Source organism: Ambystoma mexicanum, chromosome 1q (genome assembly GCF_040938575.1).
Source record: "Ambystoma mexicanum isolate Mex_15411 chromosome 1q, UKY_AmexF1_1, whole genome shotgun sequence".
Taxonomy (NCBI): domain Eukaryota; kingdom Metazoa; phylum Chordata; class Amphibia; order Caudata; family Ambystomatidae; genus Ambystoma; species Ambystoma mexicanum.
In genome coordinates this window covers 1072219782-1072291870 of record NC_090922.1, presented here as the reverse complement: position 1 = coordinate 1072291870, position 72089 = coordinate 1072219782, and positions in this window count along the sequence as shown.

The window sequence follows — 72089 nt, the reverse complement described above, 5'->3', positions numbered from 1 at the left end:
AAGGAGTCTTTTGCCCTATCTCCTTAATGGTCAAAGTTCAAAATGTAGTCCTTACACGTTGCCTGGCACATATACTTCTCGTGATCTTAACGTGTATCGGTGTACTTCCGTGGGATTTGGTTCAATGCTGGAATTTAGCAAAGGAGTCGTAGCTATCGGTGGCGGAATTGGCTGAAGGAGAGGTTCGGCTCGTTTGACGTGGTTGGCGTGGTACCAATGCGGTTTCCCGTCTACCTTTACTGCGGTTTGGGAAGTCAGCAAAACCTGATACGGCCCCTTCCAGCGAGGCTGTAGTCCACTGGTTCGATCAAACGCTTTAATTACCACCCAACTGCCGGGTTGCAATCCGTGGCCTTCTCCTATCAGGGGTGTGGGAGCGGCTTCCTTCAACCGGTGTATGTATGGAAAGAAGCTTATTAGTTAACGCAATACAGTATTGTTGCAAGGCAGGCCATGTTTGCTCAGACAGTTTCTTCGGATTAACAGGAGACCCAATGCTTGGTGGCCTGCCCATCACAATCTCAAAGGGCGATAATCCATGTGTACGTTTTGGCATTGTTCTCATACTTAATAGTGCAAGAGGCAGGGCATCAGGCCATTTCAGGTGGGTCTCAGCACATGCTTTAGCCAATTTATTTTTCAGAACCTTGTTTGTACCTTCAATGACCCCTGCCGATTGAGGGTGGAAAACAGCATGAAATCGTTGATCAATTCCTAGCGCCTTACATACTTTAGACACTACTTCGCCAGTAAAGTGAGAGCCGTTGTCGGACCACAAGTATTTTGGTACGGTGTACAGAGGGACCCAGTTTTTCAAGATGCATTTAGCCGTGGATGTTGCGCTATTGTCTTTCAAAGGGTAAGCCTCTACCCACCCTGATAACCGCATTTCATCACCAGACAATATGAAAACTTGTTAACAGGCTCTAGGTGTATGAAGTCCATGTAAACCACTTCAAAAGGCTGTGTAGGTAACTTGCAATGACCTGAGGGGGCAGGCACACTCTTTCCCACATTGTACATTACACATATTTCACACTGCTTGGCCCATCGTCTGCAATATTGTCCGATCTTCTTGTTATTCCATACCTCCTTTAGGACTGCTTCCATAGTTCTTGCATTCACGTGGGTCGGGCCATGTGCCACACTCACTATTATGGGAAGATATGCATCGGGTAACAACCATCTATTTGTAATGGTATTCACCCACACACCCTCACACACCTGTTTGTATGTACTATTCATGTGCCAGGATTTTCGCTCTTCTTCGGTTGCATCTTCTTGGATTAGTTTTATTTGTTCCTCCACCTCCCCCGGGTTGGCCCATGTCCCTGCATACCATTGTCCATTCGCTACATTGTCTGCACAATTTTGTGCCGCAAATTTAGCTGATTTATCTGCTAAATCATTTCCTTGTGATACGTAATCAGATATTCTCCTATGTGCTATACACTTTACTATGGCCACTTTATGAGGCAACGTCAGAGCTTCTAATAACAGACATATTAAATGTGCATACTTGATCTTTGAACCTTGTGACGTAAGGAAGCCCTGCTCTCCCCACAGTCTGCCAAAATTGGTCACCACTCCATGGGCGTAAGCTGAGACTGTGTATATGGTAACATTTCTCCCTTCACTCATCTGCAAGGCTTTTGTCAAGGCATATAATTCAGCTGCCTGGGCTGACTTCTCGGGCACTTTTCCCATACTGAGTATCCTCACCATTATTCAATTTATAACAAGACCCATCACAGAACAATACTCCATCTCCATATTTCAGGGGGCTTTCTTCTAAATCTATACGCCCTTTTGTATGTTCCTCTGTTCTTATTATGCAGTCGTGGGGCATCTCCTCTTGGTGCTTTGGTAAGAGAAGTAATGTGGCCGGGTTGAGAGTGTTACACCTTTCAATTCTTACATTTCGGGCAAATAAGAACATTTCATATTGTGTCAACCTTGCTGTTGTGAGGTGCTGTGTTTGAACCCTATTCAAGAGAACATCTACAGCGTGTGGCACCTTTACAGTAACATCATTTCCTAACACAATGCCTGAACTCTGTCTTATTGCTAGGGCTGTTGCCGCAACAGCTCTCAGACAAGGAGGAAGTCCCTGGGCTACCACATCAAGACCCGTGGAGAAGTATGCACAGGGTCTCTGGCGGTCTCCCTGTTCCTGCGTGAGGACTGACACAGAACATCCCTCCTTTTCGTCCACAAACAATGTAAAACCCTTTGTATAATCTGGGGTCCCTAATGCTGGTGCATGGCATAGTGTGTTTTTCAAGTTTATTAGGGCCTCCTCCATTTCCTGCGTGCATGTAAAGGGTTTGTTTTCCTTCTCTTCTTTCAGGGCTGCCAACAATGGTTTAACAAGGACTGAGAACTCGGGTATCCAATGTCTGCAGTATGACATGACCCCCACTATCCTTCGTAAATCTCTGACTGATGTCGGGGTTGGCAAGGCTTGTATCAGGGCTATCCTATCAGTAGACAACGTCCTCCCTGTTTCTGATAATACAAAACCCAAATAGTTCACTCGCTGTTGTACATACTGCATCTTTTTCAATGATACCTTGTGGTTATGTTTCGCAAGATGTTGGAGAACAGCTATGGTCGCCTCTCTACACCCTTCTTCTGTGTCAGCACTTATTAAGAGGTCATCTACATACTGTATTAGTGATGTACCAGAAGGCAGCATTAAATCATCCAATTGGGCTTTCAAGGCCTGACTAAAAATGGCAGGACTCTCAGTATATCCCTGTGGGGCTCTTGTAAATCGATATTGTCTTTGCCTCAATGTAAAGCTAAACAAAAATCTGCTCTCTGGTGCGATCGGAATACTGAAAAAGGCGTTCTTCAGATCTATTACAGTAAACCATTTGGCAGAACTAGGTATAAGGATCAACACACTAGCGATGCTAGGTACAACTGGGTATCGGGGTTCTACAATCTTGTTCACTTCGCGCAAATCAATAACAAATCTGTAGGGTGTTGTATCGTCTCCTTTCCTATGTATAGGTAAAATGGGGGAATTACAAGGGCTGTCATCACAAGCTTCTACAACTCCTAATTTCATCATGTAATTTACTATATGTACCAGTGCCTCTTCACCTTCTATAGAGATTTTATATTGTCTAATTCTTGTGAATTTTACCTCTTCTTTCAATTTGATTACTACGGGATCAATGGCAAGTGTTCCTACATCATTCCCGTGGGCCGCCCATAAAGTATCCGGGAGAGTCTGTAATTCTTCAGGTAGTGGTAGGCTTAATGCTATAAAAGAGGGGTTTGAGACATTGTTAACAGTCATATGGACCCCAGCCGGGGAACAGTAGATGGTGGCGTACAAGGCCTTCAAGGAATCTAACCCTAACAGGTTTTCTGGGCATTTATCTGTTAATAGCCACCCATTACTCCATCTGACTCCCTCTATTTCTGCTTCCATTTTGTCACTGATTGGAGTTATTATGGGTTCCCCACCGAACCCTACTGATGTCTTGTTCATTCCCGATAATGGGGCTGCGGGCACGGTTCTAATGTCAACAGAATTGTTTCCGGCTCCTGTATCAATCAGACATTTTACATCATGGTGGGGTCCCAGTCTTATGGAGGCATAAGGCCCCTTTTGGTCGACTGGGACGCTTACCGTGCCTACATACCCATCACGGCCCCTTCATGCCATATAACTAGTTGGGTCATGGAACTCACTGGGACACACTGTTTCTACCTCTCCCATATAATCATATTGTTGTACCTGGGTCATCTGATGAGGGGCGTTTTGACCGGGGATTTGGTCGAAAACGTTAGGTTGAGGGGCGGGAAACGTGCCTCGGCTTCGAGGCATGAGGGTAGCCCCTGGTTGTCCCCTCCTCCAATTCCCTCTTCCCCTTCCCTCACTTTCTGGGCACTGGGCCTTCCAATGTCCCAGTTTTTTACAAAACGCACAAGTATTTTGGGGCAGGCCATCCGGTCGGGTATATACTGTGGGTTGCGCCTGCCCTCCATTTCTTCCGTAATACGGCAGTCCCCCTCTGCCAGTTTGGTTGTTGTTACCATAGGTGGGCATAGGGCCCCCTCCCTGCTGTAGCTGCTGCATGAGCACTTTATTCTTTAATTCCTTGTCAGATTTCACCTTTATCTGTTGTTTCACCTGTTCTCGTCTTTCGTAGTACCTTGCCATTTCTAATAATTCTCTGGGGTTTCTGGACTGCCATGTGCTTTCTGCATTGCGTATTTTAGTCTGAATCGGGATGAGCAACCCTTCAACAAAGTTACCAGCAAAATATCTCTGCCCTGTTTCACTCGTTAGTACGAGGCCGCTGTGTGCCTTGAATGCTGCTTCAAACCTCAGAAAATAGGTAGCCACGTCTTCCCCGGGACCCTGTGTTACTGCAGCCAATTTTTCTACATTAACATCATCTGGCGGCAGTACCTTTTCTAACGCTTTTAATACAGTCATCCCATGGCTTTTCAACTCATCTGGGTATGGCTGCTGTGGTTCCCTGTCTTTGCTTAAATCTTCTGCTGCTTTCCAGTTAATTAGGTCTGTTCGATCCCGAAAGGGGGTCCATATTTCTTCTGGGAGCAAGGTCATTAGAATGTTATCAACATCCTCTACTGTATACTGACCGGGCCTAAACAACTTACCTACCTCTTTGTAAAATCCTGCTGGGTCTATTCTAGGATCGGGTATGCTTTTTGTTATTTGCATTAATTCTAGGCGGGAGAGCGGGACATAGACATAGGTCCTGGTAACATCCCCTTTTGTTGCATGTATGGTTGGTTGGCATTCTCTAATCGGGTATATCCCTTCACGAAGGGCGCTATCAGTTCCCTCTGGTTTTTCTGCTATGCGCAAAGATTTGTAATCACCCAGGAGTTTGACTATCTGCTGCTTTCTCCACGTCTTTTCCTTTGCGCAGTCTACATCTACATTTGGTCTAAGTCTCTCATTTGTTTCAGCGACAATCCTATCCCATCCACCCTTTTTTCCGGAGTCCTTGCCGTCGCTCTTCTCTATTAATATTTCCCGAAGAGCCATTATACACACAGCCTGGGTGGTCCATGGGTGTACTTCTGCCTTGGCCCCTAATTCTGATAAAGCTTTATCTAATACTATATTTTTCAAGCGATTTGCTAATTGTTGGCCCCTTTCTTCCGCTTCCTCTATTTGTTTTTCTCTTTCTAGCGCTACCGTTTTATAATGCGCTGCCTGTTTCTCCCATTCTTTCACGCCTGTCTTTATTTCGCTTATGATACATGTCATGTATCCCCATAGCTGGGCATTAGTTTGAGCGGTTTCAATATTTTTCACTGCTTCTAAATACTGTGGGGAGAGTTCTGGTTTAGTCTGCCCTTCTTGTTTTCTATGGGTGTCATATTGATCGATCAGATATACTCCCACTTCTTTAAATTCAACCGGACGAAGTCTGCCCAATAATTCCTTCCCTTCGTCCCCCAATTCTTTTGCATATAATTTCCACATGATATCCTTCAACTTGTTACATCTTTCTGCGCCTATACTGGGTGACCTAGCCCGGTCTATTCCCTTTGTCGAGTCTCCATATTTCATTGGGTAATCATCTCTCTCCACTGCCTTTATTTCAAGCGCAGGGGCCGTTGCCCCTGGAAACAACAATTCAGATGTTAACAATTCTGCTTCCTTCCCTTCTATCCCCCTATAACGCGGGGCAGGCAAGGTAGGGTACATACCTCCACTCTCTTTGATCAACATACGTCTGTCCATCTGTTCAAACTTTTCGTTAGCCTCCTTAACGTCTAATTCCTGCAACTTTTGTAATGTGGTCCGTTTCTGTCTTTTCCTTTCCTGTTTGCTATGGGCATTTCGTCTTCTAATAGCCTCCACCCTCCAGAACCTGATGGCCTCGAACTGTGCGGGGCGCACTTTTCTCTTGACTAACTCTATTTCCACTTTAGCAATTAAATCCAAGTCAAAGGAGCCACTGGTTGGCCACTTGTGTTCAATTGAATCTTTCGTGTATTCAGCCCATTCATCCAAAAACAACGTAGAGTTTAAACCGTGTTTTATCAACATATCAAAAGCGGGTGTTCCCTCAAGGGGGGCATAGTGCTTTTTTCCTATAGCCCCTTTGCGGGAAGGTCCGTTACCCATTTTGTTCAAAACCTGGATCCAGTTACGTTCCTAAATTACCTTTCAGTATCAGTATAAATCATGAACATTTACATCTTTTCTAAATCATATGATCTTCATAACAGATCTTGTTAAACTTACTTACCAGTATATCGATACTATCCCGACGGACTTACCAACCGTCAATCATACATCATCATGGCATTCCCTTACCTGCAGGGTCTTCGCCCGAAGTTCGTTAGACCCGAAGGGCGGCAGCCTGTTTCCTTCGTCCGGGGGAACCGGTGGGGGAAGGATGACACGTCGGTTGCAGTCAATGGTGCTTCTCAATCTTCAGTGGGGCCCCGCAATCATTACCCCTCCGGTTCCTCTTTAGGAGGCCTCACCCAGTGATGGGCTACCACCCTTGGGGTCCCTTCGTGGTCGCCAAATTGGTGATGCACCTTTTCTCACCCAACTGGTAAAGAGACCATGTATTAGAAAACAACAGAAGCATAGATAAGCATACAGATTTTATTCGTATCATTCGCGAATGGGCTGACTTCGTCTTGTTCACAAGTTGCAAGCAAGAGAATGAGCAGCACCTTCCTCTTTTATAGGCTTCCTTATATACAGATTTGGGTTCATTGTATCCTATGTACATCGCGTTTGTCACTTACACTAAAAGCCAGTTCTAGCCGGTTTTCCCCAGTTTTGCTATTATAAGTAGCTGGTTTCCTGTTATTGTAGCAATCTTCGTGCCAATGTCATTGTTAGGGAGAATTCTCTGTTTAGGCTGAATTTCCTAACCTAGTGAGTCCCCCAGCAGCTTTGCTGGATTTTTGGGGTTTATTTTTTCTCCTGCCAGGAGTGAGACTCTTTTACCCTCACTCCTGGACATGACTTGAGAGTGTTTTCTGTGACTTGCTGTGTGCTTATGGGCTAGGGGGTAATTTTCCCCATAGGCCATCATTGGTTTTTGGAACGTGTGTTACACAGCACCCTCAGTGCAGTAACACAGGGGTGTCTTAGAGACCCCCAATCATAGACTCCACACCCTGGGACTGACTACTGTCTCCCTGGGTCAGTAAAGTTACCATTGACTTTACTAGTCTTAACTTAGGAACTTAACCAGTACAAACCATCTTACTGTGGAAGTACTGGTAGGGGCAATTAGATTGCCCCTGGGTCTGTTGTCGAGGGGGTACTGTCCTGTCCCCCCTCGCCGAGTTCTGGCTGGTGGCAGTGGATACCACGGAAATATTCCACCGGAATATTTCCCAATGGGATTTCCCATTGTTTTTATTGCACCACTTTTTGGTGCAATGTTAAGATACCGCCGGTTTATTTATTTAATATAAATTCACTGGTCGGGATTCTTGCCAGAACTCGCCGCCAAAATGGCGTCTAGGTTCACTTCAGTAACCCTGAACCCGAGTCGAGCCTTTGTTCCACTTTTGGCGGGCTTCTGCACAGAAGCCCTCCAAAGTGGTGCCATTCTGTCTGGGTACCACAGGGGGTGTGGGAGGGGGTTTCGGCACCCTGGACTGAGTTGCCTTGCCAACTCATGTCGCACTCTAGTGTGATTGGCCCAAGTGGTGAGCCACCCCGCTCACCACTTAGCATGTTTGAGTGACAGCTAGGCTGCATGAATGGGGGTTTGCTGCATAAAAGCAGGGTTTTTGGGACTGGTTCTTCAGAAGTCGCCACAGGACCTAAGAAGCCGAAGAGGGAGAAGCCGAGCCGACCTGCCAAGACGACACCACCGGTGGAGCCCTGCGGAACCGTCTCACCACTTTTCCCGACGACAGAGGAGATCTCCCGCCGGAGTGTCTTCTTCCCTTAACTGGTGGGGACAACCAGTTGCTGCCTTCTTTTCGCCGTCCCGAAGCATCTCGTGGCCGCCTTGCCTGTGCCAAGCACCCCGGCAACCGGGATACCACTTTTTACCTCAACCGCGAAAGAGGGGTAAAACCCTTTGTGTGCGGAAAACTCCACGGCTGGCCTCATCCCTGGTAGTGCAACGACCTTCAGCTGTCCTCCACGTCGAGATCTCCTCTTCCTCTGGACGACGCCGCGACTTGCACCCACTACCAGGAACGACTACCACCGCTGGAGGATCCTTTCCACTTTTAAAGGTACTGTGTTCCGACCGGCCTCCCTTGCCACCGATTGTACGGGGTAGATTTAGTCCTCGGCTCTCGAACCTGGGTAGGCCTGGGACACCCTAACTAAACTTTTCGGAAACGTAGTAAAACCTTTTCTACTCACCTGCAAAGACTTGTGACATTGTGTGATCGTGGGCATATTTTCGCCTGGCTCCCTCTAAAGTGGGCCCCGAACTAATTTTCCTTGTTCCACAATTAACTGCCTTTTCTAACCTTATGTGAAAAGTGTTTTACCTTACTGCTCTCGTATTTCTGCCTTTTCCCTCCCTTTTTTTTAACTTGTTGGAGTACCATCTAACGTTAAGCGCTCACCTCTGGTTGGAAATAAGTGGTGTTAACTTAGAATTGTCCAACAAATGATTAGGGATGTACATATGAGTAATAGTAACTGTGTTTTGACTTCCTTACCTTTTTCTGTGCTAGTGTAATTTATGAGTGTGTCTTTAATAAAAAAGTTTATACGTTTACACCTAGCTCTGGTCAGTGTTTGCTTGTACTACTGGGCCTCTGTACCTATTGTGTATCCTCTGTATACTGTCTAACTCTTCTTGAGGGAAGTCTGACAACTCAGCCACAGCTACCACAGTGAATCTGTGTGGTGCAGACTGCTACCAAGTGGGTTTACTGCCAACACCTGTAGTCTTAAATCTTTTGCAGTGGTCCCAGAGGGAACTGCACAGGTTTCTGCCTAACACTGGTGTACAGCGGTGGGATTTGTATTGAGTATGCACTTTAGAGTACTTTTGAGATACCTTAGTGCAACTAACCACAAAGCTTAAGCACAAGAAAGAAAAAGTCATTTTTAACCTGTCTACTATGGAAAGTTATAGTCAAGAGTCCCTTGCTACAAAAACTGCTGATTGTCTAAGACTTCTCTGTAAGCATAAGAATCTCATGACTAAAGGAAAGAAAATGGAGCTAATAGAAAGGTTGTTAGAAAACCAAAGTCTGGATGATGGTTCAGAGGAACTTATCACTCCAGCAAATGTAGAGAACAGCAATGAAATTGATATTGAACAAAGTATTAATGATCTTGGGTCAGAACCAGAAGAGGAGGATGAAACTGTTGTAGATGTTCCCTCTAGGCCTCTGTCTGCTCTACCAGCTGTACCTATTGGACCTTTGCCAGGTCCCACATTTAACCCTCAATACTTTGAACTAGAGAAAATGAAACTAGAATTAGAGCATAGAAGGATTAATGCTCAAACAGAACACAAACAACAAGAACTAAGGCTAAGGGAAATGGAGCTCAAGCATGAGTTAGAAATGAAGAAATTGTCTGTTGAGAATGCTTCTCTCTCTGGCTCCTCTAGAAGTTCCAGTCCTAAAAGACCCCGGATGCCTAAGGAATTGATTGGTATGTATGAGCCTAAATTGGATGTGTTGGATTGGTTGTCTCAGTTTGAATATAATCATGGGCTCCAGAATATCACAGGAAATGCTTTACTTACCTGGTTGTTCTCTAGGCTTCCCCCTGTTGCAACTGAAGTGGTAATGGAGTTGGGGGAGGAGGATAGGAAAGAGTATGAAAGTGTGAAACTAGCTTTAATAGCTAGGTTTGGGAAGACCCCTTCCCAGTATCTTAAGAGGTTTAGAAGCCTCAAAAAGCATGATGGTACCCCTTGGGCTACCTGGGTGTGTGAAGGGTTGAAAAACTTAGAGGGATGGATTAAGGGTTACAAAGTGAACACTTATGAAGGAATGAGAAATCTTGTAATGTTGGAGTCAATTTATGATGCCTGCTCTCCTGAGCTCAGACAGCACTTGGCTGATTCACAGGAATTAGATCCTAGGAAACTAGCTAAGGCTGCTGACTTGTGGGTTGCCAACAGGGCTACTCACAAGGATTCTGGGGTAACTCAGAAGAAGGATGAGGGAAGACAGCCTAAGAAAGACTCCAAAGAGAATTCTAATAATTCTAATTCCAAAGAGGGCCCCAAACCAAACCATAAGGGTAAGCCACCGGGAAAACCACAGCAGAGTAGTATACCTTCTGGTGCAAAACCAGAAGGAGGTCAGAACAAGCCTCCATTTCAAAGGACCTTTGGGGCCTGTTATGTTTGTAAGGCTACTGACCATGTGAATGGAGATCCCAGATGTAAGGGTAAACCTTCAGGGGTCCAGCTTGTCTCCTTAGCCTTCGCTCCAGAGGAGGAAGTCACTATGGCAAGTGGAAACTTTCTACTACTGGCTGATGAACCCACTGGAGTCTCAGCCAGTGTTTCTTTAGTCTCTCTGGGGTTGTGGGAACAACAGAATTTAGATGTGTATAATTCTATCCCAGATAATACTAAAGAGTATTATAAGGACAGTGTCCATGTGAATGGTCAGGAGACTCCTGCCATCAGGGACACTGGGGCCAGCATAACTGTGGTGGATGAATCATTTTTCAAGGCAGAGGATGTTGCTAAGGCACCCAAATGCCTCACCAAGTTAGCTGGAGGGCCTGTGCAGATGTGTCCCCAGTTACCAGTTCTCATCCAGTGTAATGATATGGCTGTGAAGATACCTGTCAGTATACAATGTGAGGTGCCAGGAAGGGTTCTGTTGGGAAATGACCTGAAAGCTCTTGGAGTTGTGTCACATACCCCCAGACCTCCTAGTAAAAGGTTACAGGAGCTCACCAAACCTGCAAGAGAGAAAACCCTGCGAGGTTTATCTCAGGAGATGATGACAGAAATCACTCCTCTCCCACTGGAGCAACTTACTGCAGTAACTACCAGATCAGGAGCAAAGGGGCAACCCAAGACTCCTAGAAAAAAACCTACAGCAAGCACTCCAGTGCTTCCAACAAGGACTTCCCCGAGGTTGTCCAAAGTTACACCTGTAACTCCACCTCCAGCTGAGGCTGAGAGGGAGGTACAACCCTGTGTGGTTGAACTAGACTCTGAAGAAGAGCTAGTGGGAGGCCCAGAACTTATTGGAGACCTGGACCCGGCTGACCATCCTGAGCTGCAGTCGTTACTGGCAGAAGGTGGACCCAGCAGGACAGCTTTCCGTAAGGGACAAAGAGAATGTCCAACTCTGGAGGGTCTCCGCCAGCAGGCAGCTTCTCAGGCTGATGGGCAAGAGCCTGGGAAGTATAGGTTACACTGGGAAGATGGCCTCTTCTACAGTGAACCAACTGAATCTGAACCTGGAGCCTACCAACGCCTGGTAATGCCCCAAGAGAACAGACAACAGTTCTTGCAACTAGCCCACGAGATTCCTTTGGCTGGTCACTTGAGTTTCAAGAAGACCAAGGAAAGGCTCTCCCTCTACTTTTATTGGCCAAAGATGGGGGCTGAAGTAGATAGATATTGCAGGAGCTGCCATACCTGCCAGACTTCTGGTAAGGTTGGTTCCAAGAATGTGGCACCTTTAGTGCCCCTCCCAGTTGTGGGAGTCCCATTTGAGAGGGTAGGGATTGACATTGTTGGTCCCCTTGATCCCCCAACCTCCTCAGGCAACAGGTTTATCCTTGTTGTAGTAGACCATGCTACTAGGTACCCTGAGGCAATTCCTTTGAGGACTGTTACAGCTCAGGCTGTGGCTAAGGCCCTCCTTGGTATCTTTACCAGGGTTGGGTTTCCTAAGGAGGTGATCTCTGACAGGGGGTCAAACTTTATGTCCAACTACATGAAAGCCATGTGGAAAACCTGCGGAGTCACCTACAAGTTCTCAACCGCCTACCACCCTCAGACAAACGGGTTGGTAGAAAGATTTAACAGAACCATGAAGAGCATGATAGGTGCTTTAGAGGAACCCCTTAAGAAGAAGTGGGACCTTCTACTGCCATGCCTTCTCTTTGCTTATAGAGAAGTCCCTCAGGAGGGAGTAGGTTATTCTCCCTTTGAACTTCTCTATGGCCATCCAGTCAGAGGCCCCTTGGCCCTGATTAAGGAGGGGTTGGAGAGTGCTCCTTCCCCCAAGCCAGTCAGAGTGACTGACTATGTGATAGGTCTCCGCAGGAGAATGTCACACATGATGGCAGAAGCAAGTGACAACTTGAAAGCTGGCCAAGCTCTGATCAAACATTGGCATGATCAGAAGGCTAACATGGTTGAGTTTACTCAAGACCAGCTAGTTTTAGTTATGCTTCCAACAAGGCAGAGGGCCTTGCAAGACAAATGGATGGGACCCTTCAAGGTTGTGGGAAAACTTGGAGAGGTCAACTATCTGGTGGATCTGGGCAAACCCAGGGAAGCTCCCGAGTCTTCCACACCAACCGCCTCAAAGCCTATGTCTCTAGACCAGAAGTAGGAGCATTGCTTCTAGCTTCATCAGAAGAGGAGGAGGAGAGTGAAGCTCTACCTGACCTCCTGAGAGGCTTACCTTTGGACGAAAAGGTTGAAGGAGTTAATCTCTCTTCAGATCTGACCCCTGAGCAACAGGAGGAGTGCAAAGCTAGGTTAAATCAATTTGCCTCCCTGTTCTCACTTTCACCAGGCTTGACCCCTTGGGGACAGCATGAGATACTCACTGGTGACTGTCTGCCAGTCTAAAGCAGGGGGTATAGAATGTCAGAACATGTCAGAACCCACATCAAAGGTGAGGTCAAGAAGATGCTTGATCTCGGGGTAATAGAGCCCTCTACTAGTCCATGGTCTAGCCCAGTGGTGTTAGTACCAAAGGCAGGATCCAGAGAGTTGAGATTCTGTGTGGACTATAGAGCTCTTAATGCAGTCACCAAGACTGATGCCCACCCTTTGCCAAGGACAGATGAGTTGGTGGATAAACTTGGTGCAGCCAAGTACCTCAGCACACTGGACCTTACGTCAGGCTATTGGCAAATAGCCCTGACAGACCATGCCAAGGAGAAAACTGCATTTTCTACCCCAGTTGGCCTATACCAATTCAAGGTTATGCCTTTTGGACTGAAAAATGCACCTGCAACATTCCAAAGGATGGTGAACCAAGTTCTAGCTGGGATGGAGGACTTCTGCATGGCATACTTGGATGACATTGCAGTCTTCAGCCACTCCTGGGAGGAACATGTGACCCACTTAGGACATGTTTTGCAGGCTCTTGAGCAGGCCAATCTGACCATAAAGGCAAGCAAATGCCAAATTGGTCAGAGTAAAGTGGTCTACCTTGGACATGAGGTAGGAGGTGGAGAAATAAGGCCTTTGCTCAGCAAGATTGAAGCTGTGCAAAATTGGACAACACCTACTACTCAGACCCAGGTGAGAGCCTTCTTAGGCCTCACTGGGTACTACAGGAATTTTATTGAGAACTATGGGACCATAGCTTCTCCTCTGAATGTGATCTCCTCTCCAAAATTCCCAAAAAAGGTCAAATGGAATGAGGAATGCAATCAGGCCTTTGAAAACCTGAAGAAAGCTCTTTGCCAAGCTCCAGTACTCAGAGCTCCTGACTACCACCAAACTTTCATTGTACAAACTGATGCTTCCAATGTAGGTATAGGTGCAGTTCTTAGCCAACTGGATGAGAAGGGTAGGGAACACCCCATTTGCTTCATCAGTAGAAAACTGAAGGATCCTGAAACAAGATGGGCAACAATCGAAAGAGAGTGCTTTGCTATTGTGTGGGCACTGAAGAAGTTTAGGCCATACTTGTATGGATCTACTTTTGTCATTCAGACTGACCACCAACCCTTGAGATGGTTAATGCAAATGAAAGGGGAAAATCCAAAACTATTGAGATGGTCAATCTGCCTCCAAGGGTTTGATTTCACCATTGAGCACAGGTCAGGGTGTCACCATCAAAATGCTGATGGACTCTCTAGGATTTATGTCATCGACTAGAGGTATGAGGTTCATCCAGGAGTGGATTAAATCCTCCTGTCCCTTAGTCTGGGGGGGGGCGAGTGTTAGGGAGAATTCTCTGTTTAGGCTGAATTTCCTAACCTAGTGAGTCCCCCAGCAGCTTTGCTGGATTTTTGGGGTTTATTTTTTCTCCTGCCAGGAGTGAGACTCTTTTACCCTCACTCCTGGACATGACTTGAGAGTGTTTTCTGTGACTTGCTGTGTGCTTATGGGCTAGGGGGTAATTTTCCCCATAGGCCATCATTGGTTTTTGGAACGTGTGTTACACAGCACCCTCAGTGCAGTAACACAGGGGTGTCTTAGAGACCCCCAATCATAGACTCCACACCCTGGGACTGACTACTGTCTCCCTGGGTCAGTAAAGTTACCATTGACTTTACTAGTCTTAACTTAGGAACTTAACCAGTACAAACCATCTTACTGTGGAAGTACTGGTAGGAGCAATTAGATTGCCCCTGGGTCTGTTGTCGAGGGGGTACTGTCCCGTCCCCCCTCGCCGAGTTCTGGCTGGTGGCAGTGGATACCACGGAAATATTCCACCGGAATATTTCCCAATGGGATTTCCCATTGTTTTTAATGCACCACTTTTTGGTGCAATGTTAAGATACCGCCGGTTTATTTATTTAATATAAATTCACCGGTCGGGATTCTTGCCAGAACTCGCCGCCAAAATGGCGTCTAGGTTCACTTCAGTAACCCTGAACCCGAGTCGAGCCTTTGTTCCACTTTTGGCGGGCTTCTGGACAGAAGCCCTCCAAAATGGTGCCATTCTGTCTGGGTACCACAGGAGGTGTGGGAGGGGGTTTCGGCACCCTGGACTGAGTTGCCTTGCCAACTCATGTCGCACTCTAGTGTGATTGGCCCAAGTGGTGAGCCACCCCGCTCACCACTTAGCATGTTTGAGTGACAGCTAGGCTGCATGAATGGGGGTTTGCTGCATAAAAGCAGGGTTTTTGGGACTGGTTCTTCAGAAGTCGCCACAGGACCTAAGAAGCCGAAGAGGGAGAAGCCGAGCCGACCTGCCAAGACGACACCACCGGTGGAGCCCTGGGGAACCGTCTCACCACTTTTCCCGACGACAGAGGAGATCTCCCGCCGGAGAGTCTTCTTCCCTTAACTGGTGGGGACAACCAGTTGCTGCCTTCTTTTCGCCGTCCCGAAGCATCTCGTGGCCGCCTTGCCTCTGCCAAGCACCCCGGCAACCGGGATACCACTTTTTACCTCAACCGCGAAAGAGGGGTAAAACCCTTTGTGTGCGGAAAACTCCACGGCTGGCCTCATCCCTGGTAGTGCAACGACCTTCAGCTGTCCTCCACGTCGAGATCTCCTCTTCCTCTGGACGACGCCGCGACTTGCACCCACTACCGGGAACGACTACCACCGCTGGAGGATCCTTTCCACTTTTAAAGGTACTGTGTTCCGACCGGCCTCCCTTGCCACCGATTGTACGGGGTAGATTTAGTCCTCGGCTCTCGAACCTGGGTAGGCCTGGGACACCCTAACTAAACTTTTCGGAAACGTAGTAAAACCTTTTCTACTCACCTGCAAAGACTTGTGACATTGTGTGATCGTGGGCATATTTTCGCCTGGCTCCCTCTAAAGTGGGCCCCGAACTAATTTTCCTTGTTCCACAATTAACTGCCTTTTCTAACCTTATGTGAAAAGTGTTTTACCTTACTGCTCTCGTATTTCTGCCTTTTCCCTCCCTTTTTTTTAACTTGTTGGAGTACCATCTAACATTAAGCGCTCACCTCTGGTTGGAAATAAGTGGTGTTAACTTAGAATTGTCCAACAAATGATTAGGGATGTACATATGAGTAATAGTAACTGTGTTTTGACTTCCTTACCTTTTTCTGTGCTAGTGTAATTTATGAGTGTGTCTTTAATAAATAAGTTTATACTTTTACACCTAGCTCTGGTCAGTGTTTGCTTGTACTACTGGGCCTCTGTACCTATTGTGTATCCTCTGTATACTGTCTAACTCTTCTTGAGGGAAGTCTGACTGCTCAGCCACAGCTACCACAGTGAATCTGTGTGGTGCAGACTGCTACCAAGTGGGTTTACTGCCAACACCTGTAGTCTTAAATCTTTTGCAGTGGTCCCAGAGGGAACTGCACAGGTTTCTGCCTAACAGTCATATTACTCACTTTCCTCCCCATCTTTGTGGTGACATTGACAGTTTTCCGTTTGCACATAGATTAACAAATATGAGCTGTTATTTGCAGTTGAAAGAAAGGTCAGTACAGCAAAGCTTTCTTTTCCATATATGGTATTATAGTGAGTACCAAGCAGTAATTTTATCAGATATGTGTTTGTAGGCCACGAGCATCTAGTGTACGAAATACCTGGACCACCAGTGGGATTCCCTGTTTGCCTTGGTGGCTGCGACACCCCAGGTTCAAATGTGTAGGTTGTCCGCAAGACCAAATCCTAAACATTTCCCCTCCTGAAACCCATTAGGATAGCAGTGGTTTAGCCTTTTCCCTTTGCACCCGGGTAGGTGCACCCACATGTGAGGTACTGTTTTCATCAGGACACCTATGGCAACGTGATAAGGTAGGACATGCATTGTTGGCTTTGTGTTTCAGTGCTGTCCTGATGGCAACCATCTGAAAATTGTGGGTGTTCCCTAAAATTTGCACTTTGACAAGCCTTGTGGCAATCTAAGGCAATTTTGACCAAGTCAGACCTTTGTGGATTCCCACAGGTGTCTTCTTTTCAGAAATGCATGGGGTTACCCATGTTCAATGGTGGCGGCGACACCCCAGGCCCAAATCTGTAGTTTGCCCACAAGAGCAAATCCTAAAAATGTGCTCTCCCGAAAACCCTTTGGGAAACCAGTGGTTTAGCCTTTTCCCTTTGCTCCCAGGAAGGTGCACCCACACATGTGAGGTAACATTTTCATCGGGACACCGAATGGAACACACAAAGGTAGGACATGTGTTGTTGGCTGCGTGTTTCGGTGGTTTCCTGGTGGCAAATGTTTGAAATTGTGTTTTTTCTGCAAAATTCTGGTCTTTGCCAGGGCTTCAGGGTAATGTTTGCTTGTTTGTTTGTTTATTTATTTGGTAATGCGCACCAAACCCTTGGGTAGCCGGGCACAGCAATGCAATGTGCTTCAAGAAGTCTTAAGCTTGGTTACAGTGCTTAGCATAGGTATATACAACAGATATGCAGGCATGCAAAAGTACAGAGCAACGCTAATGTGTCAAGCGATACTAACATGTTTAACTGTTAAGGGCATATATACAAATCATATTTATAGAATTTACATCATAACAATATGTAATTCTGCAACATGTACAACCATTTGGGTGCTCATGCGTGCAAAATACCTAGAGTACGTTTTTAGATCTCCGATGAAGGTTGAGTAGGAGGCTAGAAGTGGTGAGGGAGGTGTTGATCTGGTTATGTGTCATTGGTGCGTAGCCATTTGAGTAACTTGTGTCTGAATTTAGGGTAGGGTTGTTCACATCTAAGGCAAGAGGGAACTTATTCCAACATTGCGCAGCTTTGACAGGAAAGCTAGTTCCTCCCGCAGTCAATCGTTTGAACCTAGGAGTCTCTAGCATGAATGTGTTGGCTGATCTAGTAGGGCGGGTGGCTGTTCTTCTTGTAATGTTGTCCATGATGTGGGGGGGCTAGGTAATTCAGGCATTTGGATGTAAGGGAGGCTTTTTTGAGGAGTATTTTGTCCGTTATCTTCAGCCAATTGACCTCTTTTCTGAATGTAGTAATGTGCTCTCTGTGGGGGAGGTCCAATGCTGCTCTCAAGGCATTGTTCTGTAGTCTTTGAATTTTATCTGTGATGTGTTTATTGGCTCCTGAGTACAGGGCATTACAGTAGTCTAGTCTTGACATAATCAAAGCATTGGCTAGTGTGATGCAGCTGGCCATAGAGAGGTACGTCTAGCTGCTCGGATAAGTTTGTAGGTGTATGTTGTGGAAGAGGCAAGGGAATTGACTTGCTTTTTAAGTGTGAGGGAGGTGTCCAAGTAGAATACGAGAGTTTTAACCACTGACATCACCTTGATAGGATTGTTATCAATGTTGAATGATGCGTAGTTGGGGCTTAGTTTTTGGATATTTATTTCAGAGCCTAAAATTAATAACTCAATTTTATCGCCATTCAGGCAGAGGCCAGGAGATGCCATCCATGCCTGAATGAGGATATAAATCTTTTTCACCAATACTAAGTCTGCCTCGAAGTCACCCGAAAGGGGTATGAGGAACTGGGTGTCATCTGCATAATTCGTGTAGGTGACACCCAGCCTGTCCAACTTGTCAAACAGAGGCTTGGTGAAGATAACGTACATGGTCGGCGAGACACAGGATCCCTGTGGGACACCGCAGGTTATTTTGATGGGGTCAGCTGAGGCAGAAGTGGAGAAGACTCGCATAGTACGGTTGGCTAAGAATGATTGGACCCAGGCTATGGCATCACCGGTGAAGTTGGCAGCAGATTTGAGGTGATTGCATAGTACTGCATGGTCCACCAAGACGTAGGCTGCCGACAAGTCTAGTAGGAGAAGCAAAGCTGTTTTCCCATTATCCTTTAGTTCCTCAATTTGTGTCTTAAGGGCTAGCAAAGCTGTTTCCGTGCCATGGAGGGGGCAGAAGCCAGATTGCCGTGAACCAAGTAGGCAGTTTTCTTCCAAGTAGTCCTGAATTTGAATATATGCAGCTTTATCTAGAATTTTTAGTAGAAATGGCACAGTTGTGATTGGTCTATAGTTGGTGGGGATAGTAGGGTCCAAGGTTTGTTTTTTGAGTAAGGGGAGAACCCAGGATTCTTTGAGGTTGGCAGGTACTGTATTAGATTTGAAGGAAGAATTTACGGGTTTGGAGATAAAAGGAGCCAGGTCCCTGGCTGCATCCTTTATGATTTGTGCTGGGCAGATGTCACCCTTGCAGTTTGAAGGTTTAAGGGAAAGTATTATTTTCTCTGTGTCAATGATAGAGATAGCTTCGAATCTAAAGGGTGTAGTTGTTCTAGTCTCAGGAAGTTGAGATACTTGTTGATCAGACGAAGATTATGGGCCTCATTACACGGTAGGTGGTAGGGACATACCGTTACCGGTAAGGGATTACCGGTATCGGTAAATCCCCTCCCCAATCACGAACGGACATACCGCTATTAGCGGCACCGCTAAGTACGGTGGCACTATTAGCGGCAAGTCCGTGAGCGCGCGCCGCCTCAGACCGGAAATAGCGGCATAGCGCTAATATCACGGCATCACGAGCCATGCGTACATGGCAATACCGGCATGTAGTAGACCCAAAGAACCCTTACCGGCAAGGCGCTAATACCGGCATCGCGAACCACACGTTAAAAGAGCACAGCAGAGTTCCCACCTGCCACAGGTGGACAAAATCAGCACAGGTGGAGGCAATGGAGACTGGCAGCACAAAAGAGCACACCACACCCCTCCCCACACCCATTCCCACACCAAGATGGATGCAATACTAGCAGCATTACATGGGCTAGAGGACATGATTGCAGTGCAGCAGCTACAACAACAGGCAGCACAGAGGAGACGCAGGAGGAGGAGGAGGAGGAGGGCAAGACAGGCGCAGCAAGCACCACCAGTGCACCTAGTGATACCACAGAGGCAGCCACCAATTCCCAGGATCAGAGCCAGTCCAGTCAACCTAACCCCTGAGCAGATACACACCCTGTACCGTCTGGACTGGGATACCATCACCACCATAGTAGACATGATATACAATGACATTGTGAGTCTCATTGACATCCGTACTGCCATCCCCCCTCTACTGAAGGTGGTAACAGTGCTCCACTTCTTGGCCACAGGCACCTACCAGCATACGGTAGGTCAGATGCATGGCATATCACAACCAGTATTCTCATGCACACTGAACCAGGTGCTCGATGCCCTCCTGCAGCACACAAGTCAACACATATACATGCCACGGACTGCCCAGGAGATATCCAACACCAAAGTTGGCTTCCATTCACTGGCAGGCATCCCAAGTTGCATCGGGGCCATCGACTGTACCCATGTAGAACTGGTGGTCCCACATGCCAATGAGGCAGTGTACCGTAACAGAGAGCTATACCACTAAATCAACGTCCAAATGGTATGTGACTCCAACAAGATCATCACACATTGCTGTGCCCGATATCCCGGTTCAACCCATGATGCAATGGTCCTGCGGAACTCGACAATACCACGATACATGGAGCGACATGCTGGACAACGTTCGTGGCTATTTGGTGAGTAGCAGGCCGACCACATGTCAGTGTGATGTGGATTGTGAGTGGGGGGGGAGATGCATACTCCAACTGGGCGTGAATGGGGGGGGAGATGCATACTCCAACTGGGCGTGAACTGGTGTCATGAGAAGAATGGACATACATATTTGCATCACTGTACAGTGAGGCAGCCCACAATGGACCAGAGACAAAACCACATGCTGGAAGTGAGTGCCACGACAAACATATCAATCCATTACGCCAAACAGGCCATTCCAGACAACATGCACACCGCACAACACACCATTCCCCCCATTACACAAATCAGCAACATGCATATCAAAATCACAACTGAAATGTACGCTGAACAACATCAGAAATGGTCCGCGCACATGAGTGCATACAAATGGATCCCCTGTAGCCATTGTGGTGAGGCACACCCGTACCCCACCACAGAATTGCCATCAAACAGCATGGGGACATCAACTAAGGAATGGCAGTGTACTAGCAGTGTGGCACTAACGTTGCCAGGGCCAGGAAACACAAATCACTTAAACTCAGGCGGGACATGGCAATCCCTGCCGTATGCATGCATGGTGCATGTCCACTTGCAAGTACCACCTCACCTTCCCACATTGCAGTTACCCTGATTGCCATGCGTGCTTGGATCTGTGGATGCCGTTGAATATGCAATGTTTGTTTGTGTGATATGTGCACGCTCCACATTATGTAGACACTTACACATACCCATTGTTGCACCCATGCAGGTGATGCAGGTTATCCCCTGAAGAGGTGGCTCCTTACCCCTGTGCGGAACCCACAGAACAGGCACGAAGAGGACTACAATCATGCACACACCCGTACCCGCGTGGTGATCGAGCAGACATTCGGCCTATTGAAGGAACGCTTCCGGTGCCTCAGCAGGTCGGGCGGGGCACTCCTGTACGGGCATGAGAAGGTGGCCAAGATCACCATGGCATGTGTCATGCTTCACAATATGTGTATCAGACGGAATGTGCCAATGCCCCCTGACATAGAACTGCGACCACCGTCTGAGGATGATGACGGGGATGAGGATGGAGGAGAGGGGGCTGCAGGTCATGCAGGTGGCGATGCCCATGAGGGACGTGCTGTGCGGCAGCACCTGATAGACCATTGTTTCTGATGCACATGGATTAGGAGGGTGCAATTGGTGTTCAGCTCAGGGCACGGGGTGTATGGAGGACATAAACACAGTGCACCCTTCAACAATAAAGCACACATACACAATGATCAATGTCCAGTCATGTGATTATCCATGCCATTACGTGTGTATTGAGCATTATGACATTCAAACGTGCATGTACCCTCCACCCCAACAACCCTCACCCCCCTCCCCCCACAACTCCCCCAAACACCCTCACCCCCCTCCCCCCACAACTCCACCAAACACCCTCACCCCCTCCCCCCACAACTCCCCCAAACACCCTCACCCCCCTCCCCCCACAACTCCACCGAACATGGTGTGCAGATCAGTGCTGCATTAGTTCCCAAGTGTCAACAGGGACAGGCTGGCCCTACTTCCCTCCTCCACTACCACCATTGGGGGGTTGTGAGTCTGACCGCCGCAAGGACCGGCTGGACCTGCGCAGGATGGTTGTCTGGTTGGAGCTAGTAGACGAGGGGGTGGCTGGTTGATCTGCTCCCTGTGAGTGACGCATGCTCTCCATCGCCTCAGCAATGCGCGTTAGGACCTGCCTCACAGCGGCCATCTCGTCACATAGGCGCGTCGTGTTGCTGTCCATGGCAGCTTTCATGTCCCTTGACAACACCCGGATCTCCTCCCTGGTCGAGGCAGCCTCGCTCACTTGCCGGGCAACCAGGGCATTGAGCTCCTCCTGGCGCTGGCGTATCAGGCTCATGGTGTCGTCTGCGGCCCTGCCCCTGTTACTCCTCGGCGCAGCTTGCTGCATGTGGCCGACATCAGGTGAGCTCGCCACGGGACTGAATGACCCATCCATTGCATCTCCGGCATGCACCTCATGGATGCTGCCATTGGATGTGTTGCATGGGCTGTGGAGTGGGGACAGCTGGGTGCTGGGTGTACGCTGCCCTTCCGGTGTCGGACATGGGTCGTCCACATCACTCATAGGTGCCGTGGCTGCTGCTTCCCCGACGGAGATATTGGCTGCGGACGGCGTGCCTTCTGGCACTGGCTCCTGAGTGGTGGGGGTGGGTGGTGGGGGTGCTGCCACAGTGTCAGATGGCATTTCACCCTTGGTGTGGTTGTTGCGTGTGTGGCTTTTGAACGCTGGGCCACTCCAGATATCCCAGTGCCCCTCGATGTACTGGGCCTGGTGCCTGCATCCTTTCCCTTGGCCTGCTTTTTGGGTGGTGGGGCCTGCGTTGCAGAGTCCAGCTCCTCACTGTCAGATTGTGACCCTGTGGGGGAGCAAGACAGGGATAACATCAGTGATGGGTCAACGTGCATCATGCATATGTTGTTGTTGCTGCAGTTCTTTGGATTTGGACATCTAGTTTGAGCCTGCAGGTTGTTGGCCAGATGGGTGGGTCATCCGGACATGTGTCAGGGTGACACGTGTGTGAGGTGCTGCATGCATGTGGTTGTGTGGGGATGTGCAGGGCATATATGCAGGGTTGTGTACATGTGTGTGTGATGACCCCATCCATTAGCTAATTCCCATTTCACATTTGGGGGAGGGACTCATGCTTAGCATTGCTGTGTTTTGCGTGGTCACTCACCTCCGTCTGACGTTGTTGCCACACCACACTCCATTCGGCCCACTCCCTCGATGGATTCTATGCCAATGGTGCTGGCACATGTCTCCTCCCACTCCTGCATCTTCATCGGGGATCCACCTCCGCCTCCTGTGCCCATGGCCAGATTCCTGTTGGCCGATAAAATGCTGCGTACACGGAGGCGCAGATCATCCCACCGCTTGCGCACGTCCTTTACGGTGCGGGGGGTGGAGCCCACCGCACTGACTTTCTGCGCCACCTCAGCCCAGATTTCCTTTTTTCTCAGGAGTGGCGGGCGCCGCATGTCGCTAGCGAACACTACGTCTGCATTTGCAGCCAGGGTGTCTGCCAGCATTTTCAATTCCTCGTTTGAGAAGCGTTCTTTGCGCTGGCGCGCATCGGCTTTCTTTAGGGCCTTGGGCATTGTTTGTTCTTGTGGGATGTGGTTTTGCCAGTCGTGGTGTTGCTGCAGGTCCTGAGTGCAGGGGATGGCAATGGATTGTGTTTTGAAAGATGGCCGCCGGGCTCTTTCCCGTTCCGGTGCGATGACGCTATTTCCGGTTCCGGTGTTTTACGGTGACCGCTAATAGCAGTGACCGCTAACAGCGGTGACCGCTAACAGCGGTGACCGCTAATAGCGTGCAGCATGAGGGCGGAGGTGCTATCAGCACTTTGGTCGGAGCCGGTAAGGTGCTTTTGCGCCATGGCGGTAGGGTCATTTACCGGCATGGCCCTATGCGCGTGTCCGCTAACTCGTAATGGAACGCTATTAGCGGTCTCCTACGATGGCGGACACGCTAATAGCGCCATGACGGTAAATCACATTTTTTACCGCCTACCGTGTAATGAGGCCCTATGTCTCATATTTTTGTTGCAATTTTGCATTGGAGAGAGGATATTTTGTTAGATAGGGCATTTTGTATTTTGGTGCACCATTCTTTGTTTTTGGGGGCATTGTCTATGGGTTGAATTGGGGATTCTAGTTCGCGAAGGATAGAAAATAACTCTTTAGTGTTAGAGTTAGCTTTTGCAATTCTATCATTGAAGGAGTTTTTCTTGGATAAGGTTATTTCTTTTTTGTAGAGTTTGGCAAATTCAGTTAGGTTATTTTTGTACTTTTTAGTAGGAGAGTGGCGCCACGTAGATTGGAGTTTTCTTTTTTGTAGTCTTAGAGATTTCAGATGAGGGGTAAACTAGGCATTTAAATGGGTTTCCTGTTTAGCTTTGCGCAGTTTGGCAGGAGCAATTGCGTTCAGTGCATTGGTCATTGCATCATTAAAGGTATTTACCAAGGTGTCCGGGTTATTACTGTCTGAGCCAGAGATAGCAGGGAGGAGAACAGGGATAAGTTTTTCAGCCGTAATGTCCTTCGTGCTTCTAGACATAAGGGGGGGTACCATATTGTTAGTCTTAGGACTGAAAAGATCCAATGTGGCGGAGAAGGTTATTAGATAATGATCTGTCCATATTTGTGGTGCAATGTCAGTTATGTTAATATTGCAGTTCAGTTCAGATACCCAGTCAAGGGTTCTTCCTTTAGTATGGGTTGGGGAAAGGACCTTCTGATTAAGGCCATGGTCCTTCAGCAAAGCTGCGACTGACTCTGCATGTTTGTTGTCGGAATCATTGAGTCCGAGATTAAAGTCTCCCATCAGTAAAGTTTGAGAGTGGTCTTTAGTGTTGTTGGCTATAATACTAGTTAGGTCATCTTCAAATGTGCCTAAAGGCCCAGGGGGTCTGTATAGCAAGTGGATAGACAGTGTGCGATTATTAGAGAGGGGCAGTTTGACTGAGAGTACTTCACAGGATGAATAGGTGGCTGACGCAGCAAGTCTAATAGAGTGGGTGGATTTGAAAATGATGGCAAGGCCACCACCTCTGGCATTAGGTTTGTCAGCTCTAAGAATTTGGTAGTAGTCAGGCACTGCTAACATTAGAGTTGGTCCTGCAGCCTCGTGTATCCGGGTCTCTGTTATGGCTAGTAGGTCAAGGTTATCATTGTTTACGATATCTGCAATTTCAGTAGCATGGGCTACTACAGATCTAGCGTTAATGAGTGATCCTAATAGTGTTTAGGAGCTGGTAGGTTTGGCTAATGTACACATTTTAGGTGAGCAGGTATTTTGAGTTGCATGAGTCTTCGTGGGGGTTAGATCACTAGTAAAGGTAGACTGCCTTCCTGTTGGGGGAGAGTTCTTTGGTTGGGTGATAGTAATTCTATTGGCGTTATTGGGGTGGTTACTTATAGGTTCATAGATACTGGGTAGTCTCGACCTAAGTCTTGTATTTCTATCCTTAGGGGGGCATGTTTTGGTAGTAGTGGCCATAATAGTGAAGATGGCAGAGGTAAGTAGTAGAGTCTGAACAACTTTAAAGGCAAAGGCGGGGGACATTTTGTGTCGATGCCAGAAGAAAACTATGTATTAACAACTACAGCTCTAATATTTAACGCATAACATACTAGACTTAGAAGATGCAACACCGCAATTCGATTTTGGTACAGGTAGTCAGAAACACTCATGCCTAGAGTAAGTAGTATACTAACATTCGGTGCAACTCTGATATATAATGCAAAGCAAGAGATTTTACATACTGGTCTTAGAAGATGCAACACCTAAATTCGATTTTGGTATAGGTAGTCAGAAAAACTCATGCCTAGAGTAAGTAGTATGCTAACATTCAGTGCAACTCTGATATATAATGCATAGCAAGAGATTTAACATACTGGTTTTAGAAGTGGCAACACCTAAATTCGATTTTGATACAGGTAGTCAGACACACTCATGCCAAGAAGAAAGTAGTATGGTAACATTCGGTGCAGCTCTAATATATGATACATAACAGGAAATCTGACGTGCTAGGTTAGATATGGCGGCACCTGAAATCGATTTTAATACAGGTGATCAGAAACACTAGGTCTAGGGTCATAGTAGTGATGCTAGACAACTGGAGTTCGCAATGCAACTAATCTGCCATAGGTAGATAAACTCCTGTGAGTCAGTTCAGTTGAGGGAGCGAGCGCGCGCGAAGAAGCTGCAGGTTAAATCTTGGGCTTTAGGCAGGGGAAGCTAATATGTCACAGTGCCGTACAATACAATTTACGCTAAGAGTACTGCTGAGTATAATATTGCCTAAGTGAGAGAGTCGGAACAAGCAGTGGCGATGGCATGAATTGTCAAACAGGTGGAATTTGCAGATTAACAACAATACACAGTGGGTCTATGTTAAAGGTAATGAGTGCAATATTGGCGCACACAAGTAGGCAAATAGCCAGATATCATATTGTGAAGCATGTAGGCAAGTCTCATAATAAGTGACCCAGAGGGGGACCAGGTCTGGCATTAAAGGGGTAGCCCCAATGTAGCTTACTGAATGCTATCATGTAATACAGCAAGTCCGTGAGTGATGTAGAGTATAATACCGGCGTGGAGAGTTCCGTGCCCTGGCCTCTGGAGACTCTGGACAGGCTCGGGAAAGGCAGTAGAGGAGCCTTTGTGAAACTGAGCCTTCGTGATGGTGGGCCGGCTCAAAATCGCCTGCCGGCTCCCGATAGGTGCAGAAAAGCACCAGGTGGGCCAATCAACAGCGTGCAGAGGATTCAGTCAGTAGAAACGGAGAAGGGTGCATCTCGCGCCATGCGGGCGGCCATCTTGGAGTTGCTGCATCTCGTGGTAAATAATGGAGTCTCAAAGTGGATTAGACAGTGGAGCGAGTTAAAAGCACATCAGGTAGGGGCCTGGGCAGATGGATGTGAAGACTACTGCAATGTGCAGTTGTGTTATGGCGCTTTGTCGCGACTCGGCAATGAAGCGCTTCTGAATAAATTTCAGCGTTGCGCAAATCTATATTTCAGCCCGAAGGTTTACCTTCCCGTTGTAGGTGGTTGGGGGGCCATGGCACTGCTCCTGCAGGCGATGAGAAATAGATTCTAGGGCAATTCGCACAAGTCAGACCTCTGTGGATTCCCACAAGTGTCTTCTTTTCAGAAATGCATGCGGTTATCTGTTTTCCTTGATGGCTGCGACACCCCAGGTCCAAATCTGTAGGTTGTCTGCAAGACCAAATCCTGAAAAATGTGTTCTCCCAAAGGTCTATTCACGCAAGCCAGACCTCTGTGGATTCCCATGGGTGTCTTCATTTCAGAAATGCATGGGGTTGCCTGTTTTCCTTGGTGGATGCGACACCCCAGGCCCAAATCTGTAGTTGGTCTACAAGACCAAAATCCTAAAAATGTGCTTTCCCGAAAGCCTTTGGGATACCTGTGGTTTAGCCTTTTCCCTTTGCGACCAGATAGGTGCACCCAAACATGTGAGGTACTGTTTTTGTCAGGACACGTGTGGGAACGTGAGAAGGTAGGACATGTGTTGTTGGCGGCATGTTTTCGTGTTTCCTGGTGGCAAATGTCTGAATATTGTGGTTTTATTTTCTAAATTTGGGAATTTGCAGGTGCTTGTTGGTAATACATTTTAGGGTGATTCGTGCGAGTCAGAACTCTATGGATTCCCACGGATGTCTCCTTTTCAGAAATGCATGGGGTTCCCTGCTTTCCTTGCTGTCTGCGACACCACAGGCCCAAATCTTTTGGTTGTCCACAAGACCAAACCCTGAAAAATGTGTTCTCCCGAAACCCAGTGGGATACAAGTGTTTTAGCCTTTTCCCTTTGCACCCAGGTAGGTGCACCCGCACATGTAAAATACCATTTTAATTGGGACACTTCTGGGAACATGGAAGTTAGAACATGTGTTCTTGGCGGCATGGTTCGGTGGGTTCTCGGTGGCAAATGTCTGAAAATTGCATTTCTTTCCCTACATTTTGAACTTTTCTGGGACTGTTGGTAATACATTCTAGGGTGATTTGCACAAATCAGACCTCTGTGGATTCCTACTGATGTCTTCTTTTCAGAAATGCATGGGTTTCCCTGTTTGCCTTAGTGGCTGCGACACCCCAGGGCTAAATGTGTAGGTTGTCCGCAAGACCAAATGCTAAACATTTCCAATCCTGAAACCCTTTAGGATAGCAGTGGTTTAGCCTTTTCTCTCTGCGCCCGGGTAGGTGCACCCACACATGTTAGGTACTGTTTTCATCGGGACACCTTTGGGACCGTGAGAAGGTAGGAAATGCGTTGTTGGCTTTGTATTTAAGTGCTTTCCTGATGGCAAACATCTGAGTATTTGGGTTTTTGCTAAATTTTGCACTTTGACAGGCCTTGTGGCAATCTAAGGCAATTTCGACCAAGTCAGACCTCTGTGGATTCCCACAGGTGTCTTCTTTTCAGAAATGCATGGGGGTCCCCATTTTCAATGGTGGCTGTGACACCCCAGGCCCAAATCTATAGGTTGTCCACAAGACCAAATCCTAAAAAGGATCTCTCCCCAAAACCCTTTGAGATACCAGTGGTTTAGCCTTTTCCCTTTGCTCCCAGGAAGGTGCACCCACACCTGCGAGGTAACATTTTCATCGGGACACCGAATGGAACACAGGAAGGTAGGACATGAGTTGTTGACTACGTGTTTCGGTGGTGTCCTGTTGGCAAATGTTTGAAAATTGTGTTTTTACTGCAAAATGTTGGCCTTTGCCAGGGCTTGTGGGTAATAGATTCTAGGGCAAAAGCACACGTCAGACCTCTGTGAATTCACACAAGTGTCTTCTTTTCAGAAATGCATGCGGTTACCTTTTTTTCTTTGGTGGCTGCGACACCCCAGTTCCAAATCTGTAGGTTGTACACAAGACCAAATCCTGAAAAATGTGTTCTCCCGAAACACTTTGGAATACCAGTGGTTTAGTCTTTTCCCTTTGGCCCAGGTAGGTGCACTCACACATGTGAGGTACTGTTTTTGACAGGACACCTGTGGGAAGGTGAGAAGGTAGGACATGTGTTGTTGGCTGTATGTTTTGGTGGTTTCCTGGTGGCAATTGTATGCAAATGGTTGTTTTTATCTCTAGATTTGGGACTTTGACGGCACTTGTTGGTAATAAATTCTAGATTGATTTGCGCAAGTCCGTCCTCTGTGAATTCCCACAGGTGTCTTCTTTTCAGAAATGCATGGGGATCCCCTTTTGCCTTGGTGGCTACGACATCCCAGGTCCAAATCTGTAGATTGTCCGCAAGACCAAATCCTAAAAATGTGTTCTCCCAAAACCCTTTCGGATATCAGTGGTTTAGCCTTTTCCCTTTGCACCCAGGTAGGTGCACTCACACATTTGAGGAAAGTTTTTGTCAGGACACCTGTGGGAACGTGAGAAAGTAGGACATGTGATGTTGGCTGCATGTTTTGGTGGTTTCCTATTGGCAAATGTCTGAAAATTGTGTTTTTTGTCTCTAAATTTGGGAGTTTGCCGGCATTTACTGGTAATAAATTCTAGATTGATTTGCACAAGTCAGTCCTCTGTGGATTCCTACTGATGTCTTCTTTTCAGAAATGAAAGGGGTTCCCTGCTATCCTTGTTGGCTGCGACACCACAGGCCTAAATCTGTAGGTTGTCCACAAGACCAAATCCTGAAAAATGTGTTCTCCCGAAACCCTTTGGGATACCAGTGGTTTAGTCATTTCCCTTTGGCCCAGGTAGGTGCACTCACACATGTGATGTACCTTTTTTGTCAGGACACCTCTGGGAAAGTGAGAAGGTAGGACATGTGTTGTTGGCTGCATGTTTTGGTGGTTTCTTGGTGGCAAATGTCTGGAAATGGTTGTTTTTATCTCTAAATTTGGGACTGTTACGACACTTGTTGGCAATAAATTCTAGATTGATTCGCGCAAGTCAGACCTCTGTGGAGTCCCACGTATGTCTTTCTTTCAGAGGTACATGAGGTTCCCTGCTTTCCTTGTTGGCTGCGACACCACTGGCCTAAATCTGTAGGATGTCCACAAGACCAAAATCCTGAAAAATGTGCTCTCACAAAATCCTTTCGGATACCAGTGGTTTAGCCTTTTCCCTTTGTGCCAAGGTAGGTGCAGCCACACATGTGAAGTACCATTTTCATCAGGACACCAGTGGGAACATGGAAGGTAGAACATGTGTTGTTGGCGTTGTGGTTTGGTGGTTTCCTGGTAGCAAATGTCTGAAAATGGTGTTTTTCCCCTACATTTCGAACTTTGATGGGCCTTGTGGGTAATAAAATCCAGGGTGATTCACACAAGCCAGACCTCTGTGGATTCCCACAATTGTCTTCTTTTCAGAAATGCATAGGGTTCCTTGTTTGCCTTGAAGGCTGCGACACCCCAGGTCCAAATATGTAGGGGGCTGCAAAACCAAATCCTAAAAATGTGTTCTCCCAAAACCCTTTAGATACCAGTGGTTTAGCCTTTTCCCTTTGCGCCCAGGTAGATGCGCCTACACATGTGAGGTACTGTTTTTGTGAGGATACATGTGGGAAAATGAGAAGGCAGGACATGTGTTGTTGGATGCATGTTTTGGAGGTTTCCTGGTGGAAAATGTCTGAAAATTGTGGTTTTTATCTCTAAATTTGGGACTTTGCCAACACTTGTTGGTAATAAATTCTATATTGATTCATCCAAGTTAGTCATCTGCGGATACCCACATATGTCTTCTTTGCAGAAATGCATGGGGTTCTCTGCTTTCCTTGCTGGCTGTAACACCGCAGGCCCAAATATGTCGGTTGTCCACAAGACCAAAACCCTGAAAAATGTGCTCTCCCAAAACCCTTTAGGATACCAGTGGTTTAGTGTTATCCCTTTGCGCCCAGGTAGGTTCAGCCACACATGTGAAGTACCGTTTTCATTGGGACACCTGTGCGAACATGGATGGTAAAACATTTGTTTTTGGCTGTGTGGTTGGTGATTTCCTGTTAGCAAATGTCTGAACATTTTGTTTTTCCCCTTACATTTTGGACTTCGATGGGCCTTGTGTGTAATGAAATCTAGGGTGATTCACACAAGCCAGACCTCTGTGCATTCCCACAGGTGTCTTCTTTTCAGAAAACCAAGAGGTTCCTTGGTGGCTGCGACACCCCAGGTCCAAATGTGTAGGTTGTCCGCAAGACCAAATCCTAAAAATGTCCTCTCCCGAAACCCTTTAGGATAGCAGTGGTTTAGCCTTTTCCCTTTGCGCCCGGGCAGGTGCACCCACACATGTGAGGTACTGTTTTTATTGGGACACATGTGGGAATGTGAGAAGGTAGGAAATGCGTTGTTGGCTTTGTGTTTAAGTGCTTTGCTGATGGCAAACATCTTAAAATTGGGGTTTTTCCCTAAATGTTGCACTTTGACAGGCCTTGTGGCAATCTAAGGCAATTTCGAACAAGTCAGACCTCTGTGGATTCCCACAGGTGTCTTCTTTTCAGAGATTAATGAGGTTTTCACTTTCCGTGGTGGCTGAGACACCCCAGGCCCAAATCTGTAAGTTGTGCACAAGATCAAATCCTAAAAATGTGCTCTCCGGAAAACCCTTTGGTATACCAGTGGTTTAGCCTTTTCCCTTTGCACCCAGGAAGGTGCACCCACACATGTGAGGTAACATTTTCATCGGGACACAAAATGGAAAATAGGAAGGAAGGACATGTGTTGTTGGCTGCGTGTTTTGGTGGTTTTCTGGTGGCAAATGTCTGAAAATGGTGTTTTTTCAGCTATATTTTGGACTTTACGAGGGCTTGTGGGTAATAGATTCTATGGCAATTCGCACAAGTCAGACCTCTGTGGATTCCCACGGGTGTCTTCTTTTCAGAAATGCATGAGGTTACCTGTTTGCCTTGGTGACTGTGACACTCCAGGCCCAAATCTGTAGGTTGACCATAAGACCAAATCCTGAAAAATGTGATCTCCCAAAAACCCTTTGGGATACCAGTGATTTAGCCTTTTCCCTTTGCACCCAGGAAGGTGCACCCACATACGTGAGGTATCATTTTCATTGGGACACCTAATGGAACATAGGAAGGTAGGACATGTGTTGGTGGCTGCGTGTTTTGGTGGTTTCCTGGTGGCAAATGTCTGAAAATGGTGTTTTTTCAGCTACATTTTGGACTTTGCGAGGTCTGGTGGATAATAGATTCTATGGCGATTTGCACAAGTCAGACCTCTGTGGATTCCCACGTTTGTCTTATTTTCAGAAATGCATGGGGTTACCTGTTTGCCTTGGTGGCTGCGACACTCCAGGCCTAAATCTGTAGGTTGTCCAAAAGATCAAATCCTGAAAAATGTGATCTACCAAAAACCCTTTGGGATACCAGTGGTTTAGCCTTTTCCTTTTGCACCCAGGAAGGTGAACCCAGACATGGGAGATAACATTTTCATTGGGACACCTAATGGAACATAGGAAGGTAGGACATGTGTTGTTGGGTGCGTTTTTTGGTGGTTTCCTAGTGATAAATGTCTGAAAACAGTGTTTTTTCCGCTAAATTTTGGACTTTGCCTCCGATTGTAGGTAATATATCCTAGGGCGATTCGCACAAGTCAGACCTCTGTGTATTCCCAAGGGTGTCTTCTTTTCAGAAATGCATGGGCTTCCCTGCTTTCCTTGTTGGCTGCAAAACCAGTGGCCTAAATCTGTTGGATGTCCACAAGACCAAAATCCTGAAAACATGGCTCTCCCGAAAACCATTTGGGATACCAGTGGGTTAGCCTTTTCCCTTTTCGCCCAGGAAGGTGCAGCCACACATTTGAAATACCGTTTTCATTGGGACACCTGTGGGGACATGGAAGGTAGATCATGTGTTGTTGGCTGCGTGGTTCGGTGCTTTCCTGGTAGCAAATGTCTGAAAATTGTGTTTTTTCAGCTACATTTTGGGCTTTGATGGGCCATGTGAGTAATAATATCTAGGGCTATTCACGCAAGCCAGACCTCTGTGGATTCCCACGGGTGTCTTCATTTCAGAAATGCATGGGGTTGCCTGTTTTTCTTGGTGGATGCAACACCCCAGGCCCAAAACTGTAGGTGGTCCACAAGACCAAAATCCTAAAAATGTGCTTTCCCGAAAGCCTCTGGGATACCCAGGGTTTAGCCTTTTCCCTTTGCGCCCAGGTAGGTGCACCCAAACAAGTGAGGTACTGTTTTTGTCTGGACACATGTGGGAATGTGAGAAGGTAGGACATGTGTTGTTGGAAGCAAATTTGAGTGGGCACCACAGGAGTATCGAATCCTTCTGGCGTTATCAAAAGTTTCTAGTGTGATAAGTCTTTGTTAGGAAGTTAGATCCTCTATGCAGGAGCTGGCTGAAAAAGGCCTGGAGACACCCAAACCCAAAAAATACAGCAAGAAACAAAGATTAGGTGAAAACCCAATCATACAGCCGCTCTCTGGAATCCCATACTGGGTTTTATATTAGTTGTAATTTCACTATGTATAGTTCCTTCGATCCAATTCTTGAAAAAATACAAAAGTCAAATATATAGTGATTTTTCAATGTTGAAAATTATTTTATAGAAAGAAGTGACTAGTAGCCACCAAAATTGTTCTTCGTGAGGAAGAGATTGCCATAAATCACTCTATCTGAAGACTTATTTTTGTGCCAATGCATTTCGGAATATAACAAATTCCTTCATCAGGGCAAGTCTAAAACAATAAACACATAACATTCACATGCAATTGTGCCAACCATCCCAAGATTAATATCCAATATAGAATAATTCCCACATTAGAAACAACGTAAGTATATAAATATCAGTATGAACAATCATCATCCAAATAGTTGAAAAAATATGAAGGTAAACACATACCCGACAATGTAATGAGCCGGATCAGAAGGCAGGTCAAAAGATATAAAATAAGAAACAAATCAGTACAAAGGCAAGTAAAGTTATTCTATAACAAAATGGAGGGAATCGGGTCCATTACCTGATGTAGGTGAGTAATGGCGAAATCTATGTTTCAGAGGTCAGGCTGCTCCACCGTGTACGGCGAGTAGGTGCTGTGAATGGTAAAGTGAATATATATAAAGGACCTATTCAAAGTGTAGCTAAACGCTAAATAGAAATAAACAGGCGTGAATTGTAACTCACCATATGTAAAGAACGAAGCGGAGAAGTTCTCTCAGCGTCTGCTCAAAGCAGACTGTCTTTGTTGCATCGGCGCGTTGCCGAGCAACCTGGTTTAATAAGACACGTGATTGAAGGCAGAATGTCCTCCTTGCATCGGTGCGCAGCCAAGCAACTCAGTTGTGTAAGACACGTGATCACGGCTCTATGAACACGAGCCGCGACCCGTGTCCGAGAACTGATCAATAAACTCAATATGATCAAAATATCTAATTACTGGACCTCCTGGGGCAGTAATGATAAAAGTCATCGCCTAAGAATCAAAAAAGAAATAAGTAATCTGTCATCCATGGACATAGAAAAAATACTAAGATTGAATGAACCCATTTGGATAAAAGTAATGGCTGTTATATGAGCACCTCAGATGAGGCTATACTAATTATGAAAGTACCTAAGTAGGATGGATGGAGCCTAGGGAGCAACCCTAGGGCTGTACCTTATATTAATAGTATGTGCCTTAATGCCGCTAGTGGTGTCGTCTAGACAGACGGCACCTCGGGTCCTGGGGGAACTCCAGGGTGCGCAGCATGCAGGACATCTTTTAAACATGGGAAACATCTCTTGTTCATATACATTCAAGTGACCCTCAACATTCAGGTCATATACGTACTGGTGTCAATCTAAACCAAATGATGCTAAATGCAATGTAAGAAAACAATTAGAAAAAACAATTAGAGAAAACAGTGAAAGTTGATCTCCTCATTTAACCCATTGGGTGCCAGACTGCCAAGTTTGTCAATCCAATATGTCTCTCTGCGACTCAAACGTTGGCATAAATCCTCATGAGGGCTGTTCTTGGTTAAAGCTTCCAAAATTACAAATTTTATTTGGGACACGTTATGTCCATTGGCCATCCAATGTCGTGCCACAGCTGAATTAATGTTTGAATTACGAATACAAGATCGGTGTTCACCCCACCTCAATTTAGCTGTTCGGGTTGACTGTCCCACATAAAATTTCCCACACGGGCATTTAATGCCGTAGATGATATTACTACTGTCACATGTAGCAAAAGTCTTAAGCATAATCTTCTGCCCCGTCCTTGGATGGTTAATGGAGTTTCCTTTAATAACAAAATTACAGTTGACACACTGTAAACAAGGATATGTCCCAGTTCGCTGTGTCATAGGTTCCCTGACTGTAGGTTTCGTCTGCACCAATTCATCCCTTAGGTTCCTACTGCGTTGGTATGCAAAGATTGGTCTTTCACTAAAAATATCTTGAACTCGAATATCATTCTTGAAAATCTCCCAATGCTTCATAATAGTTTTCTTGATTTTGTTACTTTGCGTAGAGAACTTGGATACAAATACTGGTGACTTCAATTCTCTCTTACTTTTGGGATTCTGTTCTGATAATAGAGTCTCTCGTGATATGGCATCAACTCTGTCAGATGCCAGATCGAGTTCACCCTGCTTATATCCCCGGGCCAGAAATTTTTCTTTCATTTCCATCTGTTGCATTCTGTAGTCTTCAGGATCACTCACTATTTTCTTGACCCTAAGTAATTGGCTGTACGGTAGATTCTTCAGTAGGCTCGGCTGATGGAAGCTGAGTCGGTGCAGGAGATTATTCCGATCAGTCTCTTTCCGAAACAGTGAAGTGCTGTAGATAGTGAGTTGTTTTCTGACTTGTACATCAAGGAATGTTATGATTTCATCTGAGATCTCTCTAGTGAACTGTACCCTTTGGTCGATGCTGTTTAGATACACAAAAAATGTTTCAAAAGACTCTCTGGTTCCTTTCCAAATTCCAAAGATGTCGTCTATGTATCTCGTCCAGATGCGGATGTCCTTGTTCCATTCCTGTTTATTCAATACATGGTCTGTTTCAAATTTATACATGAAACTGTTGGCATATGAGGGTGCCATGGTAGCTCCCATTGAAGTCCCTGCAGTTTGTAGAAAAAATTGGTTGCCATATTGAAAATAGGAGTTCTCAGCAATGAATTGTAATAATGCCAGTATGAATTCCTTCTGGGCCCGTATCTCGGGTGCTTTCAGTAACAGCCATTCTACAGCCTCCATTCCCAGGTCGTGGGGTATAGAGGTGTATAAACTCTTCACGTCTATAGTAAACAACAGATCTTCAGGCAAAGGTGTCAATGAGCTAAGCTTTTGCAGGAAGTGGGTGGTATCCCTTGTGTAGGTGTTGGTCTCTTGTATCAATGGCTGTAGGAAGAAATCTATATAGATCCCTAAAGGTTGGTTGATGCTCTCTATCCCTGCAACAATTGGTCTACCTGGTGGTTTGATGGCATCTTTATGGATTTTTGGCAGCGTATAGAAATTAGGTATTCTAGGATGTTCTTTCGAGAGAAATTTTTGTGTATGCTCGTTGATCCAATCCAATTCAAATGCTTTATCTAGGAGGCTCTTCAAATTCTGTTTAATCGAAAGGGTGGGGTCATGGTCCAGACTAGCATATGTAGTCTGGTCTTGGAGCTGTCTTCTACATTCAGCATCATAGTCACATGTATTCTGAATAACCAAGGCTCCTCCCTTATCTGCAGGACGAATGGTAATACTCTTGTCACTAAACAGGTCTCTAATCAATCTCATCTCGTGTGGTTTTAAGTTCCTGTATGGAGGATTTCTGTAGCTGATACGTTCAAGGTCCCGAGTGACTAGTCTCTGGAATATTTCTATGGATGGTACTGTAATGTGTGGAACAAACCCACTTTTGACTCTAAATTCTTGAAAGTCTGGAATCTCGGTCGGACTCTCTTGTGTCTCCAACTCGTTAAAGAAGACTTTAAGTTTAAGTTTACGAACAAACTTATATAGTTCTATCTTCGTGTCAAACAAGGTGGTACCGTAAGTCGGTACGAAGCTGAGACCTTTCTGTAGAGTCTCTTCCTCTGCCTTGTTGAGTCGCCTCCCCGAAATGTTAACGACTAACTTTTCTTCTGCTGTAATCTCGTTAGGGGTTTGTTTCTTGTGTTGCCTCCTCCCCCTGCGGGTTCTTTTCGGCGGGCGCCTAAAAAAGATACAGCAGACGGAGCTTGTGCCAAAGGGCTTGTTGTCTGTGCAAGATTCTCTGTGGTTTGTTCTGCTGGAATATCAGACTCTCTCTGGGCTTCTGAATCGGAACTGGAGGTATTGTCAGATGTGTATCCAAAAGGTTTCTTTGGTGCTGCTCGGCCGTATTTGTCCATCCAGGTGTATACCTCGTCATTGATATAATCATAGGTATCCCTCTTGAATTTTTTAATCTTCTTTTGCTCCAATTCAGATTTGTAGTTCTCAAGTTTAGTGTTAATCTCTAGTAGTAAAGTGTCATATTCCTCTCTTCCAAGTGTATCAACTAATTCCTTCTCTATCTCCTGAATTTCTGTACCCAGGGTTGTTAAATTCTTTGATAACTCTTGGATAGTTAGCAAGATGAGGTCCAGTGAACATTTATTCAGTATAGATTCCCACCTTCGAACAAACTCTTTACTCTCTTTGCATAGGGTCGGTCGGAGCTGTATGCGAAGCCCCCTTGGGATGCGTTGGTTTTTGAAATATCGTCCGAGGGTAATTGCGTGTAATTTCCTGTTTATCTCCTTTCGTATAAGATACTCTAATTGTTTAATTCGTTTGGCCGGATCCTTTGGTGTAGTACCATGAGCACCAATAGACGTTTCGCTAATGAGTTCAAGAATGGCAGATGCTTCCTCAGTTGAGAAACCTAAAGTTTCTGCACATATGTTGGATAAACCTTCAATGTCCTCAAATGGAAAATAGGAAGGAAGGACATGTGTTGTTGACAGCATGTTTTGGTGTTTCCTGGTGGCAAATGTCTGAAAATTGTGGTTTTCTTTTCTAAATTTGGGACTTTGCAGGTGCTTGTTGGTAATACATTTTAGGGTGATTTGCGCGAGTCAGTCCTCTGTGGATTCCCACGTATGTCTCCTTTTCAGAAATGCATGGGGTTCCCTGCTTTCCCTAATGTCTGCGACACCACAGGCCCAAATCTTTAGGTTGTCCACAAGATCAAAACCCTGATAAATGTTTTCTCCCGAAACCCTGTGGGATACAAGTGTTTTAGCCTTTTCCCTTTGCACTCAGGTAGGTGCACCCACACATGTGACATACCATTTTAATCGGGACACTTCTGGGAACATGGAAGTTAGAACATGTGTTTTAGGTGGCATTGTTCGGTGGTTTCTTGGTGGCAAATGTCTGAAAATTGCATTTCTTTCCCTACATTTTGAACTTTGCTGGGACTGTGGGTAATACATTCTAGGGTGATTTGCACAAATCAGACCTCTGTGGATTCCTACTGATGTCTTCTTTTCAGAAATGCATAGGGTTCCCTGTTTGCCTTGTTAGCTGTGACACTCCAGGTCCAAATGTGTAGGTTGTCTGCAAGACCAAATCCTAAACATTTCCTCTCCTGAAACCATTTAGGATAGCAGTGGTTTAGCCTTTTCCCTTTGCGCCCGGGTAGGTGCAAGCACACATGAGAGGTACTATTTTCATCGGGACACCTTTTGGAACGTGAGAAGGTAGGAAATGCGTTGTTGGCTTTGTGTTTAAGTGCTTTCCTGATGGCAAACATCTGAGATTTTGGGTTTTTGCAAAATTTTGCACTTTGACAGGCCTTGTGGCAATCTAAGGCAATTTCAACCAAGTCAGACCTCTGTGGATTCCCACAGGTGTCTTCTTTTCAGAAATGCATGGGGTTCCCCCGTTTCCTTGGTGGCTGAGACACCCCAGACTCAAATCTGTAGGTTGTCCACAAGACCAAATCCTAAAAAATGATCTCTCCCGAAAACCCTTTGGGATACCAGTGGTTTAGCCTTTTTCCCTTTGCACCCAGGAAGGTGCACTCACACATGTGATGTACTGTTTTTGTCAGGAAACCTCTGGGAACGTGAGAAGGTAGGACATGTGTTATTGGCTGCATGTTTTGGTGGTTTCCTGGTGGCAAATGTCTGAAAATGGTTGTTTTTATCGCTAAATTTGGGACTTTTACGACATGTGTTGTACGCAAAACCAAATCCTAAAAATGTGTTCTCCTGAAACCCTTTAGATACCAGTGGTTTAGCCTTTTCCCTTTGCACCCAGGTAGGTGCGGCTACACATGTGAGGTACTGTTTTTGTGAGGATACCTGTGGGAACATGAGAAGGCAGGACATGTGTTGTTGGATGCATGTTTTGGTGGTTTCCTGGTGGCAAATGTCTGAAAATGGTTGTTTTTATCTCTAAATTTGGGACTTTTACGACAATTGTTGGTAATAAATTCTAGATTAAAAAAATAATAATAATAATTTAGCATTTATATAGCGCTACGAACCCTCAGGTATCTGAGCGCTGCTTATTATTACCCACGGTGTGTGGTGCTCATTTATCGACCTCGGAAGGATGAAAGGCTGAGTTTGGCCCCGCCGGGATTCGAACCTGCGTCAGCAGGCTCTGCACCTATGTCAAAGCGAGCGCTCTACTCGCTGTGCCACTTGACCGGCACAAGTCAGTTTTCTGTGGCGTCCCACATATGTCTTCCTTTCAGAAATACATGACGTTCCCTGCTTTCGTTGTTGGCTGCGACACCACTGGCCTAAATCTGTAGGATGTCCACAAGACCAAAATCCTGAAAAATGTGCTTTCACAAAATCCTTTCGGATACCAGTGGTTTAGCCTTTTCCCTTTGTGCTAAGGTAGGTGCAGCCACACATGTGAAGTACCATTTTCATCGGGACACCTGTGGGAACATGGAAGATAGAACATGTGTTGTTAGTGGGGTGGTTCGGTGGTTTCCTGGTAGCAAATGTCTGAAAATTGTGTTTTTCCCCTACATTTTGAACTTTGATGGGCCTTGTGGGTAATATAATCTAGGGTGATTCACTCAAGCCAGACCTCTGTGGATTCCCACAATTGTCTTCTTTTCAGAAATGCATGGGGTTCCTTGTTTGCCTTGAAGACTGCGACACCCCGGGTCCAAATATGTAGGTTGTCCGCAAAACCAAATCCTAAAAATGTGCTCTCCCCAAACCCTTTAGGGTACCAGTGGTTTAGCGTTATCCCTTTGTGCCCAGGTAGGTTCAGCCACACATGTGACGTACTGTTTTCATCGGGACACCTGTGGGAATATGGATGGTAAAACATTTGTTGTTGGCGGTGTGGTTTGTTGATTTCCTGGTAGCAAATGTCAGAAAATTGTGTTTTTCCCCTTACATTTTGGACTTCGATGGGCCTTGTGGGTAATGAAATCTAGGGTGATTCACGCAAGCCAGACCTCTGTGGATTCCCACGCGTGTCTTCTTTTCAGAAATGTATGGGGTTCCCTGTTTGCCTTGGTGGCTGCGACACCACAGGTCCAAATGTGTAGGTTGTCCGCAAGGCCAAATCCTAAAAATGTCCTCTCCCGAAACCCTTTAGGATAGCAGTGGTTTAGCCTTTTCCCTTTGCGCCCGGGCAGGTGCACCCACACATGTGAGGTACTGTTTTCATTGGGACACCTGTGGGAATGTGAGAAGGTAGGAAATGTGTTGTTGGCTTTGTGTTTAAGTGCTGTGCTGATGGCAAACATCTAAAAATTGGGGTTTTTCCCTAAATGTTGCACTTTGACAGGCCTTGTGGCAATCTAAGGCAATTTTGACCAAGTCAGACCTCTGTGGATTCCCACAGGTGTCTTCTTTTCAGAAATTAATGGGGTTCCCCACTTTCCGTGGTGGCTTAGACACCCAGGCCCAAATCTGTAAGTTGTCCACAAGATCAAATCCTAAAAATGTGCTCTCCCGAAAACCCTTTGGGAGACCAGTGGTTTAGCCTCTTCCCTTTTCACCCAGGAAGGTGCACCCACACATGTGAGGTAACATTTTCATCGGGACACAAAATGGAACATAGGAAGGTAGGACATGTGTTGTTGGCTGCGTGTTTTGGTGGTTTCCTAGTGGCAAATGTCTGAAAATTGCATTTTATCCACAAAGTTTTGGACTTTGCGAGGTCTTGTGGGTAAGAGATTCTAGGGCAATTCGCACAAGTCAGACCTCTGTGGATTTCCACGAGTGTCTTCTTTTCAGAAATGCATGCGGTTATCTGTTTACCTTGGTGGCTGCGACACCACTGGCCTAAATCTGTAGGTTGTCCACAAGACCAAATCCTGAAAAATGTGTTCTCCCGAAACACTTTGGGATACCAGTGGTTTAGTCTTTTCCCTTTGGCCCAGGTAGGTGCACTCACACATGTGATGTACTGTTTTTGTCAGGACACGTGTGGGAATGTGAGAAGGTAGGACATGTGTTGTTGGCTGCATGTTTTGTTGGTTTCCTGGTGGCAAATGTCTGAAAATGGTTGTTTTTATCTCTAAATTTGGGACTTTTACGGCACTTGTTGGTAATAAATTCTAGATTGATTCGCGCAAGTCAGTCCTCTGTGGAGTCCCACGTATGTCTTTCTTTCAGAGGTACATGAGGTTCCCTGCTTTCCTTGTTGGCTGCGACACCACTGGCCTAAGTCTGTAGGATGTCCACAAGACCAAAATCCTGAAAAATGTGCTCTCACAAAATCCTTTCGGATACCAGTGGTTTAGCCTTTTCCCTTTGTGCCAAGGTAGGTGCAGCCACACATGTGAAGTACCATTTTCATCAGGACAACTGTGGGAACATGGAAGATAGAACATGTGTTGTTGGCGGGGCGGTTCGGTGGTTTCCTGGTAGCAAATGTCTGAAAATTGTGTTTTTCCCCTACATTTTGAACTTTGATGGGCTTTGTGGGCAATATAATCTAAGGTGATTCACGCAAGCCAGACCTCTGTGGATTCCCACAATTGTCTTCTTTTCAGAAATGCATGGGGTTCCTTGTTTGCCTTGAAGACTGCGACACCCCGGGTCCAAATATGTAGGTTGTCCGCAAAACCAAATCCTAAAAATGTGTTCTCCCGAAACCCTTTAGATACCAGTTGTTTAGCCTTTTCCCTTTGTGCTCAGGTAGGTGCGCCTACACATGTGAGGTACTGTTTTTGTGAGGATACCTGTGGGAACATGAGAAGGTAGGACATGTGTTGTTGGATGCATGTTTTGGTGGTTTCCCAGTGGCAAATGTCTGAAAATTGCGTTTTTTCCACAAAGTTTTGGACTTTGCGAGGGCTTGTGGGTAATAGATTCTATGGCGATTTGCACAAGTCAGACCTCTGTGGATTCCCACGGGTGTCTTCTTTTCATAAATGCATGGGGTTACCTGTTTGCCTTGGTGGCTGCGACACCCCAGGTCCAAATCTGTAGGTTGTCTACTAGACCAAATCCTGAAAAATGTGTTCTCCCGAAACCCTTTGGGATACCATTGGATACCATTGGTTTAGTCTTTTCCCTTTGGCCCAGGTAGGTGCACTCACACATGTGAGGTACTGTGTTTATCAGGACACCTGTGCGAACATGAGAAGGTAGGAAATGTGATGTTGGCTGCAAGTTTTGGTGGTTTCCTTAGCACTTGTTGGTACTAAATTCTAGATTGATTCGCGCAAGTCAGTCCTCTGTGGATACCCACGTATGTCTTCTTTTCAGAAATGCAGGGGCTTCCCTGCTTTCCTTCTTGGCTGCAACACCAGTGGCCTAAATCTGTTGGATGTCCACAAGACCAAAATCCTGAGAAATTGGCTCTCCGAAAAACCTTTGGGATACCAGTGGGCTAGCCTTTCCCCTTTTCGCCCAGGAAGGTGCAACCACACATTTGAAATACCATTTTCATTGGGACACCTGTGGGGACATGGCAGGTAGATCATGTGTTGTTGGCTGCGTTGTTCGGTGGTTTCCTGGTAGAAAATGTCTGAAAATTGTGTTTTTTCCCCTACATTTTGGGATTTGATGGGCCATGTGGGTAATATAATCTAGGGCGATTCACGCAAGCCAGACCTCTGTGGATTTCCATGGGTGTCTTCATTTCAGAAATGCATGGGGTTCCCTGTTTTCCCTGGTGGATGTGACACCCCTGGCCCAAATCTGTAGGTGGTCCACAAGACCAAAATCCTAAAAATGTGCTCTCCCGAAACCCTTTGAGATACCAGTGGTTTAGCCTTTTCCCTTTGCGCCCATGTAGGTGCACCCAAACATGTGAGGTACTGTTTTTGTCAGGACACCTTTGGTAACATGAGAAGGTAGGGCATATGTTGTTGGCAGCATGTTTTGGTGGTTTCCTGGTGGCAAATGTCTGAAAATTGTGGTTTTATTTTCTAAATTTGTGACTTTGCAGGTGCTTGTTGGTAATCATTTTTAGGGCGATTTGTGTGAGTCAGACCTCTGGATTCCCACATATGTCTTCTTTTCAGAAATGCATGGGGTTCACTGCTTTCCTTGCTGTCTGCGACACCACAGGGCCAAATCTTTAGGTTGTCCATAAAATCAAAACCCTGGTAAATGTTTTCTCCCGAAACCCTGTGGGATACAAGTGTTTTAGCCTTTTCCCTTTGCACTCAGGTAGGTGTACCCACACATGTGACATACCATTTTAATCGGGACACTTCTGGGAACATGGAAGTTAGAACATGTGTTTTTGGCGGCATGGTTCGGTGGTTTCTTGGTGGCAAATGTCTGAAAATTGCATTTCTTTCCCTAAATTTTAAACTTTGCTGGGACTGTGGGTAATACATTGTACGGCGATTTGCAAAAATCAGACCTCTGTGGATTCCTTCTTTTCAGAAATGCATGGCTTTACCTGTTTTCCTTGGTGGCTGCAACACCCCAGTTCCAAATCTCTAGGTTGTCCACAAGACCAAAATCCTACAAATGGGCTCTCCCAAAACCCTTTGGGATTCCAGTGGTTTAGCCTTTTCCAGGTAGGTGCACCCACACATGTGAGGTACTGTTTTTGTTTGGACACCTGTGGGAATGTGGTAAGGAATGATATTTGTTGTTGGTGGTGTGTTTCTGTAGTTTCCTGGTGGAAAATGTCTGAAAATTGTGTTTCTTTCCCTACATTTTCAACTTTGCGGGGCCATGTGGGTAATACATTCTAGGGCGATTAGCGCAAGTCAGACCTCTGTGGACTCCCACGGGTGATTTCTTTTCAGAAATGCATGGGGTGCCCCATTTTCCTTGGTGGCTGCAATACCCCAAGTCCAAATCTGTTGGTTGTCCACAAATCCAAATCCAATCTTCCCCAGGGCATTTGTTTTACCAGTGGTTTGGCCTTCTCCCTTTGCGCCCATGTAGGTGCACCCAAACATGTGAGGTGCAGTGTTTGTTGGGACTCCTTTAGGAATGTGGTAAGGCAGGACATTTGTTATTTTCTCTTGGTTTTGATAATGTGTTCATGCATCTGCTACTGCACTTTGTTACACAACCCTTTCATTTCATAAATGTAACTTGCATTTAGTCGCTGATTTATGCACTGTATGTTTTTGTATCCTGCACAAGTCACTCATCTTTCAAAAGGTCTGCCTGTGCTATTTCAAAAAATGTATGCTTTTCATTCCTCACCACATTTGTTTTCCTTATTTTGACATGCTAAGTATGTCTGTTTAGGCAGTCAGCATACAAATCCTGTGTACCAAAGCTGAGTTTTTAGCTTGTAGCAATGCTTGTTTTGTGAAACATTACGAAAAATGTGTAATTTCCTAACTAGAAGAGTCAGGTAATGTAGCATTTTCTCAATATTCACAGAAGCCATTTCCTAACAGGTCCAAACATATCCGGTATATACCTCTTTTTGCTGTCATTTTTCCAATTATTCCAAACACTATGGGAATTTTACCCTCATAGTTGTTGCCTGACCTGCGCAAATGACCCCTTCCTAAACATGGAATGTTGCCTACTTTTCAGAAATGTATGCCTTTCTCTCTTCCCATTCAGCTTTTCTACCCTCCTCTTCCATTCCGCCCACGTATGTCCTATTGGAAAAAAGGGAAAAAAACATCTAAGGGATTGAATGTCAACGTACTGAAATCACCAAAAAAGGGCTCAGCAGTGGGAGGGAAAACCCTCTGCAATTAAGCAATTAATTAAGCAATTTAGCAATGAAGGGGTTAATGTTCTCATTATGAAATAATGCAATGCCAACATCGCAAACAAAAGCACACACCACTTTATTCAATGAAGTAGAATGCATCACATCTGTCTCTGCGCAATGCGTGAACAAATACTTTTTGAATTAGGGAACATTTCCTTCAAACTTTCCCATTGTGTCCTTCATTGCAGTCATGTTCCCCAAAATGTTCCCACCGCAAGGAATGACAATAATGTCTGGATGTTTCAATTGAACCATATTTGCAGAAAATGGGAGCAAGTCCACCCACTTCATGGCTCGCGCTCCATTCCAGATTTTTGGCTACTCCAGAATACTCAGCATACACCTTCACCCAGTGGATCCATGAGTCCCCCAAAATCCAAACACTCTGCTTGCTGAAAGACATTGCCTCTCACAACTCCTACTAACTAAACTCCTGCTACCCTCTCTTCCTGTACATCACACCCAGGAAACCTGTTTGGCTGTTTCTCCGATGTCCACGGACACCTCAACTTCCCACGGCCCTGAAGTCCCCTTTCCATGCCAGGCAACCTCAAAAGACCCTGATGTGGCACTTGCCATCTGCGGATTACTGTGGTGTCCACGGACATCGCGGCCAATCAAAGGGGTGGGGGGGATTAAACACAATGTATGTTATTTCATCTTTAGTGGTGGCTCTGAAAAGAACCTTTTTTCTATTTATTTTTTGAGTTTGTTAACAAACACCTCTTTGTCCTTTTTTGCTTTTATGTACAGTAGTGCTGTACACTCTACATCTTCCTTTAGAATTTCCTTACAGGAACTTTGTCAATGCATTACTAAGATTGTAAATTAAATTGCATTTTGGACATCTGTGAAGTAAATGCCATCTTGACAAAAGAAATTCATGCCATCAGAACTTATATTATGATTCTGAAAACATAACAGACCTTTATTGACAATCTGCCTTGTTTCTTCAATTTAAGGAATGAAAACGTTTGTTGGACATCTGCATGTTTGCCTGTGATTTATTTCTGAAAAGTAATCTGAGCAGTAGGAAACAGTTGCATTAGGCTTTTAAAAAAATCCTTCAGCGCAACTTGAAAAGACACTGGAGTCACACGCCGCAAACTGTCCCCTCCACAATGCACAATGGACATTTCTTTTAAGGTTAGCCATACTCTCACAGAACGAAAGCAAGCTTGCCCAGTTTAAGCCACAAACTGCAAGCCAGAAAGCATCCACTTCTGCCAATCCAATATTTCCAAGGATGCCATGATTATCAGCATACACCTTCAATGACTGAATTGAAGAGTCCCCCATAATCCACAGAGTGGGCCTTCTCAAACACATAGACATAACCATTGTCACTGCTCTTACAACTCCTGCAACCAAAACTCCTACTACCCTCACTTCTTGTACACCACATCCAGCAAACCTGATTGGCTAATCCCCACATTACCCTTTCCATACCAGCCATCCACAAAAGACCCGGATGTAGCATGTGCCATCCAAGGACTAACACAGGGGTAGTCCTTCTACCCTTTCCACTTTCATGTTCTCAACACTCCTTCATTGGCGGCTTTCCAACAGTCACACATCTATCCACCAATCACATCCAAAACCTCTACACCTAACACTGTCATCTCACTTCAGCACCTCATATCTACACTTGAACTCACAGATTACATATATTCAGTTAATGAAAGGCATCTGCATCAACAAATACTGTGCAACTGTTCAAAATTTCTATTTCCAGATTCAACAAGATCTGCATCTAACAAAACATAGTACAGATATGTTTATATTAAAAAATCTTCAACTCTTTCATATATACATGAAGGGTTCATGCTGCGTACCCTGTAATAAGCTTCTCAATAAGCATATTCTCTTTTTTAACCACTCTAGCAAATGCCATGCATTGCAGCATTCATCACCTGCTCACATGAAGAAGCAAACAATTGAAATGCTCTGCACTTCAAAATGTTTCTATATACATCCTTGTGACGAAAGTAAAAAAACATGCATTTGTGCATGTATAACAGCACTGTGTCACTGTATCATAAAATAGAGGAAAAGCAGATAAAATGGATAGATCCTTTTTAAGTGGCACTTAGTGTCTGCCACTTTAATATGTTGGCAGTGCATGCATACACAGATCTAAATATCACCCATTCCCATCTTTAAGTGCTTATTAAGTCTTTCTTTTTTCCTTTGCATTCTGTCACTTCCAATTCCACTTCTCCCAGTATGCAAAGAAAAAAGAAATGACTGAACTTCAAGTTTCGAAACTATGACATGTATATCAAATAAACATATACAATGCTCTGCTTTTCAAAAGCATTTTTAAGAAAGTTTAAAAATGCATATCTGCATTTACAGCAGCACTGTGTCACTTTTTCATAAAAGAAACTAAAATCAGATAAAATAGATGTGTACACCCTTTGTAATTGGCACTCAGTGGGTGCCAGTTTAATATATTGACAGTACATGTATACTTCCTAACATAACCCATTCCAATCTTCAGCTGCTTATGCAATCCTTCTTTTTTCTCTACATTCTGTGACTTGTAGTCCAACTTTTACAATGGTAAAAGTAGAACTACGAGTCCTATAATGCAAATAAAAAATCTACATAAACACCTACACATTAGAATGCATCATGTTGGCAAGTATGCATATACTCCTAAAATATTACACTTACACACTCTAACTGCCATTTAAAAGTGTATTGCAAATCTTTTCCATCCACTTTTTTTTCTCTTTTACAAAACGCTACATAGCTTCTACAAATGCACATACGCATTTCTTAAAATTAAAGAAAATGCTCATAAAAGCAACAATTTTTAACATTAAAACAATTTTATTAACTTTTTCCCCACCACTCCTCCTTCAATTCAATACATGAACCTTGCTTACTAAAAGTACTTCGCCATTACCACACATCCCACTAATTTTCTTTTACAATTACAGGAAAGAAGCACTTCACTAAAACCAACAACCAAAAAACTAATACCATTCCCATCCGACAAAGTAAGCACAAGAATGTATGTACTAGGCATATGTATGTAATTATAGCAGCAAAGTTCCAATATATATATTACCACAGGCTCCTCTTTTCAAACCAACATTTCTTCCACACTATCTATTTATTTATTTATTTATTTATTTATTTACTTATTTATCTATGCATTCATAAAGCGCCCATAACCAAGAGGTATACAGGCACAGTTCTTGAGAATACATAGAGGTAACAGACATTGAATTAAGGTTAAAACAGCAGAGTAGAAAGCTACCAAGTCAGTATTATATTCCACCATTCACACTCTTACTATTCCCATCTACACACCTCCATTGCAACACCCACTCTGTTCCCCAAAATAGCACAATCACTGTACACATTCCATCACACCACCACTGCCGTATTCACTAACCCAACACCATCACCGCTCTATACACTCTTACAGGCCGATTCATGGAATAATTAGCGCGGCGCAAGTGGGCAAAAACGTGCGAATCGCAGTGGAATAGCGAAAATCGCAGTGCAAGTGCGAAAATCGCACGAAAAGCAGCGCACATCGATTCATGGAAGGCCGTGCGCGAGAAAACCATCGAATGTGCGATAAAAAAGTGTGCGGCGCACGTTGGCGCACAGGCCATCTAACTGCGTGCGCCAGGTCACAGCGAAAATCGCACAGGCCACAGCGAAAATCGCACATGGCGCCGCGCACGCAACAAAAGTAGGCGGAACACGGGGTGTAACACTCGGAATGGGGAACAACTTGCCAAAATGTGGGCGTCACGGGGGAAGTACAGGGTACAAGTGCGCGGAACGCCCACACGCTCGCCTACAACACGTATTCATGGAATAGAATAGGGCAAAAAAGCGCACGCTCAAACCAGCGCACAGGCACAAACACGACCGCCACAAGAAAGCAGGCGGTAGCGTCTCTGCGCCTGTAAGAAATGTGCGCCAAAAGGTGCGCCAACAACTAGCACCTATATACAGCCATGATGAATGTCCTATACTGTGGCCCTCCAGGACAAATGACGTGCAAAGGGGTACCCACAAACACGGACACCCGCTGACAAAAAATACGTGTGCGTGTATACCGGGGTGCGCGGGAAGTCTCACACGCGATTTGTCAGGGTACGTGGATTTCAGGGGTGCGTGGGAAGTCTCACACGTGATTTGTCAGGGTACGTGGATTTCAGGGGTGCGCGAGAAGTTCCACACGCGATTTGTCAGGGTACGTGGATTTCAGGGGTGCGCGGGAAGTCTCACACGCAATTTGTCAGGGTACGTGGATTGCAGGGGTGCGCGGGAAGTTCCACACGAGATTGGCCCAGTGCGAGCAGGGTACGTGTATTTCAGGGGTGCGCGGGAAGTTCCACACGCGATTGGCCCCGTGCAAGCAGGGTACGTGTATTTCAGGGGTGCGCGGGAAGTTCCACACGCGATTTCATCAGGGTGCGTGTATTTCAGGGGTGCGCGGGAAGTTCCACACGCGATTGGCCCAGTGCGAGCAGGGTACGTGTATTTCAGGGGTGCGCGGGAAGTTCCACACGCGATTGGCCCCGTGCAAGCAGGGTACGTGTATTTCAGGGGTGCGCAGGAAGTTCCACACGCGATTGGCCCAGTGCGAGCAGGGTACGTGTATTCCATGGGTGCACGGGAAGTCCCACACGCAATTTCAGCAGGGTACGTGTATTCCAGGGGTGCGCGGGAAGTTCCACACGCGATTTCAGCAGGGTACGTGTATTTCAGGGGTGCGCGGGAAGTTCCACACGCGATTCCATCAGGGTACGTGTATTTCAGGGGTGCGCGGGAAGTTCCACACGCGATTTCATCAGGGTACATGTATTTCAGGGGTGCGCGGGAAGTTCCACACGCGATTGGCCCAGTGCGAGCAGGGTACGTGTATTCCATGGGTGCGCGGGAAGTCCCACACGCGATTTCAGCAGGGTACGTGTATTCCAGGGGTGCGCGGGAAGTCCCACACGCGATTTCAGCAGGGTACGTGTATTGCAGGGGTGCGCGGGAAGTTCCACACGCGATTTCAGCAGGGTACGTGTATTTCAGGGGCGCGCGGGAAGTTCCACACGCGATTCCATCAGGGTACGTGTATTTCAGGGGTGCGCGGGAAGTTCCACACGCGATTTCATCAGGGTACGTGTATTTCAGGGGTGCGCGGGAAGTTCCACACGCGATTGGCCCAGTGCGAGCATGGTACGTGTATTCCATGGGTGCGCGGGAAGTCCCACACGCGATTTCAGCAGGGTATGTGAATTTCAGGGGTTCTGGGGAGTACTACACGTGAATTGGCCGTGTGGGTCCTCCCAGGTGTACGCTCCACAACCTCCACGGCCCCTGCAGGCAGCCCACACCACGGGGGACTACCCTGCACCCCTGCTCATGTCCCGCAGGCAGCCCATCCACCATGGGCATGCCCCCAGCCAACCCACATGTCACCTTGCACTACTGATCAACAATGCATGTCTCCCACCACCCCCACCCCCCAGCAGTGCAGGGGCAGCCTCCACCAGGCCCCCACTCATGGCCCCTATCACCCCCACCCCCCAGCATCCAGGGGCACCCTCCACCAGGCCCCCACTCATGTCCCCCTGCACCCCCACCCCCCCAGCATCCAGGGGCACCCTCCACCAGGCCCCCACTCATGTCTCCCACCACCCCCACCCCCCAGCAGTGCAGGGGCAGCCTCCACCAGGCCCCCACTCATGTCTCCCACCCACCCCCACCCCCCAGCCACCATGGGCAGCTCCCACCAGGCCCCCACTCATGTCCCCTATCACCCCCACACCCCAGCAGTGCAGGGGCACCCTCCACCAGACCCCCACTCATGTCCCCCTGCACCCCCACCCCCCAGCATCCAGGGGCACCCTCCACCAGGCCCCCACTCAGGGCCCCTATCACCCCCACCCCCCGCCACCAGGGGCACCCTCCACCAGGCCCCCACCCATGTCTCCCACCACCCTCACCCCCCAGCCACCAGGGGCAGCCTCCACCAGGCCCCCACTCATGTCTACCACCACCCCCACCCCCCAGCAGTGCAGGGGCACCCTCTACCAGGCCCCCACTCATGTCCCCCTGCACCCCCACCCCCCAGCATCCAGGGGCACCCTCCACCAGGCCCCCACTCATGTCTCCCACCACCCCCACCCCCCAGCAGTGCAGGGGCAGCCTCCACCAGGCCCCCACTCATGTCTACCACCACCCCCACACCCCAGCCACCAGGGGCTGCCTCCACCAGGCCCCCACTCATGTCTCCCACCCACCCCCACCCCCCAGCCACCATGGGCAGCCCCCACCAGGCCCCCACTCATGTCCCCTATCACCCCCACCCCCCAGCAGTGCAGGGGCACCCTCCACCAGGCCCCCACTCATGTCCCCCTGCACCCCCACCCCCCAGCATCCAGGGGCACCCTCCACCAGGCCCCCACTCATGGCCCCTATCACCCCCAGCCCCCCGCCACCAGGGGCAGCCTCCACCAGGCCCCCACCCATGTCTCCCACCTCCCGACCCCCCAGCAGTGCAGGGGCACCCTCCACCAGGCCCCCACTCATGTCTCCCACCACCCCCACCCCCCAGCAGTGCAGGGGCAGCCTCCACCAGGCCCCCACTCATGTCTACCACCACCCCCACCCCCCAGCCACCAGGGGCACCCTCCACCAGGCCCCCACTCATGTCTCCCACCACCCCCACCCCCCAGCCACCAGGGGCAGCCTCCACCAGGCCCCCACTCATGTCTACCACCACCCCCACCCCCCAGCAGTGCAGGGGCACCCTCCACCAGGCCCCCACTCATGTCTCCCACCACCCCCACCCCCAGCCACCAGGGGCAGCCTCCACCAGGCCCCCACTCATGTATACCACCACCCCCACCCCCCAGCAGTGCAGGGGCACCCTCCACCAGGCCCCCACTCATGACTCCCACAACCCCCACCCCCCAGCCACCAGGGGCAGCCTCCACCAGATCCCCACTCATGTCTACCACCACCCCCACCCCCCAGCAGTGCAGGGGCAGCCTCCACCAGGCCCCCACTCATGTCAACCACCACCCCCACCCCCCAGCAGTGCAGGGGCACCCTCCACCAGGCCCCCACCCATGTCTCCCACCACCCCCACCCCCCAGCCACCATGGCCAGCCCTCACCAGGCCCCCACTCATGTCCCCTATCACCCCCACCCCCCAGCAGTGCAGGGGCACCATCCACCAGGCCCCCACTCATGGCCCCCTGCACCCCCACCCCCCAGCATCCAGGGGCACCCTGCAACAGGCCCCCACTCATGGCCCCTATCACCCCCACCCCCCCGCCACCAGGGGCACCCTCCACCAGGCCCCCACTCATGTCTCCCACCACCCCCACCCCCAGCCACCAGGGGCAGCCTCCACCAGGCGCCCACCCATGTCTCCCACCACCCCCACCCCCAGCCACCATGGCCAGCCCCCACCAGGCCCCCACTCATGTCCCCTATCACCTCCACCCCCCAGCAGTGCAGGGGCACCCTCCACCAGGCCCCCACTCATGTCCCCCTGCACCCCCACCCCCCAGCATCCAGGGGCACCCTCCACCAGGCCCCCACTCATGGCCCCTATCACCCCCACCCCCCCGCCACCAGGGGCAGCCTCCACCAGGCCCCCACCCATGTCTCCCACCACCCCCACCCCCCAGCAGTGCAGGGGCACCCTCCACCAGGCCCCCACTCATGGCCCCTATCACCCCCACCCCCCCGCCACCAGGGGCAGCCTCCACCAGGCCCCCACCCATGTCTCCCACCACCCCCACCCCCAAGCAGTGCAGGGGCACCCTCCACCAGGCCCCCACTCATGTCTACCACCACCCCCACCCCCCAGCAGTGCAGGGGCACCCTCCACCAGGCCCCCACTCATGTCTCCCACCACCCCCACCCCCCAGCCACCAGGGGCAGCCTCCACCAGGCCCCCACTCATGTCTACCACAACCCTCACCCCCCAGCAGTGCAGGGGCAGCCTCCACCAGGCCCCCACTCATGTCTACCACCACCCCCACCCCCCCAGCAGTGCAGGGGCACCCTCCACCAGGCCCCCACCCATATCTCCCACCACCCCCACCCCCCAGCCACCATGGCCAGCCCCCACCGGGCCCCCACTCATGTCCCCTATCACCCCCACTCCCCAGCAGTGCAGGGGCACCCTCCACCAGGCCCCCACTCTTGTCCCCCTGCACCCCCACCCCCCAACATCCAGGGGCACCCTCCACCAGGCCCCCACTCATGGCCCCTATCACCCCCATCCCCCCGCCACCAGGGGCACCCTCCACCAGGCCCCCACTCATGTCTCCCACCACCCCCACCCCCCAGCCACCAGGGGCAGCCTCCACCAGGCCCCCACCCATGTCTCCCACCACCCCCACCCCCCGGCCACCATGGCCAGCCCCCACCAGGCCCCCACTCATGTCCCCTATCACCCCAACCCCCCAGCAGTGCAGGGGCACCCTCCACCAGGCCCCCACTCATGTCCCCCTGCACCCCCACCCCCCAGCATCCAGGGGCACCCTCCACCAGGCCCCCACTCATGGCCCCTATCACCCCCATCCCCCCGCCACCAGGGGCAGCCTCCACCAGGCCCCCACTCATGTCCCCCTGCACCCCCACCCCCCAGCATCCTGGGGCACCCTCCACCAGGCCCCCACTCATGTCTCCCACCACCCCCACCCATGTCCCCCTGCACCCAGGTCCTCACAATCACCAACCATGTGCGTAATGGTCAGCCTCCACAGCCAAAAGGCCCTACCAAGTAACCCATTCACCCACATGGAAATGAAAATTACATGTTACACCCCCAACGTACATAAAGCAAATGAACCCATGTCTGTCACACACAATGGTTGCAAATGAATTAGAAAACACCCAACATGACATGCATGAAACCAATGAGATGATACCACACAGTGAAGTATGAAAACAAAAATGTATTAAATAAATATGAATGCAAATGAAATGAAACAAACTACAATGCCAATGAAAAAAAGAAAAGGTGCATGTCCGTCCCAAAAAATGAAAAACACCAAATCCAAAAAAAATGTACTTCAAAGTCACATTAAAAATGAAATCAATCCGACAGAAAAAAAATAAAATCCAAACACCATTGCTCCATGGAGAAGAAAAAATAAAATTAAAAAATAAAACAATCCAATGAAGAACTATGTACAAAATATCCAAGGGTCCATGAGCCCAACTGAACAAAGGAAACCTACAAAAAACCCTAACTAAAATGCAACTATATACAAAAAGTGGAGCAGTGTCCGTCGACTCCAAATCATAAGAACAAACAAAGGAAACCTAAAACTAAAGAACTATATACAAAGGCGGCGGGCAAGCCCAGCGGCTCACTCTGTGGTGTTCCGGGCCAGGGCATCATCGAACTCCTGTTCGATGTCCCGGAGGGGGTCTTGTTCCATGGCCCCGAGGGTCTGCAGGGACGACGCTGTGTCCTCCTCCAACCCCCTGCGGATTGCCTCGAGGCACTCGGCCCGCCTCAGGGCCCTCCGCATGGAGTTCTCCACCCTGACCATTGTGAGCCGCGCCTCTTCCGCCCGCCGCCGCTCCGCACCTATGGCGTGGCCCAACCGCTGCCACACGGAAGACACTCTCTGTCCTGGGTCCTCCTGCCCTCCGGCCGATGCCTGCCCCTCCGATGTCGAAGGCCCCGAGCCTTCATGGCTCCCACCATGTTGCTGCTGCTGCTCTGCCTCTGCCCGTGCACTGCCTCCTGCTGCCTGCACATCCTCCGCCGGCTGGGGTGCAGTCGTAGATGTGGCCACCCCTGCTGGACGTCCGACTCCCGACTGTGGCAGGGATGCCTCCTCCACCAGCCTGGCCGACCCGTCAGAGGCAGCACCACAGGGCACCCAGGTGACTGATGGGTGGGAAGATGGCACAGAGGACGATTGGCGCATAGGGGGTCCAGTTGAGGAGGGGGTCGTAGCAAGCACCATCAGACGGAGGAATCCGGCCTGGGTGACCTGCCCCAGCAGGCTGACGTGGTCAACGAGCCATTCGAGATGACGTGCAGTCTCTCCATGAAAAGACTGCAGGTCACCTCGCATGGCCCGTTGACGCAACGCCACACCAGCCAGGACAGGCTCAACCCGGACCTGGATGGCCACGTCCGCAGGCAGAGGAAGGCCAGTTGACGTGAGCTCATCCCCTGCCTGAAAACGGGTCTGGACGTAGGCATCCCTGCTGGTGCAAGATGATGCAGGGACAGGATCGGGGACAGGATTGCACACAGGCACCTCCGCGGCGGCCTGTGCTGCCTCCTGTCCCTGGTCCTGCACTGCACCACTAGCACCAGTGGGATCCCCACCTCCAGACCCCGTCTCTGGTGCTTGCACGGCCTCCTCCTCCACCAAACCCCCCACCAACCTGGATGACTCCGTGCCATCTTCCCCTGTTGGGCCCTGTGGGGTCCCAGCTGCCCCTTCTGCTGCCGAGGAGTCCAACTCCAACCTCCGCCTCTTGGACCTCCCCCCGGCAGCTGCGGCCTGGGACGCGGCACCGGACTCCTCACTCCCCGACGAGATGACAACACGGGAGGGGAGCCGGGCCTTGCGTCTCCGGCTGGTGGTGGGATCCCCGCCGCTGTGCTCCACAGCACCTTCTCCGCCCTCTTCATCAGTTGACGCTGCAGACAGGGAGAAACAAACACAGGCATCAGGGCACTGTACAATGGACACATACACACATGACAGTTGCACATGAGTGGCATTGGCAAACCTCAGACATGTCATCACAATCCCCAACACACATGTCATTACAACTCGCACACATGAGCCATACCACAGCCATATCGCAACTGCCACCACCATCCCTACACATACAACAGCATGAGCAGCCAAAGGTGAGCCAGACATCACATGCAACACAGGAAGTGCACCACACATGTACACACACCACCACACTTGCATGCATGTGTACACCTCTGCCAAGTGTCGCACTGTTCAGACGGGCATCCATGTCACATCTGCCAATCAGGCTTCCACATACCGCTGTCACATGCATCCATGTTGCATCACTGTTGCACCCTTGTCAAATACACACACATGCACATGTACACAGTGCTCATACATGCAGCCGAAAACAACATACATGTGTGACATCACGGACATGTCTACTTACATACACATTCATCCAAACATGTGTGCCCACACAACTGCATTTGGCATGCAAGCCTACACACACAAGCACCATCCATGTCTCACACATTACAGCCCTCGCATGTGTCAGCCCCACGGCCCTGTACACCCCCACCCATACTCGACCCCATACAAACAGATGTGCAACCTGCACACTACCGAATAATCACCACACGCACTGCTCACAATCAGGATGCATGTACACTCACCGCTCGACTCCAGACGGGTCTGCTTCTCTAGGACCTGGACGTGGAGCGCTGGGGATATGCGTTCCAGGACCCTCATCTGTTCTTCCGACAAGTGGCCCCGGCGCCCCTTGGCATCCGCTGCCTTCAAGAGGCGCCGGGCCTTGTTCAGGGTCCTGGACCTGAAGTCCTCCCAGCGCTTCCTGACATGTTGTAAGTCGCGGACTGCCACCCCCTCCGCGTTGATGGCAGTAACAATGTCAGTCCAGATCCGAGTCCGTCCTTCCTTGTCGGCGCGGGAACTTCCGAAGAGGGCATCATACTGACCCAGGACTTGCTCCACCAGGACACCAACTTCGGTGGCACTGAAGCTGGTGCCCCTCTGCCTCTCTGGCCGGGGGTTGTCAGTGGTCACAGATGGTGTTTGCCCCGACATGACAACCCCAGAGGCAGGAGTGGGTGGGCAACTGGGTCCTGGGGATGGGCTTTGGAGCGATGGAATCCCAGTCGGGAGTCTTCGGTTCCAGCAGGGGTGGTCACATCAACAGCACCCCTGGTTGATGTGCAGGCAGCAAATGGCAGTGCACATGGGCAGCAGGCAGTCAGGCAGCAGCAGATGGCAGGTGGGAGCGTGCTCGGGGCTCTGGGGGGCAGTAGTTCGGCCTTCTGGGCAGGAGCGTGGTCTTCCGTGTGCATACGCGTGGCCAGCTTGATACGGAGTGATTTGGCACGTGAAAAGTCTGCACGTCAGCGTGTAATTCGAGGAAAGGCCCTCAGCGCGTAAGCGCGTCTGCACGCATACGCATTTTCATTGGACAGAAGGCCCCTCAAGCGCAAGCGCCCATGTCTGAGGTTTGCCAATGCCACTCATGTGCAACTGTCATGTGTGTATGTGTCCATTGTACAGTGCCCTGATGCCTGTGTTTTGTTTCTCCCTGTCTGCAGCGTCAACTGATGAAGAGGGCGGAGAAGGTGCTGTGGAGCACAGCGGCGGAGATCCCACCGCCAGCCGGAGACTCAAGGCCCGGCTCCCCTCCCGTATTGTCATCTCGTCGGGGAGTGAGGAGTCCGGTGCCGCGTCCCAGGCCGCAGCTGCCGGGGGGAGGTCCAAGAGGCGGAGGTTGGAGTTGGACTCCTCGGCAGCCGAAGGGGCAGCTGGGACCCCACAGGGCCCAACAGGGGAAGATGGCACGGAGTCATCCAGGTTGGTGGGGGGTTTGGTGGAGGAGGAGGCCGTGCAAGCACCAGAGACGGGGTCTGGAGGTGGGGATCCCACTGGTGCTAGTGGTGCAGTGCAGGACCAGGGACAGGAGGCAGCACAGGCCGCCGCGGAGGTGCCTGTGTGCAATCCTGTCCCCGATCCTGTCCCTGCATCATCTTGCACCAGCAGGGATGCCTACGTCCAGACCCGTTTTCAGGCAGGGGATGAGCTCACGTCAACTGGCCTTCCTCTGCCTGCGGACGTGGCTATCCAGGTCCGGGTTGAGCCTGTCCTGGCTGGTGTGGCGTTGCGTCAACGGGCCATGCGAGGTGACCTGCAGTCTTTTCATGGAGAGACTGCACGTCATCTCGAATGGCTCGTTGACCACGTCAGCCTGCTGGGACAGTTCACCCAGGCCGGATTCCTCCGTCTGATGGGGCTTGCTCCGACCCCCTCCTCAACTGGACCCCCTACGCGCCAGTCGTCCTCTGTGCCATCTTCCCACCCATCAGTCACCTGGGTGCCCTGTGGAGCTGCCTCTGACGGTGCGGCCAGGCTGGTGGAGGAGGCATCCCTGCCACAGTCGGGAGTCGAACGTCCAGCAGGGGTGGCCACATCAACAACTGCACCCCAGCCGGCGGAGGATGTGCAGGCAGCACGAGGCAGTGCACGGGCAGAGGCACAGCAGCAGCAGCAACGTGGTGGGAGCCATGAAGGCTCGGGGCCTTCAACATCGGAGGGGCAGGCATCGGCCGGAGGGCAGGTTGACCCAGGACGGGGTGTGTCTTCTGTGTGGCAGCGGTTGGGCCAGCAGATAGGTGCGGAGCGGCGGCGGGCGGAAGAGGCGCGGCTCACAATGGTCAGGGCAGAGAACTCCATGCGGAGGGCCCTGAGGCGGGCCGAGTGCCTCGAGGCAATCCGCAGGGGGTTGGAGGAGGGCACGGCGTCGTCCCTGCGGACCCTCGGGGCCATAGAACAGGACCGCCTCCGGGACATCGAACAGGAGTTCGATGATGCCCTGGCCCGGAACACCACGGAGTGAGCCGCTGGACTTGCCTGCCGCCTATTTATATAGTTCTTTAGTTTTAGGTTTCCTTTGTTTGTTCTTATGATTTGGAGTCGACGGACACTGCTCCACTTTTTGTATATAGTTGCATTTTAGTTAGGGTTTTTTGTAGGTTTCCTTTGTTCAGTTGGGCTCATGGACCCTTGGATGTTTTGTACATAGTTCTTCATTGGATTGATTTTATTTTTCATTTGACTTTGAACAACATTTTTTTGGATTAGGATTTGGTGTTTTTATTTATTTTAAACGGACATGCAGTTTATCTTTTTTTCATTGCCATTGTAGTTTGTTTCATTTCTTTTGCATTTATTTTTTTTAATACAATTTTGTTTTCATACTTCACTGTGTGGTATCATCTCATTGGTTTCATGCATGTCATGTTGGGTGTTTTCCCATTCAATTGCAACCATTGTGTGTGACGGACATGGGTTCATTAGCTTTATGAACATTGGGGGTGTAACATGTAATTTCCATTTCCATGTGGGTGAATGGGTTACTTGGTAGGGCTTTTTGGCTGTGGAGGCTGACCATAACGCACATGATTGGGGATTGTGAGGACCTGGTGGAGGCTGCCCATGGTGGCTGGGGGGTAGGGGTTGTGGGAGACATGGGTGGGGGCCTGGTGGAGGGTGCCCCTGCACTGCTGGGGGATGGGGGTGGTGGGAGACATGAGTGGGGGCCTGGTGGAGGCTGCCCCTGCACTGCTGGGGAGTGGGGGTGGTGGGAGACATGAGTGGGGGCCTGGTTGAGGCTGCCCCTGGATGCTGGGGGGTGGGGGTGCAGGGGGACATGAGTGGGGGCCTGGTGGAGGGTGCCCCTGGTGGCTGGGGGGTGGGGGTCATAGGGGACATGAGTGGGGGCCTGGTGGAGGGTGCCCCTGCACTGCTGGGGGGTGGGGGTGATAGGGGACATGGGTGGGGGGCTGGTGGAGGGTGCCCCTGCACTGCTGGGGGCTGGGGGTGGTGGGAGACATGAGTGGGGGCCTGGTGGAGGGTGCCCCTGCACTGCTGGGGGGTCGGGGTGGTGGGAGACATGAGTGGGGGCCTGGTGGAGGCTGCCCCTGGATGCTGGGGGGTGGGGGTGCAGGGGGACATGAGTGGGGGCCTGGTGGAGGGTGCCCCTGGTGGCTGGGGGGTGGGGGTGGTGGGAGACATGAGTGGGGGCCTGGTGGAGGGTGCACCTGGTGGCTGGGGGGGTGGGGGTGATAGGGGACATGAGTGGGGGCCTGGTGGAGGGTGCCCCTGCACTGCTGGGGGGTGGGGGTGATAGGGGACATGGGTGGGGGCCTGGTGGAGGGTGCCCCTGCACTGCTGGGGGGTGGGGGTGGTGGGAGACATGAGTGGGGGCCTGGTGGAGGGTGCACCTGGTGGCTGGGGGGGTGGGGGTGGTGGGAGACATGAGTGGGGGCCTGGTGAAGGCTGCCCCTGCACTGCTGGGGGTTGGGGGTGGTGGGAGCCATGAGTGGGGGCCTGGTGGAGGGTGCCCCTGGTGGCTGGGGGGTGGGGGTGGTGGGAGACATGAGTGGGGGCCTGGTGGAGGCTGCCCCTGGATGCTGGGGGGTGGGAGTGCAGGGGGACATGAGTGGGGGCCTGGTGGGGGCTGCCCATGGTGGCTGGGGGGTGGGGGTGGGTGGTCGACATGAGTGGGGGCCTGGTGGAGGGTGCCCCTGGTGGCTGGGGGGTGGGGGTGATAGGGGACATGAGTGGGGGCCTGGTGGAGGGTGCCCCTGTACTGCCGGGGGGTGGGGGTGGTGGGAGACATGAGTGGGGGCCTGGTGGAGGGTGCACCTGGTGGCTGGGGGGGTGGGGGTGGTGGGAGACATGAGTGGGGGCCTGGTGGAGGGTCCCCCTGCACTGCTGGGGGGTGGGGGTGATAGGGGACATGGGTGGGGGCCTGGTGGAGGGTGCCCCTGCACGGCTGGGGGGTGGGGGTGGTGGGAGACATGAGTGGGGGCCTGGTGGAGGGTGCCCCTGCACTGCTGGGGGGTGGGGGTGATAGGGGACATGGGTGGGGGCCTGGTGGAGGGTGCCCCTGCACTGCTGGGGGGTGGGGGTGGTGGGAGACATGAGTGGGGGCCTGGTGGAGGGTGCCCCTGCACTGCTGGGGGGTGGGGGTGGTGGGAGACATGAGTGGGGGCCTGGTGGAGGGTGCCCCTGCACTGCTGGGGGGCGGGGGTGGTGGGAGACATGAGTTGGGGCCTGGTGGAGGGTGCCCCTGGTGGCTGGGGGGTGGGGGTGGTGGGAGACATGAGTGGGGGCCTGGTGGAGGGTGCCCCTGGTGGCTGGCGGGAGGGGGTGATAGGGGACATGAGTGGGGGCCTGGTGGAGGGTGCCCCTGCACTGCTGGGGGGTGGGGGTGATAGGGGACATGGGTGGGGGCCTGGTGGAGGGTGCCCCTGCACTGCTGGGTGGTGGGAGACATGAGTGGGGGCCTGGTGGAGGGTGCCCCTGGTGGCTGGGGGGTGGGGGTGGTGGCAGACATGGGTGGGGGCCTGGTGGAGGGTGCCCCTGGTGGCTGGGGGGTGGGGGTGGTGGGAGACATGAGTGGGGGCCTGGTGGAGGGTGCCCCTGCACTGCTGGGGGGTGGGGGTGGTGGGAGACATGAGTGGGGGCCTGGTGGAGGCTGCCCCTGGGTGCTGTGGGGTGGGGGTGCAGGGGGACATGAGTGGGGGCCTGGTGGGGGCTGCCCATGGTGGCTGGGGGGTGGGGGTGGGTGGGAGACATGAGTGGGGGCCTGGTGGAGGGTGCCCCTGGTGGCTGGGGGGTGGGGGTGATAGGCGACATGAGTGGGGGCCTGGTGGAGGGTGCCCCTGCACTGCTGGGGGGTGGGGGTGATAGGGGACATGGGTGGGGGCCTGGTGGAGGGTGCCCCTGCACTGCTGGGGGGTGGGGGTGGTGGGAGACATGAGTGGGGGCCTGGTGGAGGGTGCCCCTGGTGGCTGGGGGGTGGGGTTGGTGGGAGACATGGGTGGGGGCCTGGTGGAGGGTGCCCCTGGTGGCTGGGGGGTGGGGGTGGTGGGAGACATGAGTGGGGGCCTGGTGGAGGGTGCCCCTGCACTGCTGGGGGGTGGGGGTGGTGGGAGACATGAGTGGGGGCCTGGTGGAGGCTGCCCCTGGGTGCTGTGGGGTGGGGGTGCAGGGGGACATGAGTGGGGGCCTGTTGGAGGGAGCCCCTGGTGGCTGGGGGGTGGGGGTGGTGGGAGACATGAGTGGGGGCCTGGTGGAGGGTGCACCTGGTGGCTGGGGGGGTGGGGGTGATAGGGGACATGAGTGGGGGCCTGGTGGAGGGTGTCCCTGCACTGCTGGGGAGTGGGGGTGATAGGGGACATGGGTGGGGGCCTGGTGGAGGGTGCCCCTGCACTGCTGGGGGGTGGGGGTGGTGGGAGACATGAGTGGGGGCCTGGTGGAGGGTGCCCCTGCACTGCTGGGGGGTGGGGGTGGTGGGAGACATGAGTGGGAGCCTGGTGGAGGGTGCCCCTGGTGGCTGGGGGGTGGGGGTGGTGGGAGACATGAGTGGGGGCCTGGTGGAGGCTGCCCCTGGATGCTGGGGTTGGGGGTGCAGGGGGACATGAGTGGGGGCCTGGTGGGGGCTGCCCATGGTGGCTGGGGGGTGGGGGTGGTGGGAGACATGAGTGGGGGCCTGGTGGAGGGTGCCCCTGCACTGCTGGGGGGTGGGGGTGGTGGGAGACATGAGTGGGGGCCTGGTGGAGGGTGCCCCTGGTGGCTGGGGGGTAGGGGTGGTGGGAGACATGAGTGGGGGCCTGGTAGAGGCTGCCCCTGGATGCTGGGGGGTGGGGGTGCAGGGGGACATGAGTGGGGGCCTGGTGGGGGCTGCCCATGGTGGCTGGGGGGTGGGGGTGGGTGGGAGACACGAGTGGGGGCCTGGTGGAGGGTGCCCCTGGTGGCTGGGGGGTGGGGATGGTGGGAGACATGAGTGGGGGCCTGGTGGAGGGTGCACCTGGTGGCTGGGGGGTGGGGGTGGTGGGAGACATGGGTGGGGGCCTGGTGGAGGGTGCCCCTGCACTGCTGGGGGGTGGTGGTGATAGGGGACATGGGTGGGGGCCTGGTGGAGGGTGCCCCTGCACTGCTGGTGGGTGGGGGTGGTGGGAGACATGAGTGGGGGCCTGGTGGAGGGTGCCCCTGGTGGCTGGGGGGTGGGGGTGGTGGGAGACATGAGTGGGGGCCTGGTGGAGGGTGCCCCTGCACTGCTGGGGGGTGGGGGTGGTGGGAGACATGAGTGGGGGCCTGGTGGAGGCTGCCCCTGCACTGCTGGGGGGTGGGGTTGGTGGGAGACATGCATTGTTGATCAGTAGTGCAAGGTGACATTTGGGTTGGCTGGGGGGCATGCCCATGGTGGATGGGCTGCCTGCGGGACATGAGCAGGGGTGCAGGGTAGTCCCCCGTGGTGTGGGCTGCCTGCAGGGGCCGAGGAGGTTGTGGAGCGTACACCTGGGAGGACCCACACGGCCAATTCACGTGTAGTACTCCCCAGAACCCCTGAAATACACATACCCTGCTGAAATCGCGTGTGGAACTTCCCGCGCACCCCTGAAATACACGTACCCTGCTGAAATCGCGTGTGGAACTTCCCGCGCACCGCTGGAATACACGTACCCTGCTGAAATTGCGTGTGGAACTTCCCACGCACCCATGGAATACACGTACCCTGCTCGCACTGGGCCAATCGCGTGTGGAACTTCCCGCGCACCCCTGAAATACACGTACCCTGATGAAATCGCGTGTGGAACTTCCCGCGCACCCATGGAATACACGTACCCTGCTCGCACTGGGCCAATCGCGTGTGGAACTTCCCGCGCACCCCTGAAATACACGTACCCTGCTGAAATCGCGTGTGGAACTTCCCGCGCACCCCTGGAATACACGTACCCTGCTGAAATCGCGTGTGGAACTTCCCACGCACCCATGCAATACACGTACCCTGCTCGCACTGGGCCAATCGCGTGTGGAACTTCCCGCGCACCCCTGGAATACACGTACCCTGCTTGCACGGGGCCAATCGCGTGTGGAACTTCCCGCGCACCCCTGAAATACACGTACCCTGCTCGCACTGGGCTAATCGTGTGTGGAACTTCCCGCGCACCCCTGAAATACACGTACCCTGATGAAATCGCGTGTGGAACTTCCCGCGCACCCCTGAAATACACGTACCCTGCTCACACTGGGCCAATCGCGTGTGGAACTTCCCGCGCACCCCTGAAATACACGTTCCCCGCTTGGCGTTTGCTGTTTGCCAGCCCGGTGAACTGGTCCAGGGTTAGCGCAGCCCTTTGCGATGATTTAGCGATTTTGATGGCTTTTCCTTGCGCGAGGGCGTTCTTGGGGGCGTTACTGGCGCTGCTGCAGGTTCACTGCGATTCTCTGCACCACAGCTGGTTTGGGAGCCTAAAATCCATGAATACGCTGTGCGCGGAAATCGGTTTTAGCGCACGTGCCTGGCGCAGACAATCGCACGCGGACACTCTGCGCCAGCCGCTTGCGACACTTTTCTGCGAAATTCTATGAATTACCCTGTTATTGTCACAGCCTTCTCACCCACACCTAATATACCACCTCACAGTCAAACAGCACTCTATTCATCTCAACAATCACACCCACAGACCAATGCATCATACATGGATATACATTGCACAACTTTCTACGCAACCTTTCTCTTTTCCCAACAGACACAACAAAATGCCCACTAAACAGCAACTCCGAAGAAAAGAAAGAAAAAGTAGAGCCGATAAGAGTAAAAGTTCACCATATAGTCATCCACCTCTAAAACAATGTATAGAAACATACATTAAAACAAAAGAGCCAGTAACCTCACTGAAAAAAGAAAACTAGCCACAACTAAAGAAAGGAACGGCCCTCTTGCAAAAACAAAAATTCAAAACTGATGTACAAAGAAAACAGACCTACTAACGAACCCAAACCTCTATCTACCAGTCTTAGCGTAGTATTGGTAAAAAAATCCCAAAAAAGAATGTTGCAAAAAATGTTCCACCGTAGAGTTCTTCACAATCGTATAAAAACATCTTAAAAGTCATGATCTACCCTTAAAATCTAACGCAGGAGACTATCCTGCAAGCTCTAATTGACAGCACTTTTCTACTGAAGAGAAAAATGTTTATATTGATTGAAAACTTTACAAACCATAGACTCCTGTCCAGTGTGGAGCCGACTGGTCTGCAAGCTCAATCATTAGCCTGCATTGCAGGAACTTGCTTGCAAAGCACTTTCCATCACATCAAAATGTTAGCGACACACCATTCTCCTATACAAAATTGTGTGCATCGGCTATTCTATGCAAAAAGTCTTGGTCTAGAACTGATAAATTTAAATAACATTCTGCTACATGGAACAGCCAAAGAACTCCTTCAAAAAATAGAGCACATCCAACGTAAATACTTTGGAACTGACGGTGACTTATACAAACATAACCGAAAACCTGATAAGCACCAACGTCCTAATAAAGACCTACAAAAAAGGAAATAGCTACGTTTCAAAACACATCTGCTGAAATACCAGACCAAATATGTGTCTGTTGCCACAGAACATTTTATAAAAAGAGCACAAATATAATAGACCTAGACCGCAAAATAGAAGACAATGAAGAATCTGAATGGTAACGATTAGCTTTCTATCTAACAGAAGAAGCTAAATACAAAATAACTAACCCCTCAAGAGTGTGCCTCTACAGCAACACACAGCTTGACAATAACCAAATGCCATCACGTGTTATCACTTATAACTTAGAAATATTCCCACTTCTGAAAGCAATCCAGCAGCTTAATTTGTATGAGAGCATTATAATACAAACACTTTACCCATTTCAAGCTATAATATGCCTTCAACCTAAATCAGCCAAATTACCTCCACCCAAATTACTAAAGGCCATCTGTGGCAAAGCAGGATATTTACCATTGGATCTAAAAGAAAATGTACACTCTAGGAGTACAAGGGCCAATAGATCAATCTTTGATTGTACTAGTTAATGGTGTGCCAATAAAAGACAAAAGTATTTGGCCAACAACTAGTCGACATAAACAAAGTTAGACAAGCCTTACAATATCTACAAGAAAACAGTCAATAATACAAAGATATAAACATAGAGGAAAACTTAAGAGAAACCACCCACATTATTAAAAGTCATCAGAAACTGGGTAATTTCAGCTTGTAGATCCTGTTACAGCAGCCAACATTTTAGACCAGTATACAATTCACCCACTATACTCCAAAGACACTAGAAACATATCAAATGCATCAAGCCAAATAATCCCCAATGAGCATATGGGAAAAAAGTGTAGAAGCACGTTCTTTTCCTCTACTCTTTCCTACAGGAAAAGCAGGAAGATATGATAAAAGGTCCATGCAAATTAGTGGAGCAGAATATCCCTCTTTACGAATGTGTTCTGAAGACCTAGCTTCAGGCAAAATGTCAAACACATTTTCCACCTTCTCTTCGAAAGTGAACTAGCAACCCTTTGGAGTTGCACAAACATTATAAACAAGCTCCAATTTTGTAAACATATCCGCTACCCAACTACTTAAAATATAAAAGACAAAGATGAAGTTTTGCAGTCAAGCATCACAAATCTCTTGGCAAACATGTGTGGTACAAAAGCATACTGGTTCTGACGTCTTGCTGATGTACGTTGTATGCTAAGGAACCCAGGCTCACCCACAGGGTTTGTTGCTTTAATTTGTGCAGAGTATGCATGGGATGACTTGCATGACTTCTTACGCACTGCAAACCAAAATAAAGATGGAATAGACATATAAACACCAGGTGAACTCGGTTCTCTTGACCCTGTAAATGTATCAAGGTACTTTCACCATCGCTTCATTGCCATGCCTCATCTTCTCAGCAAGAAAACTACCCCTCCATATTAATCCGGAAGAGCACCACACACCCATATGCTTTTGGGGCTACAAGATGCCCCGGAATTTGGCCATGACAGTGACACACTGTTTTACATTTTATTGAAAAATACATTACCTGTGACATCCCTTCGGAAATCACAGATAGTGACCTACATACACAAGTGTTACGCTTCCACAAGCATAATGGCAAATACTGCCGACGTAGATATAAAAACAAAGAGAAATACTATATCAAATGTTGTTTTGGCTTCCCTAGACCAGTTTGCAAAAAAGGACAAGTAAATAGCTTGATGTCTTCTGTTAGACATAGTGTAAAAAGCAAAACCCCTAAAAATTCATACAACATTAAAAGGGACAAGGTATCCAAGTACATCCAATCATGGCCCTCTTGTGGAATGCAAACATAGACATACAATACATTGCAGACAATTCCAATGCAGTTGCAAGATATGTCACAGCCTATCTCAACAGAGCTGGTAAGACAGAGTTTAAGGACCTCTAGGATGACATATCATCTGACAAAACACTATCACAGAAATTGTTAAGCTTCGGTATAGAAATGCTCTCCCATAGAGAATGCAGATGCTACGAAGCTGCAGACCATTTAACAGGTACAGTTTTACATGGCAAATCTGAGCACATTGCCTGGCTGAACCTTGGACCAGTTTCATCCCAAAAAAGAATACCAAAATCCTACCAAAAGATAAAAACATAGCCACAAATGATCCCAACAGCCAGGACATTTTAAAAAACAATTTAATTGACACATACTACTCAAACAGAAGTACTGCTTGGAAAACATGTGTCTGTTCGAAATTGCCCAAAACTACACCTACAAACACAGAGTCACACAAAATGAGGCAACTGGCGAATATTTCATCTCAACTTGAGAAGGAAGCCTAGTGAAACTCACCAAACCCAGTCTAATTAATCATATAAAGTTATCATTTACAACTACACAACATACAGAACTGCATTTGATTGCCCTACTCCAACTTTTTATACCTTAGAGAAAAGAAAAATAATGATTAGGTGACTATGGGCCTCATTACACAGATGGCGGTAAGGATTTACCGGTACCGGTATTATACCGGTACCGGTAAATCCTTACCGCCTTACTACGAGGTCCCTTATCAGGTTGGGGAATTTAACGCCTGCTTTTTGCAAGCGTTAAAAACCAACCCGCAAAGGGACCCAGGGAGCTAATTACAGTACCGCAATTTGCGGTACCGTCATTAGCGCCTTCCCCATTCCCATTATGCTCTATGGGGCAAAAATGGGAATGGGAAGGGCAATGGTGGAAGGGGGAATTACCGTCCCGCCAACCTTGGAATGGGGCGGTAATTCCCCTTTCCGCCAAGGCGGTGCCGGTATTTTACCGGCATGAACCATGGCGCTAATAGCGCCATGGTTCTCCACCATCCGTGTAATGAGGCCCTATGTCTCATTTGAAGCTGCATTCAAAGCAAATGAAAGCAGTATAACAAATTGCAATTTCAAACAATACAAACAAATGTTGGACAATGAACACCAACAAGTGAAAGAAATTGAAGCTCAACTAGACAAAGCAACTCCTGAGGGAAGTCAGCCTTCCCTTACAAGAAGCCACTCATTCTAAAAGAAGCAGACATATCCATGACTGAGGTAGAAAATACCAAGTATCAATATAAACAATCTGAGGAAGACTTGTCAGTTCTGGAATCACAGCTAAATGACTAACAACTCACCATTTATCTAGAAGTCACTCAAGAAAGTAAAGTGAACATGGTTTTAAACATGAAACTAAAACCTCTAGCTGTACAAATTAAATACCTATGCTCCTGTGTGTAAGTGGTGAAGCTGGTTCTGGCAAAACATTCTTAATTAAAATAATCAGCACATTTTTAAAAAACATAACAAACAACTACATTTCGGCTGTAGTAACAGCCTCCACTTGTTTAGCTGCATAAAACATAGGTGGTGTAACTTTACACCGACTACTACTCCTACCTGTAGAACACCAAAACAATTTAGTATACTACAAATTGTCAGCAGAAGCTTATACTGAAGGACGCAGAATTCTAAAACAAATTAAAGTATTTGTATTTTTGTATTTGTTTTATTTGTAAAGCGCACCATCCCGAAGGCATCCGGGCGTATAACTTAATTACTGCATGGTAAAAATATGAACAGAATAATACAATACAGTGTAAATTACAGTTATATACATAAGGTACATTACATACTTCACAGAAAGAGGCATGAGGCTATAAACAGAAGAGAGTCTGGTGGCTATTGCATGGGAGGAGCTTGGTCAGTGGAAAGGAGTGAGTCTTTGGCGGATAGCCAGGCTTTGGTCATGTTTTTGAATCTTTGAAAGGAAGGTTCTGCTCTTAGCAAGTTGGGGAGCTTGTTCCAAAGTGTAGTGGCCAATACTGGGAAGCTGGCACCGTCTGATCTTTGAAGGTTGAAGCATGGTATGGAAAGGGAGCTGGTCTGGGCAGATCTATGGGGTCTGTTAGGGTTGTGTGGGGTGAATCTGTTAGCTAGGTAACAGGGTGCTTGGTTGGCGAGGCATTTGTGGGTGAGAGTGAGTGTTTTCAGAGAGATTTGTTGTGAGACTGAGAACCAGCATAGGTTACGTCTGGTGTCTGAGATGTGTTGGTTCCTAGGGATGTTGCGAGCTGCACTGATAGCATTGTTTTGGATAATTTGTAACTTACTTAGGTTACCCAGGTTAGTGCCCAAGTAGAGTGCATTACAATAGTCAATTTTGGACAACACAAGAGTCCTGGCAAGTGTAATGCAATAAGCTGGTGATAAGAAAGGGCAGCTGGCTGTAATAAGCTTACAGGTGTAAGCAGCTGCAGATGTGACAGCATTGGTTTGCCTAAACCAGGGATAAGGTGGAATCGTTTTTGTGTCCTTAGAAACCTTGATGGTATTACCATCTATAGTGAAGAATTTAAACACAGGGTCTAGTTTAGTTAATTTTTGGTGAGAGCCTATGATGAGGAGCTCTGTCTTTTCGTCATTTAGACAAAGTCGCTCTGTGCCATCCAAGCTTGGATGACTAGGTATATGGCATTTACAAAGAGGGAGTCGGATGAGTGGTCTCCTGAGATGGGGATGAGTATCTGGGTGTCATCGGTGTAGTTGGTGTAGGTGACACACAGATAAACCAAGATATCAAATAATGGTTTTAGAAACACGTTGTACAAGGTAGGGGAGACACAGGATCCTTGTGGTACCCCGCAGGTGACAGATGAGGGTGAGGCTGCAGCCGAGGAGGAGATACACGCATTGATCTATAGTCCAGGAATGAGCTAATCCAGGCTGTAGCTTTATCTGAAAAGTGTGCTGCCTGTTTACGGTGTTGACACAGTATTTCGTGATTTACGAGATCAAAAGCCGCAGAAAGATCAAGAAGGAGTAATAGTGGAAGTTTACCCTTATCTCTTAAGTCTTCCATCTGGGTCTTAAGATCAATAAGGGCTGTTTCTGTGCTGTGACGTGGTCGGATACCAGATTGCCTTAGTCCCAGAAGTTTATTGGATTCGAGGTATTCTTGGATCTGTAAATAGGCAGCTCGGTCAAGGATTTTTAGTAAAAACGGCACTGTGGTGATGGGCCTGTAGTTCGTTGGGATATTGGAGTTGAGAGTAGGTTTTTTTAGGAGCGGGATAACCCAGACATCCTTCAAATTGTTTGGTACGGTCCCGGTGCTAAAGGATGAGTTAATGAATGAGATAATGAAGGGAGCTTGCTCATGGGCAGCCTCCTTAATGATAGGTGCGGGGCATAGGTCACCCTGGCAATTGGAAGGTGTGAGGCTGTTGATAATATTTTCCACTTCAGAAATAGAGAGGGGTGAGAAGCTGAAGGGGGTCAATGATTTGGGGGTGGGGTTGTTAATTATAGGTTGAATGTTAGGTTGTGGGTTAAATTGAAGACTTGTTTGTTTATCATTAATTTTGGCTTGGAGGGGGGCGACCTTGCCATCCTGATAGATGAAGTAAGCATGGTTTCCAACCTCATGTTGTCTTTAATTTATCTCAAAATGCAAGAAGTTCAAAAACCAACTATGAAGAATTGTTTGGAGGTAAACATGTTATTGTTTTCAGAGACCTCCTACAATTAACACCAGTGAAAAGGCAACCTATTTTCAAAACATTAGGACACAAAGAATGCTGAAATACACTCAGCAGCACTAACAATTTAAATCTCTGGCAACATGTTCACTACAGAGAAGTAACTGATAACATTCACCAGTCTGCAGACCTCACATATGCTCACATTTTAAAAAGCATTAGAACTGGGCTGCTTACTACAGATTCAAAATCCATCTTATGTAGTAGACTAATCCATGAGCTATAAGAATGAAACACATCTGCTCCTGATGTCATGGAAAAATTAACTCAACACAATCTAAAATGTATGTCCTTAATGCCAAACCTTGCAAGATGTAGTCAATTTAATGAGACAATGTTGAAAAAAGAAATGCAAACCATACTGCAAATCAGCTCCACTAACAAACTAGAAATGCATGGCATGACACTTCCTATGTGTCAACAAGCAACAGCACAACTAAATAACTTAATTGTCTAAACTGCAGAGTAATTCTAAAACATAACCTTAACGTAGAACAAGGTATAGTCAATGGAGTAATTGGTACAGTTGTTGGCTTTCAAACATATTCACATGATAACAACGTTCAGTTTTGTCAACATCCACTCTGACGAACCTGAGAAAGCTAAAGAAATTGGCTGGTCAATAGGACGTTTCCTTCTTTTCAAAGACATGTACATACACACAGAGCAATGTTCTCTATCTCTTGTATTTGCTGACACTATTCACAAATCACAAGTTCTAATCCAATAAGGTATGAGTTAAATAGCACTTTCACGTCTGCGTACACTCATTGGTCTATTTCTAGTTAACTTTGATGCAAACAAGGTCAATGCTGACATTCCTTTCATATAAAGGAATACAACAGACCACAGGCACTATATACCCCCCATCTATATATGTACCCTGCAACTCAGAAAAATAGACTGTTTAAAATACAAATAATAGAAACAGAAGCTATAGCAGATTTTCCAACAATACCACTAAAATAAGAACAACAAACTCCTACATCAAACAATACAACCATAAAACTGTCTAGTACAAAATCAACGGCACATCCATTACAAAAGAAACACACAAATATCTCTTCTCCAGAAACATCTGAAGGCCCATCAAACAATCCACAAACAGAATTCTCTGGTCCATTTAAATTCAGAAACACAACTGTAGTAGGTTGTTATGCTAATGTGCCAATTAGTCTTCTCTTTCAGTTGGCACCAATTGTTTGCAACATTTACTTAAACGACTCGAACCAGTTGTTTTTCCAAATGCTCGTCCTTCACAGAAATGCCACAAATAATCCTGACACACCTCTTACGGTGTCTCAGGTATAAGGCAAGAATTGGACTACTGTGCAGGAATGGTAAAATTGACCATAAACACACTGGAAGATCCACAAGAATTCCTAATGTACTTACTGCAAGCACTAGAAACCAAAAACATCCCTAAAAATTAAATCTCCCAGATGTCATACATGTGGAAACATACATGCACTCTCTGCAACCATGTTTCACATGACCACATCCATAATGAACGATTTGTATTTATATCCATACCAAATTCTGAATCCATT